Genomic DNA, 72089 nt, shown 5'->3' with positions numbered 1-72089 from the left:
CATTCTGTACCATGTGATTTGCATGGTACCAGCAGCAGCCCCGTACACTGATTTGTAATCCGCTATGTCCAGTAAACACAGTAGGTGACAGATCACCCCAAAGTGTGGCCCAATCCTGAGAGGACATCATATGATGTCCACCCAGGATGGCAGTGCTCCCACTTGGCGGTAAATTCTATTATAGACTGGGCAGACCGGAATAAAAAATTCATAAACTTTGACAATACATGTAACACGTAATCTGCCTTACAATTAAAAAGTCAAAGCAGTATGGCAAAATGTCAGCCACCAGGGTATACAGTTGAAAAACAAGTTCTGCTATGCATGCCATGGCAAGCAGTGAGTATGGCCAGATTGCACTTAACAGTGGAAGTGACTAACAAGAAGGTGATCAATCAGAACCTCTGTGTAGTAGCTATATTAGCAGCATACATATGCCACAGTCCTTGTACCTTTAAATCACTCCTAATTATTTTGCCACAAGTGACAGTCTCACAGACACAAAAAAACATCAAGACAAAGGATCATGTTTTAAATAAATTAAACATTTCTATTACATTGGCTTTTCTGCAAAGAAAACGATATCACTTTGTTTCAACCAACCTTCAGAAGAACTTCAATAATACCAGCAACTATTTGAGACAATGTTTGAGACAATGAACACTGGTCAAGACTATGTAATGTACAACATAGTGTATGGAGTGAAGGAATCAGGAGTAAGGCAGGCCACAGATCATGGGTGTTTAACCCTTGGCCCTCCTGCAGACCCTTGCAGAACTACAAGTCCCATGAAGAATTGCAAGGCTGACATTTACTTACATGACTCCCAAAGGCTGAGGTATGATGGGACTTGTAGTTTCGAAACAGCTGAAGGGCCACAGGTTGAACACCTATGCCATCGATTATGCAGTTTTCTTTTCTTCCACTAGGGCTGGAAAGAAAGAAAATTGCACAATTCCCCCATCAGCACAGTCAGTGTTGATGAGGAAATCCCTCCCTCAGTGCTATTGTGTTCTGCCAGCAGGGAGCACCCAGTTGATGTGTAAGGTAAAGTCTAAAGGCTTGGACAGATCAGTTTGTAAATGGATAGAAAACTGGCTAAAAGACATCATTAAGAGAGTAGTAGTTAATGATTCTTACTCGGAATGGTCTAAGGTTATCAGTGGTGTACCCCAAGGTTCAGTGTTGGGACCCTTACATTTTAATACAATTATAAATTATATAGGGTCTGCTATAAAAAGTACAATTCAGTCTTTGCAGATGACACCAAGCTATGCAGTTGAAAAATGTCCTTCCAAGATGTCTCCAATTTATAAGCTGACCTCAATGCACTGTTTAATTGGGCAACTATGTGGCAAATGAGGTTTAATGTTGATAATAGTAAAGTTATGCACTTGGGGGCTAAGAATATCCATGCATCATACATACTAGGGGGAGTAAAACTGGGGGAATCCATTGTGGAGAAAGATCTGGGGGTTTTGGTAGATCATAAAAAGATGTATTACAAATGACCACGCCTAGGTGATAATTGCTTTTTACCTGATACAGCTGCTATCCTATTGAGAATGTCTCAATCACAAATATAGGCAAAAAATGACAGCGCTGTACATAGGTGTATCCAAATAAATACATTTACAAGCCTTCAAAGTGCTTAAATCATAAATCCAACTGTGTGAAGAAAAATTATTACTAAATTGATATTGTATCAAAGAAAAAAACAAAAAATGTTTTGCTTATCTGAATGTGTGAAAAAGTTTTCTGGTGCTTTCACATAAATACCCATATATGAATGTGTTAAACTAATTCAACAAACATATAACAAATGTAACAGAAAGATGTTACTTTGTTTCAAAGAAATATCCACAAGTGCATACATCAATCATTAGTGTTCATAATCCTTTGAAACAATTCCTTTGAAATAATGTGAATAAAGTGTCCAAAAATAGTGCCAAATGAATAGCATAATAAAACGAAAAATGTATTTATATATATATATTATTAATGCCACATCAAGAAAAAATTTAATTCTCCACCTCTTATAATGCATTCACTCACCAGATGGAATGGCTGGTAATATGATAAACCAGCATGCAAGCCTTTTCTTTTGTAGGGAGTGACAGTCTGCAGCCCTCTGGATCAATCTTTTAAAAGATTTGTAAAAGTATTAACAAAGGATTGTAAAAGTATTTATTTGGATATACCTATATGCAGAGCTGCCATTTTATGGTAGATCATAAGCTTAATAATAGCATGCAATGCCAAGCTTTGGTTCCCAAAGCGAGCAAAGTCCTTTCCTGTATTAAGAGAGGTATGATTTATCATTTTACCACTGTACAAATCATTAGTAAGACCACACCTGGAATGTGTAGTTCAGTTTTGGGCATCAGTTCTCAAAAAAGATGTCAGGGAAATAGAGAAAGTTCAGAGAAGGGCAACCAAACTGATAAGAGGCATGGAGGAGCTTAAGGGGTCCATATAGTGAACTTGGTGTTGAGTTATTCACTTTAAGATAGATCATCAAAGAGGACAAGGGGGCACTCTTTACGTCTAGAGGAAAAGAGATATCATCTCCAAATATGGAAAGGTTTCTTCACAGTAGGAGCTGTAAAAATGGGAAATAGACTCCCTCAAGAGGTTGTTCTGACCAGCTCAGTAGATTACTTTAAAAAAGGCCTGGATTATTTCCTAAATATACATAATATAACTGGATACTAACATTTATAGGTAAAGTTGATCCAGGGAATATCCAATTGCCTCCCGGGGGATCAGGAAGGAATTTTGTTTTCCTGCTGTAACAAATTTGATCATGCTTTGCTTAGGTTTTTCACCTTCCACTGGATTAACTGGGACTATATGATTTTTTTTTTTATTGTTTGAATTAGATGGACTTGATCTTTTTTCAACCAGACTAACTATGTAACTATGTAACACATTGAATATTGTTGTCGGCTATAGCCAGCCGCACTAGTTATTCAGGAAAAACCCAACAGGGTGGTTGTACAGAAGTCGATTGATAAATCAACTCCTGTACAACCAGGGTGCCCATACATAGATCAAAATTCATTTGATCCATGTAACACACAGCATATAGAGTGCAGAACTTTACAATGCTATTTTTTATAAGTGAAGATTCTGTGTCACAATAATAAAGCTGGCTAATAGCCCACTCTTTATGGTGATGTGCGGTGATAAAACCATAAATAATCACACTGAATTGGCAGCACCAGTAAACAACCAGTATATCAGCCCTAGCACTGAGCATCACAGTAAAGAGGAAGTATACATTTCTGTACATCCACAAGTTATAGTTTAGTTACCAGATAGAATTATTGTGCTGTATTACAGCTGCTCAGTGGAATGCTGTGCTTTGTACCTGCTTTACAGACTCTACAAGCAGAGCTCGCTTTATATCCCCCCTGCACTCAGCTCGGACAGCATGACTGGCTGCACACCAACAACGACAACCATAAATCAGTAGGCTTCACTGCAGGCCTTCTTCCTAGACTTCTACACACCTCCACCTGAAAACACATACATATGACCTCACTCTCGCAGGGAATGCTGAGACACCCAAGGAACTGCAATTCCCATTTCCAAGTACAAGGGACAGCTGAGAGGATACAGGAGCACCACTGCTGCAGAATAGCAAACGATTGAATTATGCATTATGTTTCATGTCAGGGGAGGACATCTCCTTATACATGTACATTAAACACTCACCTCTTCTCACCTCACCTCACCTCTTCTCTACCCTCCCTTCTGTCTGCAGCTGCTGCAGGGAGAGAGACAATAGCTGCATGTCTCATGCTCCTAACAATACTTCAATAGGAGGTTACCTGTACCTCCTAATTAGCAGCCATGCTACTGACTACATCTCTTTAGGGTAAATTCTTCTAAAAGGCTTAGGCCCGTCCTCCATTGCATGTTCTGTGTCTGCTTCTTTCCCTCACACTCCACCCCCAGCTCCTGGCACTCGATACCCCCTCCTCTAAGCCTGGGCTGAGGAAGGGGGCGGGTTGCAGTGGCTTTCTATTGCCTCAGGTGGTAGCAACGCAAGGAACCCTGGGGAAATCTGGCAGATGTTCATCCAAATTATCCTCACTGCTTGCAGACTCTAAGCCCTTACCCCAGTTTTAAAACCCTGGAAGACCCTTAAGATGTGGGTGCAAGGGAAACTGGTGATTCTGTGGTGGCTACCATGGTCCCAGTGGTGGAACCTTCAGAGAGAAAGTGGCAACTTCTTACCCATATGTCGTACCATCTCTGTAAGAAAACTCATGAAGTCTGAGTCTGGCTAAGATAAAGAACTTACTATAGAACGCTAAGGAAAGCCTGCAAAAAAAAAATAAGAAGAACTTACTGGGACACACAGGTTATACATGAGGAGGCACGACCACTTTTGCATCTTTTTTTTTTTTTTTTAATCAAAGTAATAATAAAAAATCATTATTGTCACCTGAAAATGAGGGGAATAAAGTGATTAAAATAAGTAGAACAAGTACGTCATTATTGTCACCTGCATGGGAGTCAGACATCATAAGCACAAGTTTCTTTTCTCCTTGCCCACCATCTATTCCCATGCCTAAATTTAGCAAAAGTGTCCATGTTATAAGACCTTGCAAATTACAACTGTGCCACTATTGGTGCCCTCCTCTGTATTTTGTCCTCGTCTGATCATATTCTAAATGTTGGATGTATTCATACACTCCCTTCCCTAGCTTTAGGTTCTCACTTGGTTATTTTCAGAAGTGTTATGTCCATTTTGTTTATTTATATAAAAGTGTAAAATGTAATACTTAGCATAGTGTTCAGGAGAGTTAGTATCATATTACAATTCTGATGTGGATTTACAATTTGAATTCTTTGGAAATAAGTGGCATGTTTGAAAAGAACAAAGCCATTCAAGGACACACTCTTGGAAAATGCTGCTCACAGCAGGAAAAAAACAGAACTCATTCTTAAACCAGCTAAACAACCATTCTTATTTTCATATTAAATACAATAAACTTTACAAAAAAGAGTTCTTCTCAAAGGTAACCGCAGTATTCTGAAACAACGACTTTATAACATTACAGTGCAACAATTCTAATAGAGATTTGCGGTGCTTGAATATTTTATGAAATACAACACGTATGCAAAAAAGAATAACAAATCACAGATGTATGCTAGGAAAACACAGAACGCAGTAGGAAAAATAATTAGATGCAATAATGCATTGATGTACAACAACAACCATTGTGTATGATATAATCCTTTAAAGGTGTGCAATATTTATTATTTACGTGTACTATATTTCACACAAGAAAAAAACCCAAGCAAAACCCAAGGACAACAGATAAAACAAAGAGGTGAAAAAGTGCAGAAAAGAAATAATGATGGATGGCATCATTATTCGCAAGCAGTAGGAGCCTCTAGGTTACTGCTTTAATGTTTACTAAGCAAGTCTTAATTACTTTGCTGAAATTGAGGAATGCCACAGGACATCTGCTAGTAGATGAACCAAGTCCACATACCAATGTTCTTCAGGGCCAGCCCAAAGCCACCAATCTGATGGAATCCTTTCTAGTTTGATCCTGCAAAACAATGCCGGAAGAAGTTGCTCCAGCCGAAACACATGTATCATGCTGTACAATTCCTACAGAGCTACCATAACATCCCTAATATCCACAGAAAGATCCCTGTATTTCTGACAAATCTGTCTACCCCTCTGATGAGATGATGTGCCATTACATCTACGTCCAGCAGCTTTCACCAAAAACACCTCCTTGTGTAAGGAACATTTCCTTGGGTCCAGGCTTTGGTGGTTCAGGTTGTCTGACTGGCAATTGTCCTCACTTAGAATATCACAGAGTGGGCCAGAAAATACATTTTTAGACTGCCTAAAGAACTGAACTGAGGAAACCACAAGGATTTAGGCAGTGTTGCCAACCGTCCGTATATTTACGGACAGCCCGTAAAATGAGGGCACTTTAAGACTGCCCGTAAATGCCCGTAGGAGCCAGTAAGTGCCAGTAAAAATGGCTGTTTCGGGCTCAGATGAGAACTGCGCATGCGCAGTTCTGGAAATCATCGAGTCATCCGATCTTGAGTCTGCGCCGCCGACCCGCCGCCACCCACTGGTGATGTCATGCCGCACGGGAGGCGGGACTCGGGAGCCGTCGTAAAAATTTAAAATGATGCCGGGCGGGGAGGAGGATATACCGGACGCGGTTCACCGCCACGCCACCGGGCCCATGCATCGTTTCGGAGGGGGGTAGACTAGAGGGGCAAAGCTGCTGTAATTAGCCCTCCTATGCTCCTAATGAGGCGAGCACACAGCCACACACACACGGCGTCGGCAAGAGGCGGGACTCGGGAGGATGCAGCTTTTACATCTCTATAAGCCAGGTCAGGATCGCCCCATTGCTAGATAGCAGCTTCCTTCCACGGTGAGAGAAGCATTGGCTTTACTGGGCACTGCACTGGCGCTGTGGCTAGAGAAGTGGAGGACAGGAGGACACTCATGTAAGAAGATGGCAGAGGACAGTGCCTGTGGGGACTAAAGGGGGCACAGGACAGTACTATGGGGTCTGAAGGGGGCACAGGACAGTACTATGGGGTCTGAAGGGGGCACAGGACAGTACTATGGGGTCTGAAGGGGGCACAGGACAGTACTATGGGGTCTGAAGGGGGCACAGGACAGTACTATGGGGTCTGAAGGGGGCACAGAAGGACAGTACTATGGGGTCTGAAGGGGGCACAGAAGGACAGTACTATGGGGGCACAGAAGGACAGTACTATGGGGTCTGAAGGGGTCACAGAATGACAGTACTATGGGGGCTGGAGGGGGCACAGAAGGACAGTACTATGGGGGCTGGAGGGGGCACAGAAGGACAGTGCTGTAGAGGGTATATGAAGGTGGGCAGAGGAGGACTCTGCTGTGGGAGGGTGATGTAAAAGGTGGCAGAGGTGGACACTCATGTGGAGGGTGAAGTGGGGCAGATTAGGACACTACTGTTGGGGGGAATGGGGGGTGTCTGCAGCCTCTCAATACCTCCTGTACCATGTCCGCGCAGCCTCTGACCATCTCCTGTAGAACGTCCGCAGTCTCTGACCTCCTCCGGTATGATGTCCACAGCATCTGACCACCTCCCGTATCATTTCCGCAGCCTCTGACCACCCTCAGGTAAGTGACAGCGCTGCCAGGCCAGTCTAAGGGGGGGTCACTGATGTAAGGGCTGGGTGAATACAATAATGTAAGGGGGAACTGATGTAAAGGTTTCCCCCTTATAGCAGGGAATCCCCCCTTACCTTAGTGTAATTAATCTGTGGAAGGTGGTCTCTGGTCACCAGAGTCCCCCCCCCACCCCCCTATCAGAGTTCCTGATATTCCTCTCTACATCAGAGTCTGCAGTATTCTCCCCTTACAGTGCGAAGGGGGAACTCTGCGGACCCTGATGTAAAAGGGAACTCTGATGTAAAGGGGAATGCAGTGGACTCTGATATAAGGCGGTTTCTGGTCACCAGAGCACCCACTTACATCAAGATCTGCAGCATTCCTCTTTATGTCAGAGTTACACTGTAAGGGAAATCCTGAACACTCTGATATATGGGGGAACTCTGTGCTGGCTGGGTTATATTAATCTGACCTTCATGTAAATGGAGAAATATGTTTTTTGACTTTTGTTTAACCTAAACACATTGCTAATAGCACTATTTACATGTTTATAGTTTAACCACTTTACCACCGAAGGATTTTGCTGTCTTCCGTCCAGGCCACTTTTTGAGATTCGGCGCTGTGGGACTTCAACTGACAATTGCGCGGTCCTGCGACGCCGTACCCAAACGAAATTTACGTCCTTTTTTTCCCACAAAGAGAGCTTTCTTTTGGTGGTATTTGATCACCTGTGCGATTTTTACTTTTTGCGCTATAAACAAAAAAAGAGCGTTTATTTTGAAAAAATAACAATATTTTTAACATTTTTTTATATGAAATTCCCCCCAAAAAAGATGTAAAAACCAATTTTTTAAAAAAATTTTGGCCAATTTGTTTTCTGCTACCTATGTTTGGTAAAAAAAAAATCGCAATAAGCGTATTTTGATTGGTTTGCGCAAAAGTTATTGCGTTTACTAACAAAGGGAAAGATTTCTGTCATTTTTGGTGTTTTTTATTTTAACGCGTAATGGCGGCGATCTGCGATTTTTTTGCGGGACTGCGACATTGCGGCGGACAGATCGGACCCTTGACTGACATTTTTGACACTTTTGGGGGTACCAGTGACATTACTGCAGTAATCAGTGCTATATATATGCACTGTTACTGTAAAAATGACACTGGCAGGGAAGGGGTTAATTTTATTGGAGAGGGAGGGGTTAATGTATGCCTGGTGCTTACTGACGTGTAGGGGGGGAGGTGACTGTGTGAGTCATGGACAGATCGGATGTCCAGCTATGCTGAACAGTCCAATCTGTCACTCCCTGTCACTATGGAGATCCGCCCGCTGTGTTTACACACAGCAGGCGGATCTCCAGACTCGATCCCCGACGATCGGGTAAGAGCAGCGGCGATTGCCGCTGCTCCTCCCCTGGCCCGACTCCCGCTGTGAATGAAAACAGCAAGAGCGAGACTCCGGCGGCGCGCAAGAGCGAGCCTCCGGCGGCGCGCAAGCGCCGCCCAGAAGGGGGAGTGTCTGACGACGTTAATACTACGTCGTCAGACGATAACGAGCCACTCTGCCGCAGTAGTATTACTGTGAGCAGACGTAAAGTGGTTAAGTATTGATATTTGCACGGTTTAGCACTGAAAACAGCCTGTTTATGTACATTTTTGCAGTGCCAGTAAAAAATTTGTGCCGTCCGTAAATTTTGGACGTTCTGCCAGTAAATTTCCCTCCGGGGGGTTGGCAACACTGGATTTAGGTTATCCAGATTGTAAAACAATAAGCTGGTAATAGAAGAATAACAAAGGTGGGATTTAGCCACAAGGTGGTTCCGGCCCCTTAGGTAGCTTTTTTTGGGCACCTATCTTCCTTTTCCCACTAGTTTTCCAAAAAATAACCAAGTCCATCAATAAGTGAGAGAAAAACTGCTAGTTTAAAAGTTATAAACATGAAAATAAATAAATAAATAAATATATAAATAAAAACTGACCCAAAACCATAGTTTCCCTTTCAAGTTGACTTAGTATTTGTTTTTCTATATGAACTGTATGCATTACTGTATCTTTTGTATAGAATTATATGCACAAAACGTGTCCCACATACTGCCAAAATCCAATATAATCAAAAGTTAGATGCTTTACTTTTTGTGCAAATATGCAACTAAATGTTTATTGCTTAACCCTTCAGTGTGACAGAAGAAATCATACAGCATACATTACAAAAGAAACAACAGATTTCAGGTGCCATTTTATCTACATCAACCCCTTAACATATGAGTTTATTTATAAATTTAACAACTACCACTACTAATATTATACCAATATAACACTTTCTCCACCGCAAGTTTCATTCAAAATATCTGCAAAAGTAATAAAATACATATACAGTAAAACCTTGGATTGCGAGCATAATTTGTTCTGGAAACATGCTTGTAATCCAAGGCACTCTTATATCAAAGCGAATTTCCCCATAAGAAATAATGGAAACTCAGATGATTCGTTCCACAAGTCCTTCAGTTTATAGTCTATATACAAAGATTATAGCAATGTGATAGGTCGTGTAACCATAAAATGTCCATCCACAATATGCAGCCTTCCCAAGGGGATTAGAAGCAAAATCTAGCAGAGCTACAGAATATAAGAGAGATGAGAGGTACCTTTAAGTTAGCAATATGGTTACATTTAATGAAGGTTCAACATTTAACAACTCACATGGTTGATGATTAAAATAGGCACACCTAAGTATGCAGGCATCCGGGGTAAAGCTGTCCACATAGACCATCTTCTGAACCACCGGCTCTCACCACTGTCAGTCTGCAATCGTGACCGGGAAGAATAGCCTGCAGTAGAGTGATCTGAAAGTGAGGCTTTGAATCACTCGTGGAGTGCAGCGGGATGATGAAGATGGCTGTGCAGAGGATGGTCTATGTGGACAGCTTTACCCTGGATGCCTGCATACTTAGATATGCCTGTTTTAATCATCAACCATGTTAGTTGCTAAATATTGAACCTTCATTAAATGTAACCATATTGCTAAACTTTTGAGGCTCCTCTCTTCTTTTTTTACATGATGCTACTTGTATATCAAGACATCGCTTGTATATCAAGTCTAATTTTATTTTAAAAATTTGCTTGTCTTGCAAAGCGCTCTCAAACCAAGTTACTCTCAAAACCAAGGTTTTACTGTATTCAACAACACACAGCATACAACAAAATAATATTTACAAATATTACAAGAAAAGATAAAGTTTGGAATCTTTTTTGAGACCACACAGCTGTAGGGGAGATATTTTTTTAAAGTTAACATTTTATTCCTACCTTTTCTGCTTCTAAAGATCTGTTCTAAAATCTTCAAAACTTTGTCAGAATATCCTTTCTCAGAAAAAAATGTTTGACCACTGGAAATAAGCCTGTTTTTTATGCCTAATAGAGTAATGCTATTGTGCTAAATAATCTTCTACCTTCTGTTTGATCTCCAAGATATAATAAAATGTACATATGCACAGTATCACATACATAAAGTAGAAAGACCAACATGAGAGGTACCCTCAATGAGGAATTGTACCCCAGTCTGTGGATGTATACATTTTCTTCCCTTCAATAATTTACATTTGGCACAATTTAAACACGGAAAAGATCAATTTTGTTAAGACCCCCTAAAATGTATGGGAGCAGTTTCTTCTAAAAGTCTGCATAGGAACAATTTGAAACCCTGGAATATCAGGATGTGATTCAGATAACATTGGCCAATGTTGTTTAATATTTGCAAATATATCCTTGCTTATGTATGACATGGTACGGTATCAGGACAATATCCCCCCGGACAATTTCCCCTGGACAATATCCCCACGGAAAACATCCCCCTGTACATAATCCCCCCGGGACAACATCCCCCCGGATAATATCCCCCCGGGACAACATCCCCCGGGCAATATCCCCCGGGACATAGGGTTAGGGTTAGAGGTTTAGGGTTAGAGGGGGGATATTGTCTAGGAGGATATTGTCCAGGGAGGATATTGTCCGGGGGATGTTGTCCCGGGGGGATATTGTCCGGGGGGATGTTGTCCAGGGGGGATATTGTCCGGGGGGATGTTGTCCAGGGGGGATATTGTCCGGGGCATATTGTCCGGGGAGATATTGTCCGGGGGATATTATCCTAGAATCCATGGTACAGAGAATGGGATCCTTTGGGACTAACTCTTCTTCCTGTCTCCTCCCTCTACTGCTTTTTGTTTTATTACACATTTTAATTCCATTTATATAAATTAATCTGGAAATCCTCTATCTCTGAATTTCACTACCATTTTGTTTAACTGTTTTCTACCCTGTCCTCCTCACCTACTATCACTTTATTGTCTTCACAACTGACCCCTCAACACAGACCTGAAAACATGAGAGGTGTGTAAGCTGTCAAACATAAGAGCTGTGGGGGTTTGAATAGGATTTTAGTTGTAGACTGCCTGCATTTAAGTATATGCATGTATTAAAAGCATTACTTCTGTAAATCCTATGCACATTATAAATGTAATAATTGGATTCTTTCTATTCAACCTTTGATAGGAATGCAATTTCGCCTCACCAAAAAAATAAAAAAATAAAAATATTGTTGATGTGGCACTATTAGACCATACAATGGTCAGTGAAAAAAACATTAGTATCAACAAATCTGGTTTCAAAATCATTCATGAACGCACCTGCAAAGAGGGAGGTGACATTGGATCCAATAGACACTTCCTGGATTTCAAGTAGTATGTCAGCTTGAAAAGAAAAAAATGGTACCCAAAATAACATCAAACTGTTTTCTGATCTGTGTTTTGTAACCTAAGGGCTCTTTCACACGGGCGATCCGATCAGATCCGCCTGTCAGTTTTTTAGGCGGATCTGATCGGATCCTCCATGCAGCTCTATGGGGCAGCGGGTGTCAGCGGAGACACCTTCGCTGATACCCGCTGCCATCCGTATCCGATCCTGTCCGTGAAATCTGGACGGATGGAAACCCTATTTTTCCATCCGTTCAGTAATCAGATCGGATGAGAGCGGACAGGCGGTCTGCTCTCATCCGATCCCCCAGGATCCCCCAGGAGCGGGGGCTGAGACACCTCCCTCTCCGCTCTGCAAGCGGAGACGGAGCTGTCATCCGCCGGCTCAGCGGGGATCGCGGATCGATCCCCGCTGAGCAACACGGATCCGCCTAAGGAGGCGGACCGTGTGAAAGAGCCCTTAATGGACTTTTACCATATGGTCTTGATATTGGTCACCTGACACTGATGTTTCCTCTTAGGATAGCACACACACTTGAAATGATGCTTAAAACTGTTGTGATGATGATAAGCTCCAAGATTTATGACTGATTTGGAGAAAAGCAACTTGTTGTTTTCTCAGAATCATAATTGTTCTGGGTCCTGGAGCCCTCAAAGAGCTTTGAGTTTGAATATATACAGGTGCATCTCATGAAATTAGAAAATTATCAACACGTTAATTTATTTCAGTAATTCAATTCAAAAAGTGAAACTCATATTTTATATAGATGTGTTACACACAGAGTGATATATTTCAAGCATTTATTTCTTTCTTTTAATTTTGATGATTATGGTTTACAGCTAGTGAAAACCCAAAATTCAGTATCTCAGAAAATTAGAATATTACATAGGATCAATAAAAAAAATATTTTTTAAACAGAAATGTTGGCTTACTGAAAAGTATGTACAGTATAGTATGCATTCAATATTGGTTGGGGCTCCTTTTGCATGAATTACTGCATTACTGCAGAGTGGCATGGAAGCAATCAGGCTGTGGCACTGCTGAGGTGTTATGGAAGCCCAGTTTTTTTTTTGATAGTGGTTTTTAGCTTGTCTGCATTGTTGGGTCTAGTGTCTCTCATCTTCCTCTTGACAATACCCCACAGATTCTCTATGGGGTTTAGGTCAGACGAGTTTTCTGCCCAATCAAGCACTGTGATACCATGGTTATGAAACCAGCTATTGATACATGTGGCAGTGTGGGCAGGTGCCAAGTCCTGCTGGAAAATTAAATCAGCACCTCCATAAAGCTGGTCAGCAGTTGAAGGCATGAAGTGCTCTAGAATTTCCTGGTAGAGGGCTGGGCTGACTTTGGACTTGATAAAACACAGTGGACCTCGGGGCACTAGGGAAGGGTTCCTCAAGCGTTGGTTTTACTGGCATGAGTTCAGCTCGACCACAGAATACCGGGACCTTGTAGCATAGCTGACTCGCTCACACTGGATGGCCTTCTCCCCTGATCGCCCCCCTGCCCACCCCCCCCCCATGTTCTCTTTCCATGTGTTTGTCCTGTCTTCCCTCCCCCCCCCCTTCCGGCCTTCCCCCTCTTCCAATGTGGCACTTCCTGCTCTTTGCTCTATCCTTCCTCTACCTGTTTTTTTTTTTTTTTCATTTTTTTTCTTCTCTTTTTTTTGAAAAATTTCTCCCGCTCTTGTAAGGCATACATGACACTACGACCTCTTGTGGTTTCTCAGATTGGTGACCCCGTCAGATGCCCTCCGCACTCCGGTATGCCGGCCATGTGATAGATGCCGGTAGGAGTGTGGGTCTATCTGGGGATCTACCGTCCTGAGACATACTTTGATGCATTGTATATTTTCATTTCTCACATACGGCTATGTTTATATGATTTACGCCTCATGTTACGCTGTTTTCTTGTTACTCGGCTGTATTTTAATTCACTGCCTTTGTTGACTTGTATGCCTTTATCTCCTCAATAAACAGTGAATTTCAAAAAAAAAAACACAGTGGACCAACACCAGCAGATGACATGGCTCCCCAAATAATTACTGACTGAGGAAACTTCACACTGGACCTCATGCAACTTGGATTCTGTGCCTCTCCACTCTTCCTCCAGACTCTGGGACCTTGATTTCCAAATGAAATGCACAACTTTCCACAGTCTGTGAAATGCTTCAAATATATCACTCTGTGTGTAATGTATCTATATAAAATATATTAGTTTCACTTTTTGAATTGAATAAAATAAATTACTGTTTTGTTTATATTCAAATCCTATGTGATGCACCTGTATACTGTATATATTAACTAATTGTCAAGATAACGCTTGCTAGTATCCCATGAAACAGGAGTGATCAGATATGTATGGACCTGTACATAGATCAGCAGGCTCAAATACTACATAAAAGTAATGTGGTTTTATTAAAAAAGACAACACAAGTGAAAAGAGAAAACAACAACAAATATCCAATACACCAAAGAATACAAAATCCAGTAAATCTAGTGAATAAAGTGAATCTAATAGGTTGAAGTGAAAACAATAAAGCAAAATCTACCTAAACAAACTAACTGAATTAAACTAAACTACGCTATATTGCCAAAAGTATTGGGACACCTGCCTCTACAGGCACATGAACTTTAAAAGCATCCAAGTCTTAGTCTGTAGGGTTCAATATTGAGTTGGCCCACCCTTTGAAGCTATAATAGCTTTAACTGTTCTGGGAACACAAGGTTTAGGAGTGTGTCTGGAAAAGCTTGACCATTCTTCCAGAAGCGCATTTGTGAGGTCAGGCACTGACGAGAAGGCCTGGCTCGCAGTCTCTACTCTAATTCATCCCAAAGGTGTTCTGTCAGGTTGAGGTCAGGACTCTGTGCAGGCCAGTCAAGTTTCTCCACCCCAAACTTGCTCATCAGTGTCTTTATGGACCTTGCTTTGAACACTGGTGTGCTGTCATGTTGGAACAGGAAGGGGCCTTCCCCAAAGTGTTCCCTCAAAGTTGGGAGCATGACATTGTCCAAAACGTCTTGGTATGCTGACCCCTTAAGAGTTCCCTTCATTGGAACTAAGGGGCCAGGCCCAGCCCCTAAAGTGAACAACCCCACACCATATTCCTCTTCCACCAAATGATTTGGAGGGGTGGCCCAATACTTTTGGCAATTTATTTTCCTGCTTCCAACCTTGTGGGACCAGTTTGGGGATGGCCCCTTCCTGTTCCAACATGACAGCACACCAGTGTTCAAAGCAAGGTCCATAAAGACTGCACAGAGTCTTCACCTCAACCCGATAGAACACCTTTGGGATGAATTTAGTGCAGAGACTGCAAGCCAGGCCTTCTCATCCAACAGTAGTGCCTGACCTCACAAATGCGTTTCTGGAAGAATAGTCAAATGTTCCCAAAGACACACTCTTAAACCTGAGGACAGCCTTCTCAGAAGAGTTGAAGCTGTTATTGCTGCAAAGTGTGGGCCAAATCAATATTGAACCATACAGACTAAGACTGGGATGCCAATAAAGTTACTGTGCGTGTAAAGGCAGGTGTCCCAATACTTTTGGCAATATAGTGTATGTATAGATGGCGGCGTAAACAGGACAGAGAAGGGTCAAGCTGAAGAGCAAGGAATGGGGAGAAGGTACAAGGAAGCAGATACAAGTGGGCAGGAGAGGGAGCAGGATTTGTGTCAAAGGGAGCAAGGTACATGCTGCGCACAAGCAGAACATTGAGGTAATATGGAATAATAGAGGAGGCACAAAATACCATCCCAGTAACCCACATCAGGTGAAGAATAATTGCTTGGATCTGCTGGCTGCCAGAGGGAACACTCGCTGGTACACACCAGAACTGCATCCTTCGGGTCCAGGAATCAAGGTGCCACCAGCAAGCGATCCAGTTCCTGACACTAATACCTCGGGCTCTATTTTGTTTTCTCTACTGTAGGAGCGTGCTGCTGTGTGAAAAAGCTAACTGCTGTCAGAAAACCAAAAAGGTTCAAGTGCTGGCTGTTTGTTTTGAGGAACCCATTAGGGGGTACTCTGTTAGTCAGGAACTGACATGAATTAAGTTGGTTATGGGGATGAGCAGTTGATTTGTTTGTCTTGTACTATGGACATGTTGTACAAAACCCCCTGCATTGAACTTGTGTTTGTTTGCTGCCTTGCTGAATAAAAGACAAATTTGCTTGTAATTTTTCTCTCTGCAGCATGGTTTACAGCTGCCAAAACCAGTTGCCTCTCTTAAAATATTAGATAGATAGATAGATTTAAATTAAATTTTCAAATAAATTTTGACTTGATATACAAGCGATGTCTTGATATACAAGTAGCCTCAAGTCACAGCTAAATATAAAAGAGAAGAGAGGCGCCTCTAAGTGTAGCAATATGGTTAAATTTAATGAAGGTTCAACATTTAGCAACTCACATGGTTGATGATTGGAACAGGCACATCTAGGATGCAGGCATCAGGGGTAAAGCTGTCCACATAGGACCATCCTCCGCACCGTCATCCCTTCCATTCTGCCCCTCGCTTTCAGATCGCTTTATTGCAGGGTGGTCTTCCTGGTCAGGATTACAGACTGGCAGCCGGCGGTGCAGAAGATAGTCTATGTGGACAACTTTACCCCGGATACCTGCATACTTAGATGTGCCTGTTTTATTCATCAACCATGTGAGTTGCTAAATGTTGTACCTTCATTAAATGTAACCATATTGCTACCCTGTAGCTCCTGCTGGATTTTGCTTCCAATCCCCTTGTGTAAGCAGCTATTTGTGGATGGACATTGTATGGTTACACAACCTATCGCAATGCTATAATCTTTTTATATGGACAATAAATTGAAGGATTTATGAATAAATGGTTGTGGAACGAATCCTCTGAGTTTCCATTATTTCTTATGGGGAAATTTGCTTTGATATAAGAGTGCTTTGGATTACAAGCATGCTTCCGGAACTAATTATGCTCGCAATCCAAGGTTTTACTGTATATATATTATGAAGATCAGGCTTTAGACAAAGAAAACAGAATGGTCAGGTGAAGGAATTGACATCACTGTATCAAGATGACTTAGTTTATCAGAAATTACTAAGATTATGATCTTTATTTATTTTTGTAAAAGTCTGTTGTACATTTTGATAGTACATTATTTTCATTTATTATTTTTTAGTTCTCCTTGGCTAAATTAGTGCTCGAACGAGTAATCATTGTGGAAGATTTTGTTTTGAATATGAGCTTGCTACTCAGTATCTTTATGGTATTAAATTACTATATACTTTGACAGTTTTGAAAAAAGAGCCTGTTATGTTGTATCATTTTAATGTCCAGTCATTGCATCATGCATGATGGCCATACTTGATTATTGAGCTAGATAGATATAGAGATAAATTGTTATTATGTATACATAAGGAGTTATTTAGTTACCAAATGCTGTGGGTGAAGCCTGCTTCCTTTTTTCATTGCAAATGTATATAATGCTGTGTTTTTTTTTATGCAAGCACTTGTAAAAAGGGGAAGTGGTGCAGAACTGATCATTTTATGTTCCTTGTTGTGACATAAGAGTTTGAATACAGAAAAAGCAAAAAAATCTGTGCTCCATCCATTCTATTTTTAGGATTCTTATGAGTAGTGGTGTTTGGAGCATGCTAGATTATTTTAGCATTGAATATAAGTAACCACAGTACATGTGAGTCACCATTGGTTATATACTGTATGCATATAAACTGTACTGGTGTACCCAGAGGAAACCCGTGCAGGCACAGGGAGAACATGGAAACTCTGTGCAGGTAGTACCCTGCTTGCTGTCCTGTGCAGTTTAGGCTCCAGAGAAAGGAACTGATGAATCTATATACTAAATTCCTTTCTCTGTCTCAAAAGTGAGACATTAGGGGTATGTTTAGACCCCTAATATTTCACCAAAGCCCCCCAACGGGGCTCTTAAAGATTGGAAAAAAAGTTAACAGAACATTGTGAAAAATAATTCAAAATAAAAAAACTACTGACACTGTCCATCACCCTACTGACAGTGTCCACCGCCCTTCTGTCACGGTCAACCGCCCTAGTGACACTGTCCACTGCTCTCCTGACACTGTCCACTGCTCTACTAGCACCGTCCACTTCTCTACGGTGTGTCCACTGCTCTACTGACACCGTCCTCTGCTTTACTGACATTATCCACTGCTTTACTTTCACCATCCACTGCCCTGCTGACATCATCAATATTTTAATGCATTTTAAAATGTGTGTTTACATTTATTTATAATAGTGTGTGTGTCTGTAGGTATACAGTATATACAGTGTATGCATCTGTGTTTGAGCTTGAAGGTGCCCACCCTTATGCAATAGTTTGCACACACCTATGCATCTATTGCAGCTGCATTGTCTCATATATATAAAGTAAACATTTTCAAATGGTAGTGATATTAGACTCATTCACAACATCATTTTTAGGTTTCTATCCCTAGATTGTGATGTCTGTCATCAATCATGAGACCTAGTTCTCTCAGTATAGATGACTAGATGGAAAATCGAGTTTATATATTGTCATACATACAAAATGTGATGGGGTGATAAATGCATTTGGTGGGATATATGTTTTAGGTGTTTTCATGAGTTAGGGTTCTTTTTGCACTTTTTTTCATTTTTTTTTGCAAATTTTGTATTTAAAATATCTAGCATCTAAAAAGACATTAAAAAAAGATGACAACAGTCAGAATTTGTGTCACACAAATGCCACAAATTGTTAAGAACTAATATGAGTATATACAAGCAATAACTCCTTAATAAAACTGCAGTATCAAGAAATAAAATAAACCAATCAAAATTGGTTAATTAGTAAAGTAAAGACAGCTTCCTTGTCTGTGTCGCTCAACTGATCCGCGTGGCAACAGTTGCTTATCCTAACTGTAGGGATTCGTAGGACACGTTTTCTTTTTTTATTTTGTGTGTTCGATAGGTGCTAAAGAAGTTGAGCGTAGTAGAAAGATACGTAGAACATAAGGCCGGCCTTATGATTTTTCATTCGAAAATGCACCTTTGAATAATTGTTTGATGTTTGACCATTAGTGGGGCCGCAGCAACAGCCAATTTTCATGTGGCTTTTGAATTTGAGTGATTGGGCATGTTGGAAATTTTTTTAACCACTTGACGACCGCCCACCGCAGATTTACTGCGGCAGGCAGGCGCTCCTGGGCAAACCGATTTAGTACTATGTCGCTCACTCAGGAGACTCTAGGGGGTGAGTGGGCACCGCCGGGGGCGAGCGAGGAGCACTGCCGGTGGCGCACTCCCGCTCGTCAGCTAGGGAGCCAGTTCATGTGACAGGTGGCTCCGATGGTCGCCGGCAACTCACAATCTACCCCCCGCTGACAGAGGAGGACGGATGGCTGATGTAAACACAGCCATCTGTCCTTCTCCCTGTAGTGATCACAGAGGCTATGTGATCCTGCTATATAGGATCACATGTCTCTGGGATGAGATCACAAGCCACACCCCTCCACAGTTAGAATCACTCCCCTAGGCTTACATTTAACCCCTTGATCACTAATAGTATTAACCCCTTCCTTGCCAATGGCATTATTACAGTAACAGTGCATATTTTTAGCACTGATTACTATAGTAATGTCACTGGTCCCCCCAAAAGTGTCAAAAATGTCAGTTAGGGGTCTGATCTGTCCGCCTCAATGTCGCAGTCCCGCAAAAAAATGCAGATCGCCGCCATTACTAGTAAAAAAAAAACAATAAAAATGACATAAATGTTTCCCATAGTTAGTAGACGCAATAACTTTTGCGCAAACCAATCAAAATACGCTTATTGCGATTTTTTACCAAAAATATGTAGCAGAAAACAAATTGGCCAAAAAAGTTAAAAAATTTTGATTTTTACATTTTTTTTTTTTTGGGGAATGTTATATAGCAGAATGTGAAAAATAATGTTTTTTTTCAAAATTGTCACTATTTTTTTATTTATAGTGCAAAAAATTTAAATCGCACAGGTGATCAAATACCACCAAAAAGCTCTATTTGTGGCAAAAATAGCACGTCAATTTTATTTGGGTACAGTGTGGCACGACCGCGCAATTGTCCATTAAAATAACGCAGTGCCAAATCGCAAAATAGGGCCTGGTCATTAAGCAGCAAAATCCTCCGGGGCTAAAGTAGTTAAAAACAAAAGAATTTCCAATCAATGATGGGAAAATCGTGCAAGAAATATAATCGAAAAATAAATATGCATAAGCTGTGACCTGGAAAGAAAGAAAAGAAGATTCCTGGCAACATGGGGGTGAAATTGAAGGCTTGGTTGGTTGAATTTTGAAATCAATGGTGACACCATCGGATTACAAAATGCACAAAATTTTCATTTTCGATTGACATTGTTCTGAATTCGACCCATGTATGGCCTGCATAAGGGCCTGCATAAGGGTAAGGGGAAGGGGAAAAAAGGGGGGTGGGGGGGAATTTGCTGGAAGGAGGAATGGGAACAAAAGAATGTACTAAGAAGAGGGGTTCAAGAAGGGCAATACCCTTGTCTGAGAATATAGACATGTCTAAATTAATCCAAATTTTAGAGTAGGTCTTGTGCTTATTTTCCAATAGTTTTTATTGCGTTTAAACAGGTATAGTACAAATACTAAGAGTCTGTACACAAAAAGTGCAGACAACAGAAGTTTGTACATACATTAGTACAATTGATTGCCAGTAGCTTTACGAGGATCAACAAATAGTCTCTTGTAACATCTAATAGAGTGAGAAGGTTAATGAAGACAGTAAAGCTTTAAACTGTAATTTAAAATTGTTCTGCACTCGACTGACAATCAGTATACTGTATATGAAAACTGTATTAATTAATATATTAGAAGAAAACAATACAGTAAGCTCTAGAACAAGAAAAAAATGTTCATGCTTTAACGTGTTTACTATACAATGTCAACTAAGGATCCCATGTTTGTTTAATCCTTGGGGAAAGGACATCAGAGGACAGTAAGTGCCCGTTCACATACGAGCGACGCTACTTCGGGTGGCGACCTCCGAGGTCGCGGTGCGAGCAGCGCGCCGCGACCTCGGAGCGGCCGCCAAGGACTTCATAACATTGAAGTCTATGGCGGTCGCCTCCTGGTCGCCCCAAAGAAGCTCCGGACCCTTTTTCTAAGTCGGAGCGACTTGTGTCGCTCCTATTAGAACGGGTCCGCAGCTTCCCTATGGGAGGCGACCTGTGAGGCGACCAGGTCGCCTCACAGGTAGCCTCAGTGTGAACCGGGACTAAGAGTTCATATGTGTGATGTGTCTTAATCATCTGAATGACATGAATTAATGATTTCTCTGAGTAAAGTTGGGGAAAGGGTACAGTTAAAAAAACACGGTTAGGTCTGCCATTGTTACCGGAAACACTTCCAACAAATTTAAGTTGAATACCCAAGTGTGAGAACTGAGACAATGACCATTCTGGCATCTTTGGTTTGTGTTGTTTATTTTGTAATGGGGATGGTAGAAGGGAATGAGTGGGATACTCCTCTGGCTCAACTAGGTTTAACTGGGACACTGTACAGAAAAATGCCCGTTGGCGCTGTCCTAACGCCGGCTGAATGCCAACCAACGCTTCCTGGCGCTTGAAAATACTGTTATGCTGAACTTGTGCTAGAACTTCGATTTTAACACCCTTGGTTAACTCAGAAGATCCAGGACTGCAATGATCCTTGAGGTAGAAGGGAATGAGTGGGATACTCCTCTGGCTCAACTAGGTTTAACTGGGACACTGTACAGAAAAATGCCCGTTGGCGCTGTCCTAACGCCGGCTGAATGCCAACCAACGCTTCCTGGCGCTTGAAAAGCGGGAAATTGTATCATACTTACCGTAATTTCCCTTTCCTGGTGCCAATCCATGGCAGCATACCAATGATAGAGCTCCGCCTCGACTCCTCCCTCAGGACTAGTGCATAGCATAAAAGACAAGAAGGTCCCTTCCCCCAGCATTCTCCTGTAATTTAGAATACCGAGGGTGGGAGCGTATGCTGCCATGGATTGGCACCAGGAAAGGGAAATTACGGTAAGTATGATACAATTTCCCGCTTTCCTGGTGCCTCCATGGCAGCATACCAATGATAAATAAATAGCTGACACGGGTGGGATAATGCACACACAAAAAATAAATTTTATTCAGACAGAGGACATGGCTAAGCTTAGTGCCTTCCTTCCAAAGTTTACAGTTGAAAGGGATCCTGGATCAATTCTGTAATGCCTGATGAAAGTATGGCAAGAAGACCAGGATGCTGCCCTGCATACCGTCTCCAAGGAGACGTTGGCCCTAGCTGCCCAAGATGCTGCTACAGCCCTCGTGGAATGAGCTTTCACCTGTGTTGGAGGCACCAAATTCTTGGATATGTACGTTTTTTTTTTGATTAGCTTCACTATCCAGGAGGCTAGAGTTCTGCTAGTGGCATCTTTCCCTCTATTTTTCCCATGAGGGATGATGAATAGTCTTTCCGATATCCTAAAAGATTCGGTGGCAGCCAAGTAGGCTTTCAGCACTCTGGCGATGTCTAATTCGTGGCAAGTATCGGAATCCATGTCAGTAAAAACTGGCAATGCCCAGGGTTCTCTTAGGAAAGCTGATGACGCCACTTTGGGGACAAAGCCATGAATCGGACGGAGTTCTACCCTATCCGGGAAAAAGGAAATGTGTTCCTCACCAATTCCTAGTGAGTGGAGTTCCGAAATTCTCTTTCCAGATGTTATGGCTAAGAGGAAGACCGTTTTTAATGTAAGATTCCAAAGTGAAATTTGCTCTACTGGGGCAAACGGCTGATCTGAGAGGACCTCTAAAACGAATGAAAGATCCCATTTTGGAAAGGAGCGCCTGGCCGGAGGGCGGATTCTTAATACTCCTCTCAAAAAGGTCATTACTAAGGGGTCTTCTGCCCACCTTCTATTGGATGCGGCCGATATTGCTGCTACCTGAACCTTTAGGGAGCTCAGACTAAGACCCAAATCTAGACCCGTCTGTAAAAAACTGAGGACGTCAATCGTAGAAGGAGAGATGGGGTTGAATCCTTTTCCAGAAGCAAAGGTTTGAAACTTGTTCCAGATTTTATTGTATACTGTGTTTGTGGAAGGCTTTCTTGCTCCTAGAAGGGTAGAGATGACCTCTGCAGAGCAGCCTCTGCCTTTCAGCTTCCAAACCCGAAGGTCCAGCTTGTGGGGATTCGGGTGAAACATCCTGCCTTGAGATAACAGGTGAGGAAAGGAGGGGATCCTCGTCGGCGGTTCCAGGCTGAGATAAATGGCTAGAGGGAACCATGGTCTCTTCGGCCAATAGGGTAGAATTGCCAAAACTTGGACTTCTTCCTTCAGAAGTCTTGAGAGAAAACTCACAATCAGTGGGCGAGGTGGAAAGGTATAAGCCGTCTTGAAGACCCATGGGCATACCAGAGCGTCCACTGCTTCGGCCGATGGGTGAGGAAAGCAGGAGAAGAAACGGGTCAACTTGTTGTTGCTCGGAGAGGCAAACAAATCTACCTGAGGATAGTCCCAGAGATTGACTATCTGCTGGAAGATGTGGGGGTGTAGAGACCACTCATTGCTGTCCGTGAAGTTCCTGGACAGCATATCTGCTTCCATATTCAAAGTGCCTGGAAGATACACAGCTTTCAGGCCGAGGAGATTCTTCTCTGCCCATAAGAGTATTGGCTCCACTTCCCTGAGAAGGGATCTGCTGTGTGTGCCCCCTTGTCTCTGGAGATAAGACACTGCTGCCCTGTTGTCCAGACGCAGTAACACTCTCTGACCCTTGATGATGGAAGTCAAGGCTAACAATGCTTGAAAAGCCGCTCTGATTTCTAGGATATTCGACACAATCCCGTTGGTAGGGAAAGGCCACCTTCCCTGTACCCTTGTCTCCCCGCAATAGGCTCCCCAGCCCTGTCCGCTGGCATCGGACGTAATTGTGATCCATGAGGAAGAGCCGAGGTGATGCGATTTGGAAAGAATTGTTGCATCTGTCCACCAGTGTAGGCTTCTGATTGTTGATGCTGACAGACTGATCTTTTGGGAAAGATGTAGTCTCTTCCACTGTGCCAGAAAGGCTACTTGGAAATGCCTCAGATGCCAATGAGACCAGGGGACTAAAGGGATGCAGGCCGACATAGTGCCTATTAGACTCATGCATTGAGATGCTGTCAGGAAAGAACATCGCCGAACTTGGATCATTTTCTGAATAATGGCTTCCCTCTTCTGAGGAGGCAAAGAAACTGAACTTTGTTTCGTGTTGAATAAGGCGCCCAGATAAATCATCTCTTGAGTAGGTATTAACTGGCTCTTCTGTAGGTTTATCAACCATCCCATTTCCGTTAATTCCTGCATTAACATTTCCTTGTGGACTATGAGCTGGTTTGGGTTGGAGGCCAGAAGCAAGATATCGTCTAAATAGTGGTAGACTCTTAGACCTCTCTCGAAGTGGAGCCAGGGATGAGACCAGTATCTTTGTGAAAACTCGTGGAGAGGTGGACAAGCCGAAGGGAAGGGCTTGGAATTGGAGGTGCAATTGTCCCACTGCGACTCTCAGGTATTTTGGAAAGAGGGGAGAATAGGGACATGCAAATATGCATCCTGCAGATCTATAGAGATCATCCAGTCCCCTGGCTGGATGGCATGGATAATCGTTTGCAGAAACTCCATTTTGAACTTTTCGAGAATAATGTGTCGATTTAGCTTCTTTAGGTCTATAACAGGTCTCCAACCTCCTGTTTTCTTTGGGACCAGAAAAAGGGTAGAATAGAATCCCTTGAAGCGCTCTTCCGAGGGAACAGGAACTGCCGCTTTCTGAAGCTGGAGAGATGACAGGAAATGAGACAGTGCTTGTGCCTTTTGATGGGAGGTCGGCCACGTTGTCTGTTGGAACGAATCTTGAGGAGGATGACCCAAAAAACTCCAAAAATGGCCCCAACGAATAGTCGTTAGAACCCAAGGATCCTGGCAGTGGCTTGCCCAGATTGGAAAAATTGTTTTAGCCTGGCCCCCACTGGGAGGGACAAGGCTAAGTTGGCGTCAAAAAGGTGTTGGCGCCTCTTGGGGAGCGGTAAGGACTTTATTTTTTCTGGAATTTAGGAAGGAAGCTTGAGTGCCTCTCCTGCCCTCTCTGGCCTGTTTTGGCTGTCTGTAATCCCGCACATTAGATGGATGGAATCTTGCTGTAAAATGGCCTTGACTTGCGAGCCCTTCCGTTTTGTGGAAGCATGCCCGATTTTCCGCCCGACACTCTCGAGATGGCTGTATTTAGTTGTTCCCCAAACAAATTCTTCCCATCAAATGGAATCTTGCACCAGTTCTGTTTGGATGCAGGATCGGTTATCCATGGTTTAAGCCATAAAGCTCTTTTTGCCATCACAGAATGGAGCATAGCTCTGGCTGAGCAGCGGATGGTATCAATTGCTGCTTCTCCCACAAAATCTGCCAAAATCTTGAGCTCTTCCAGGGCTTTGTTTATGTCCTCCTTTGGGACGTCCCGCCTTAATTTCTCCCATTAAAGGGAAATAGATCTGTTTCCTTTTAAGGAATGGAAAATAGGATTTGGATTTTTGAGGAGTGTGATCTTCTACCTCCTCCCAGGCAATAGCTTCTTTGACCGCCTGAATGAAGGGCTGAACCAAGGTATACTGGAACCCAGATGGATCCCGTTCATCTGAAGATCCCACCGAGTCTGACTCCCTGGCTGGATGCTCTACCGGATCTAAAGGAGTAATAGTTGCAGAGGGACAGGGCCTTTCGGTATCTGGAACATGAGCAGAAGATTCGGAAACAGATTGGGTCGGAGCCAATGCTAGCTCTGAAATTGAATCCTTAACCGTCTGTTTGATCAAGTCTACTACTTGTTTGCTTTCCTGCTCCCGATTGGCCGCATAATCTCTCAAGCAGTCCTTGCAGACTAATTTATCCGGGAGGGGATTTGCGCCACAAGCCCAGCATTTCTTCCTGGAAGTATGAGGAGGGGGAGATGGGGAATAGTCCCGCCTCCTTGATCTTGATCTTCCAGATCTATGTTGTGAGGATCGGAATCTATATGGACTCTCGTCATCTCGATATCTTGAAGATTTCTCCGATCTCTTGGAATGGGCAGGGCTGGTGAGAGAGGGAAAATTCCCATCACTCAAAGGCACATGCTCTCTTTTTTTTTTTTTTAATACTCACGTAAAGTTGGTCCCATACCTATCAGAAGTGTGAGGATCTTTTGCATAAGATGAGTGACTCATGATGGCTTACGAGCAGCAGGGTCAGGAGAGAGAGAGAGAGAGAGAGAGAGAGAGAGAGAGAGAGAGAGACAGACAGACAGAGAGACAGAGAGACAGAGACAGAGAGAGACAGAGAGAGACAGAGAGAGACAGAGAGAGACAGAGAGAGACAGAGACAAAAAATCCCCATTTTTTTTTTTTTTTAAAGACAATAGGGATGAAGAAAAAGAAAAGAGAGAGGGAATAAAACTGTCAGACCTATACAAGACAGATACCCATACATACACGCATATACATAGACGCATACACACATACATACATATACACACACACACACACACACACACACACACACACAGCTGCACAACTATACCCACAGATATACCTGTACAGATTTTAAATAAAAATTTACTTTACCTAAGGGCAGGGAAAAGAGCACTTGAAGGTCTTCTCATAGAGGCAGATCCCAGCAAGATGCCTCCTTATATCTTTAATTAGTGAAAGGGAGAGCCTAATGGACAAAACTGCTGCTCATAGTTTACTTTGATTACTTTAGGGAAAGCGAGCACTGCTTTCCCCCAACAAACATGGCCGGCGACTAACACACTATACAATTTTCTTTAGATTTTTTCCTCCAGACCTACCAAAACCATATAACATGAGGCCAAACCTAAACACCCCCAACCTCCATGCAATCAGGCAGGCCCCTGCACCACACAGAAAAGACAAATCTAAAGGAAATCTGACAACAAAAGTTGCACAGTGTGTATCCAGCTTAAGAGGTAACTTTTTGGGAAAAAGGACAAACCCCTAAAAAAAAACGCATTACTACCAGAATATAAGGAAGAAAAAAATAACAAAATATGCCTAACTAATAACATCATTTAGTGACAGTAACCTGAAAAAAGGGGAGAAATGGAAAATAAGACATTGATAACACATACAGTACCAGTGAAATATATAAATGAAACAGATAAAATAAAGGGAAAACCTGACCCGGCTGTTTTGCAGAAACGACTCATCCATAATTTTCCAGAAACTGCAGACTGCGTTCCTATGAGGAAACTCTGCTTTGACCCCAAAAGATCCACAGAAGGGGTTCCCTGCCTTATTAGTGCTATGAGCGACCCAAGAGCAGGGACTGCGTCTGGGAGAGGCTGAACCCAGCGGAAGCTGCCAAACTAAGTAAGGCAGAGGTAGGGACATACTGCTAACTCTTCACCAGTTCCAGAGGTATGAGGAAAAAAAGGAGAATGCTGGGGGAAGGGACCTTCTTGTCTTTTATGCTATGCACTAGTCCTGAGGGAGGAGTCGAGGCGGAGCTCTATCATTGGTATGCTGCCATGGAGGCACCAGGAAATACTGTTATGCTGAACTTGTGCTAGAACTTCGATTTTAACACCCTTGGTTAACTCAGAAGATCCAGGACTGCAATGATCCTTGACTCTTGACACTCAGTCTAGCTCAAAAGTCCTTTGTATGACTCCCTCCAGCCCTTCACTGACTGAGGTAGTTCCTTGTGACTGCTTGTACTGCTGCAACTCATAACACTGCACACTTAACTCTTCAGGGCCCAACCGCTGGTGCCCCCTCTACACTTCCAGGGTCCTCTCACTAGGCAACCCCCTTGACACTTCAGGGTCCTTTCACTAGGCAACCCCCTTGACATTTGCAGACTCCAGGATCCCTGGGACCTTCACCGGAGTGGTCCCCTCTACACTAGGCAGACCCCAGGGTCAGTTCACAGTACTCACGACCTTGGAAGGCTTTCTTAGAACTGAACCCCTCCTTCTCCACTGGTCCTCGGCACACCGGATCCTCTCTGCAGCTCAGCTCTCCCTTCTGGATACTCAGGCAGCCACCAAAGACACCCGATCCTTCTGACAGGAGGAGAGACAGCCGTACTCCCTCCTGGGACTCTGCTTCCCACCAAAGATGCTGCGTCATGCGCTCCCCTAAGACTTATACCCCCTCATAGAATCCTCTGCAGCAGAATCTGCCGTCTGGGGTGGATACAAGCCCGAATGAGCCACTGATTGGATTTCCTCCACTTGCCCAATGAGAATCCTTTCACAGAGCCAGTGGGGAGACTCCCCTCTTAGTAACCACACCTGGGAGACATGACAGCCCTGCTGAAATCATGGCCCTGCTGTTAGGCAGCTAAGGTCCACTATACTTTTACCTAGCACCTACCTGTAGGGTGCTACATGGGTATTCTGAGTGAGCTTGGAAAATATATAAAAATGTGGGTAGTATAGACATTTTAATGATATTACAATGCCCAAACCAAGAAAACAGTACTTTGCGCCATTTCCTGAGCAGTTTGCGTGCTGTGCTAGGAAGGGGTGGAAGTTCAGCTTGCAGATCCAATTCAGTTGCAGGAGGATATATGTACCGAAATATTTCAAGGCTTTGGAGGTCTACTTAAATTGATTTTCAAATTGCATAGGTCTCCGTATGTTCCAAATTCAAGAAGTAGTTTTGGCAGTGAGATAGTGGAGTTAGTCAATGAAAAGAGCATATCATACACATAAGTGGAAACTTAATGCATGAAATTTTGTAAACAATTTCAAGTCAACATTTAACAAAGAAATAGGGTGGTAATTACCTCAGGACAAAGGATCTTTGCCCTCTTTAGAAATTACTGACATATAGTCTTTCAGCGAATCAGGTGGGAATGAAGATGTATGCCCTTGTGTGTTGAAGGTTTTGTCATATGAGGGCCTAGATGTGGCAGTAGAAGTTTATAATATTGTAAGATAAAGCCAAAAGGGCCCAGCAATTTGCCCATCTTAAAGGAGCCTATTGAGGCCTGTCATTTTTCCATGGTGATAGGTTTTTCCCATATAGGTGTTGTATGGAGGAGGGAAGTTGGGGGAGGTGAGAGGAGACTAAATAGTCCTCAATTTGTGAGTAGGGTTCTGTAATGATTACAGTTCAGTCACCACTTCTGGTACATATGGTTTAACCACCTGCCCACTGAGCACTTTCACCCCTTCCTGACCAGGCCAATTTTCAGCTTTCAGTGCTGTCCCACTTTGAATAACAATTGCACGGTCATGCAACACTGTACCCAAATTAAATTTTTCTCATTTGTTTCACACAAAAATAGCAACATTTTGCAAACATTTTTCTTCTTCACTGATTAGCGCTAGTAAGGCTGTACTGATGGGTACTGACGAGGCAGCATTGATGGGCACTGATAGGCTGCTCTGGTGGACACTGATGAAGTGGCACTTGTGGGCACTGATGAAGAGGCACTGATGGGGCTGAACTGATAGGTGGCACTGATGGGCACTGAAATGTGGCACTGGTAGCTGACACTGATGGGCACTGGTAGGCGGCACTGATAGGAGATGAGGAGACGTTGGTGGGCACTGATTGGCAGCAGTGGTGGACACAGATTGGCAGCACTTTTGCAGACGCCAATTATCGGCTCTTTTCTCCTCTCCTCCACACGCTGACAGAGAGTCGGTAACCGGCTTCTGTTGACATCATGATCAGCTGTGATTGGACACAGCTGATTACGTGGTAAAGAGCCACTAATTGGTGGGTGCTGCGGTTGGCAAGTGGTTAAGTGTAACCTTATCAATGCTATAAAGAGAATGCTGCTGAAACTAAAGAAAAGACAACTGCAGAGAGTAAAACATAGATAACGGGGACCCAGTAATAAAAATAAGTATATTTTATTTAGAACAGATGACATAAGACAGCAGTTTATTGTTTCAATTCAGTTATGATATTGATGTTGATTAATTTAACAAAGTAATTTCATACAGACAATCAACCATAAATAATACACTTCCATAAGACAATAAAGACTAAACATTGGTTAGACAAAGGTAACTCGTAGTAACATTTTACAACTGAATAGAAAGGTAAAGTGACACTAAATTATATCCTTATTCTCCACAAATAATCTATACAAACCAATTACTTAGTTGCCCTGTAATCTAGTTTTCATTAATCATAACTTACTGTGGTTTTTTTTTTGCCTTTTGTAATGTCTTCCATGAGCTCCTGAACCTTTCCTTTCGCTTTCATTTGTTTGGAATGAGTGTGCTGCCACGCAGCTTTAACTGTCTAGCAGTTGTTATTACATGTTACGTTATGCTATGATATTGGTATCTTCCTAGCACCCCTGCTGTTTCTGGCTAGATGGTTTCTCCCATCTCCATTTTCCTGCTGTAACTGCCATTTTGTTTAGTTGTTATGAGGAGACTGCAGAGTGTGGAAGCTGTGTAACTTCATTGTAAATTTACCTATGGAAAAGCCTCTATGTTTATGTCTTTGCTAACTTGAAGCATAAAGAAGCATTGGAGAACACCTCTGGAGTCTTTATTCATTGAGTAAACTATCTGTTAAAGCCATCATTCAACCTGCTGCACACACTTACAGACTGGGTCTACAAGAAGGTCACAGGTACAATCGATGCTGAGACAGAACAGTAAATTTACAGGAGTACACAGCTTCAAAAAGTAAATTTCCAGGAATACACAGCTTCAGAGAGTACAGTTCCAAAAAGTACTCGAAGTAAATGTCCATGGTAATATACAGCTTCAGAACTGTAAGTACCAAACTTGTCTGTGAGTCACCAGAAGCATCACTCTGCATATGAAACCAGCCACCTATTACTGCTTCATTACTGTTACAGCCTTCTGAGGTGATCCAGTTTGAACTAGTTCCAGCAATAGCCACTATTGTAACAAAAAATACCTCAGCCAGCCTGCTTAATAACAGAAGTCACTACTTACAGAGCTGAGCTCTGGCAGATTTCTAACAAGACACCAGAAATACAGTACTTATTATGTCTGACAGAGATCTCACAGAGTTACCTGCATTTAGTCAAGATAAAGCAGACTCCTTACTTCATTCTGCTCGTCCTGTCAGAGCCCCTCATCCATCCTTGAAGGCAAGGGAGGTTTATGAAGCAAGTAAGGAAGAAACATCTAGTAACCTGACTGCATTATGGGAAAAGACTTTAAGTTGTATAACAGCCACTAATGAAACTAGCAACAACTCTGAGCAATTGAACACTGCTCTCTCAAGGGTTAAGAAGGCATTTGAGAATTATAAAAGACTTTCAGAGAAGTACTATTCCCTATTGTCACATTCCAACATGGAGGAAGCTGCATTGGAATTAAAGGACTTTACTTCTAATGACCAGCAGAGGCATAGCACATATCTTGAAGCAAAGGCACAGATAGAAGGGAGATTGGCACAGCTATATGAGACTATATCCTGTAACTCTGCTTCTTCAAGACACTCAGGAAAATCTTCTAGGTCTGCCCGCTCATATCATAAATCTTCTTCTAAGTCATTGCGGTCCTGCTCTATAAGGTCAATACTGAGCGACCAAATTCTCAAAGCTCGCCAAAAGGTTGCAGTAGCCCAGGTTCAAGCCGCCTGCTCTGAAAAAGAAGCAGCCATCAAGGCAGAAGCTAAATGCAAGGAAGCAGAAGCTAAATGCAAGGAAGCAGAAGCTAAACGCATTCAGGCAAGAATACAAGCAGAAACAGAGGCTCAGCTAGAAATTCTTCAGAAGAATAGAGAAAAGGAAGTAGCTTTAGCAGAGTTATCTGTCTTGGAACAAGCCCTATTGGAAGAAGAAGCAGCAGCTTGTACCAGCTTAGCTGCTTGTCAAGACCCTGTTGAAAGGACCCTACAGTATGTCCTAACTCAGAACCACGACAATACAGTCCCACCTACAGTTGGAGATTCTTCTCATAATCATCCAGCAAGTGGATCAGAAGGCAATGTGTCGCCAAAGCAAGCTGGTCAACTAGACGCACCTACTAACAGAGACCCTCCACAACTACCGCACGTCACAAAATCAAGTGAATCAACCTACGCAGCTCATGTGCCACCACAACCCTATGTGCATAGAGATTACAAGGGCACAGCAGAAGACTACAGAATGAACTCTATACCCCCTTTGATACAGCTCTCTTTGACTTCAAATGCTCAGAGACCTTCAGTCAACAGACCCTTACCTAAATTAAATCCATCTGCAACACCTTTCTCTCTACCTACCAGCCAACATCAGATACCAACCATGGTCCAAGACGGCACACCATCAGTAGACCCTGTGGCTATAAAAACTGAAAGCACTGACATTGCAGAGTTCAGCAAGTATATGATTCGACGAGAGTTGATTACAACTGGACTGTCTGGATTTGATGACCGCCCAGAGAACTACAGGAGTTGGAGATCTACATTTAAGGCGGTAACCAAGAACTTGGACATTGAACCTCAAGCAGAACTTGACTTACTAATAAAGTGGTTGGGGCGTCAATCTTCAGAACAAGTAAAGAGACTTAAATCTGTCTACATTTATAACTTTAAAGCAGGCCTTGATGCTGCCTGGGAACGTCTAGAACAAGACTATGGGAGCCCCGAAGTCATTGAATCTGCCTTATTCCAGAGACTAAACGACTTTCCTAAAATCTCTGTTAAGGACAATCATAAGCTTAGAGAGTTAGGTGACCTCCTTCATGAACTTGAAATTGCTAAGTTAGATCCTAGTTTACCAGGTCTTAGCTATTTAGACACTGCTCAGGGCGTAAATCCTATTGTAGCAAAGTTGCCTAGTCATCTTCAGGGAAAGTGGACTAGTGTAGGATCAAAGTATAAGTATGAGCATTGTGTTTCCTTCCCTCCCTTTTCTTATTTTTCAGAGTTCGTGCGGAAGGTTGCAAGATCCAAGAATGACCCAAGCTTCTTCTATCCAGATACAACCACCATTCCTTTAAGTACTTCAAGGGGTATTGCCACCAACAGTAAATTCAAGGATTTAAGGCATCCTATTGCCGTGAGGAAGACTTCAATAGCATCCAGCGTCTTAGCTACAGACATTAAAGCTAGCAATCTTAATCAACAGTGTCCTATTCATAATGCGCCACACTCTCTCTCCAAATGTCGTGCATTTAAGGACAAGCCTATTGAAGAACGCAAGTCATTTCTCAAAGAGCATAATATCTGTTTTAAGTGTTGTGCATCCTCCGATCATTTAGCTAGAGACTGTAAGATCGCCATCAGATGTTCTCTCTGCAACAGTGCCAAACATGTGGACGCTCTTCATTCAGACCTGTTCAAAAGGAAACCTTCACCCGGCAGCAACCCCAAGACTACATCAGATGATGGCGGGGAGAGAACTGAGCAATATGCCGACCCCGTAACCACAAGGTGTACAGAGGTATGTGGAGAAGGGCTTCATAGCAAGTCTTGTAGCAAGATATGTCTTGTAAGAGTGTTTCCTGAAGGATGTCCACAAAAATCCATAAAAATGTACGCCATACTCGATGATCAGAGCAATCGCTCATTGGCCAGTACAGAATTCTTTGACCTATTCAACATTCAAGGAGAGGCCTGGTCCTATACCTTGCAGACATGTGCAGGAAAGGTCAATACTTCTGGAAGAAGAGCCCATGGCTTCATAGTCGCATCAGAATATGAGGACACAGAGTTTTCTCTTCCAACGCTAATTGAATGTGATCAGCTACCGAACAACAGAGAAGAAATCCCCACACCAGAGGTTGCACATCATCACCCTCATTTGAGCCACATTGCTAACTACATTCCACCACTTAACAAGGATGTTAAGATTTTGATTCTACTAGGGAGAGACATTCCTAGAGTTCATAAAATAAGAGAGTTATGTAACGGTCCAGATGATGCTCCTCAGGCCCAGAAACTCGATCTTGGATGGGTGATAATAGGAGAAGTCTGCTTAGACCAATCTCACAAGCTCTTGGATGTAGCTTCCTACAAAACTAATGTTACCTGTCAATTGATGAAATGTCCATCGCACTATTATGTGAAGGAAAGACTTGATTTTAAGAACGAAGTTCCATATCAAGCACTCCAAAGCATTAACTGCAAGCTCACTTCTCAAAAGGACTTTGGTGATTCAGTGTACCAGACTACTTGTGATGACAACAAGATTGCTCCTTCAGTCGAAGACAAGGAGCTCATTAAGATTACGGATGAAGAGTTCTTCAAGGACAATTCCAACAATTGGGTAGCTCCAGTACCCTTCCGAGTACCAAGGCTTACTCTCCCTAACAATCGAGAACAAGCTTTAACCAGATTTGCTGCACTGAAGAAAACTCTCCGTAACAAACCTGAGAAGCGAGAGCACTTTCTAGCATTCATGCAGAAGATTTTAGTGCCAGCAGTTGTCCTCACACAAACCATTTGGTTTTCAGAACCCAAGTTTTTAATGGACCAGTCTTCTACAAACTCAGAAGAAGATATCGATTTCCACCTGGAGGATCCAGATACTGATCCGGAAATCCGGCCTGAAGTTGTAGCATTGAGTTCCAACATCTGCTCAAGAAGAAATTTGGAGAATGAAGATGACTCCACAGTTATGGGGGATGGAGCTGATGAATGGATGCAGGCCAAGACTCTGGTTAAGCCTCCGGACCAGCTGGAACTCAGCGAGGCTGAACTTAAGGAGGAATTCACTCGTATCCTGACTGCAAACAACCCTCATGCCCCCCAGAACATTGTGAGGTACAGTTTTAAGGAACTGGCCTACAAACCCATTAGCATCGTGGACCAGCTGGCCGTACACTTCTCCCTGGATGGAAACATGTTAAACGAAGACTCTGATAAAGCGCGACGACAGATGGCGAAGTTGGGAGTCATTGAAGAGACTCAGACCAACGACTCCACAGAGCCGGGAGACAAAGATACAGATGGGAAGTCTGACGCTCAGGCTAGTGAAGAATGGACAGAAGGAGAGGAAATACCATCCAGGAACAAGAAGGAGAGAAAACTGACCAACCAGTTCAATTATAGCGAGAGAGCGTCCCAGAGCATTAACAAACCCCTGCGGGAGCGAGCTTCTCAGACAGAGCCACCTCCAAGGGCCACCTTCTCCGCCACTGCAAACCAGTGGAAATTCAACCCACCACACGCTTCACACATGGGCGGAGCATGGGAACGTATGATTGGGATAGCAAGGCGCATACTGGATTCTATTTTGCTTGATGTGAGTTCTTCACGTCTTACCCATGAAGTACTTACTAAATTCCTTGCTGAGGTCGCAGCAATAATCAACTCAAGACCGCTGACAGCTGTATCCACAGACCCAGAATGTCCAACTGTTTTAACTCCAGCTGCATTATTGAGCCGGAACATTGGACAGATCCCAGCGCCAAAGAGCATCTTTGATGAAAAGGACATATATAAACGTCAATGGAGATATGCTCAATACCTTGCAGATTGTTTCTGGAACAGATGGAGGAGGGAATACCTCACACTTCTTCAAGGACGTAAAAAGTGGCAAACCCAGAAGCCTAACTTAAAGGAAGGAGACCTGGTTCTTCTAAAAGAAAAGCAAACCAATCGGATCCAGTGGCCAGTTGGAGTTATTACAAAGGCCATTGCTAGTGATGATGGAAAGGTCCGAAGTGTGGAAGTCAGGATTGTAAAGGACAGGAGCCCAAAAACCTTCCTGAGACCAGTCACTGAGACAGTCCTAATTATGCCTGCTTCAAAAAAATTCTGATTCAGTGTTATGTGAAGGAGTCACTTAGATCTCTAGCATAGTTAGCTTAGAGGAGAGGGCTACATAGCATTCTACTGTATGCAATGTTAATTGTATGTTTATGGAAAATAATTGTGTAGTGGTATCTCACGATACCAGGCGGGGAGTGTGCTGCCACGCAGCTTTAACTGTCTAGCAGTTGTTATTACATGTTACGTTATGCTATGATATTGGTATCTTCCTAGCACCCCTGCTGTTTCTGGCTAGATGGTTTCTCCCATCTCCATTTTCCTGCTGTAACTGCCATTTTGTTTAGTTGTTATGAGGAGACTGCAGAGTGTGGAAGCTGTGTAACTTCATTGTAAATTTACCTATGGAAAAGCCTCTATGTTTATGTCTTTGCTAACTTGAAGCATAAAGAAGCATTGGAGAACACCTCTGGAGTCTTTATTCATTGAGTAAACTATCTGTTAAAGCCATCATTCAACCTGCTGCACACACTTACAGACTGGGTCTACAAGAAGGTCACAGGTACAATCGATGCTGAGACAGAACAATGAGCAATGCACAATAGTTGCGGTCGAGTGAACTGCTCCATGCACACTACAAATCGCATAGTTCACAGTCCCTTGGGAGTAAGCAAGAGAGGGTGGGACCATGGAAAATGAATGTAGGCACCCTCTAACAGAAAATCAGAGGACTGAGAGCACTAGAAGGTACTTTTTGGGAGTTCAGAACACATACTTTAATATAATTTTTTTAAACCAGAGTTTAGTGTCACTTTAAGATTGAAAAATCTCTGTACATTATGAAAGAAAAAGCTTTAAAATATTATTAATATTGTAAAATTCACCCAATTCTTGTTAATGTAGGGACCTCATAATTTTAATTCTTATTGTAAGTGTATGTACTGTAGTAGATCAGTCAAAGACTCAATCAAAGACTTTCACTATGAGGGAAAAATTGAATCATGTAGGCAAATTTCTTGTTTGTAGGAAATCTGATTGGTTCCCTATGCAAATGTTTAATAAAAAAAAAGAGAGCCCCTAGGTTCAAGGTTTTTAATTTTTTTGGGGTAGGTGGATTGATACTCCAGGTATGTGTTTACAGAATCTCAAACAGAATGCTATGATCCAGGCTTCCTTTGATGTTATATGCTCTGTACTGGATGGCTATTTCAGAATTATGGGATTAATATTATTATTATTATTTGATTATTATGTGATGTTGTTCTGTGCTCTATGTTTTAAGTGTGATAGATTTGAGATGTATACTTAGTTTACTTATTGATGAAATGAATATTGTTATATAAAATTAAACTTTAAATTAAAAAAAAGAGGAGTTCATTTAGAAAAAGGCCCAATGTTATAGTATGGTGAGAAGCAAATACAGACTTTTCATTTTTTTTTTATAAGAATGCTTCAAGCTAAATAAGCAAATAATTGTATATCTAGCCCAACAAGTCATTGGTACATTTTTTTCTTGCAACCTGCATAAACACTTAAAGACCAGGCCTTTTCTGACACTTTTTGTTTACATGTAACAATCATATTGCTAGAAAATTACTTATAACCCCCAAACATTATATATGTTTTTAAAGCAGAGGCCCTAGAAAATAAATTGGTGGGTTTTGCAATTTTTTATGTCACGTGGTATTTATTTGCACAGCGGTTTTTCAAACGCAGTTTTTAGGAAAAAATACACTTTTTTGAATTTTAATACAAAAAAAAAAAATAATATAAAAGATGATGTTACACCAAGTAAATAGAAACCATACATGTCATGCTAACCCATGCAAGGCAACAAACGATGTACATTTTACTATCCATAGGCAACACTTTAAAAGCTGTTACAGAATACCACTTTAAATATACAGAGGAGGCCTAGTGCTAGAATTACTGCCCATGATCTGATCATGTGTGGGCCTTTTGCGCGAGCACAGAGGATGGGGGTACTTTAATTTTTTTTTTTTTTATTATTATTATTATTATGTAAGTGATTGTAAACGATCACCTTGTAAAGCAATCAATTCAGTTTAAAATAGAAATGAAAGGCAAAACATTTTTGTATAGATATAAAACGACTTTATATATACATTTTTCCCCTTTTTAGAAGTGCTTCCAGAATCTCTGTTCTCAGCTGCATAAGAGCTGGGGGGGGAGGAGAAGCAGTACACTGAGCTGCCCAGTGAATTGCTGTGCAGCGGGGGCCTGTCAGGGCAAGTCTGAACAATGGAGGAGAGCAGGCTGAGTTCCAAGCATAGCTAGAGAACTGACCATGATGTGTTCTCCTGCCTAGTGTGGTAAGTTTTGAATAGGAAAGCAGAGGTACTGACAGGAACACCAGGGATTTCACATAAAGGAAGCATTACAAACAGGATCCTTTCTCATACATGGTATATGGTACAGCAGGCACATATCAGGAATATTAAGTGTTGGGGTAACAAACACTTTAATATTTTAAATTTTTTAAACTTTTACACGGTTGCTTTAAAAAAAAAATGTTTTGATCACTTTTATTGCTGTCACAAGGAATGTAAACATCCTTTGTCACAGCAATAGGCACGTGACAGGTACTCTTTTTGAAGGGATCTGGGGTCTATAAGACCACAAATCTCTACTCTGCCCTTGAAAGCATTCAAATTACCAAGATCTGTGTTTGTGAATAATTTTGATTTTTTAAAAATGGCACCAAATGGATTGACATCCCTCTAAACCGAAAGTGATGTCATCGCTTCCAGGTTACCATAGCAAAGACCCAATCACAGCCGATCCTGGTTCCGTATGGGCCTCTGTCTAGGACGTGCTGGCAGGTAGCTCGGGTCTCCCGGTGGGAGGGGCGAGCCTGAGCAAGCCACAGAAGGGTACGTCCCACCCTCCTGCTATTACAAGAAATCTGACCGTCGGATGCATTACCCCAGTACAACCACTTGAAATCAAAGGACGTACCAGGTATGTGATTTGGCGGCAAATGGTTAATCACCTCTTACTGGAAGAAATGCATTCTGCATATGATAGATAGATTTCTTTGAGGCAAAGGCACACTTCAAGTTAAGGTTACCAGATTCTCAAAATAAAATCCAGGGAAACCCTACTGACCGTGCATACACTTTTAACCACACCCACAAAATCACACCTCTTTTAGCCCCCCCACCCCCATTTTTAACATGCGATGCAACAATTAGTTATATGCCTTGGGGGGTATATGTAAAGAAATGATGCAGTGCATATAGCGCACCAAGCTACATTGTGAATGTGTCCAAATTGTGCAGGGGACTTAAAGGGCATGGTTAAATAAAACCTATTATGCTATGGGCCAAGAGTAAGTAACACAGTGAGTGCAAGGGTCAAAAGTGCATAATGCATGTGGTAATGGATCAGTAGCGTCTAATACACAGATTGCAGGTGTTGAAAATAAATAACAGACAGAGTGTTAGGGGTTAGGAGTAAGTAACGCACATTTTGCAGGGGTCAGGAGCAAGTAACACACAGAGCACAGGGGTCAGGAAAGTATAGGGTATGGTGTGCAAGGGTCCAGAGTAAGTAATGCTAGAAAGTAGTGAATTTATGTATTTAGCACATGGTGTGCACTTGCAGCTTGCCACCAATGAAACCTTTGCTACCCTTGACTTGGGACCATGGCAGCCTTAAACGCTATTGATAATAAATGTTCTCATTTTTACAAACATTTTTCGCTGCAGAGATGAGCGCTCAAAGTTTTCTGTACAAACCATCCAATTTACATCTTTCATGCTTAATTCAGGTTAGAAAAGTGAAGTTAACATATGCTGGTCTTCAGTTTTCCACTTGAACTAAGAAAACACAAAAAGCTGTAAACTTGCCTCTACAGCAAAAACAGATCCTTTTTTTCTGTAAGCCAGGTAATACTGTAAGTTATACCAAGATCTCTGCTGCAATTGATATACGGTAATTATGATTTATTTACTCATCTTTTGTGGTTGTCTCAGGATTGCTCCTCAATCACGCTCCTTGTCTCTAGCATTGTTCCTAGCCTGCCAGTGTAGTGTAATTACTTCAGCCAGGAAATAGTAATGTAGCAGACTTCAGAGGTCAGTAGTAAATGATGTATGTTAGAAATGAGAATGATGAAGGATTAACAATGTAAGGTAATTATTAGTATTCTGGTGGAAACAGGAGTGCGTCAACAGGTATAGAACACAAACTCCTCCAATCGAAACAAATTTCCAAAGAACCTTGGTTTTTTACCAGAGAGTAGCATTTACTGGATTCCAAAATAGATGGCAAAGTCCAACAGAGTACTTGGGAAATAATATAATGATCAAAAGCCTCCAGAGTCCCAAGTTCTCCTGTCATATCATAGCCTAGCAAGCATATGGATACTCCACCCATCCAGCATATATTTTTAATATTATGCACCTAGGTGGCTTCCATGCATGTGATAATGTATACTAGAACCTCAGATTGTTCCTTCTATAATACTGGCCAGCAATCAAAATCATTTCCTGATATGCAGTTTCCTTCCCCATCTGCTAAGATGCAAAGGCAGCTGATGGGTTGATAAAATACTTTTCAATTTTTTTACTTAAAATCAAAATAGCCTACCAGCAGTTGCTGAAAATAATAACTAAGGTCCCTTTAGTGTTTACAACCCTTGATTCCTAGGACAGTAAACAATTGCCCATTTGACTAACATTTTTCTCATTACAGTTAAGCTGGCCATACATGGATCAAAGTTCAGCTGGTTCAGCATGGACTGGCCAAATTACAATCCATGTATTGGCAGTCGAGGTTGTAGAGAAGCCAATCTACCGATCCCCACTCAATCAGTACCGCCAGCTATAGCCGGCGGCGCGGGGAAGTATCCCTGCTGTCAGAAAACAATGGTTCAGCAAGAGGATTCCCCATCCACATCAAATATGTGGATGGCGAAATCAGTTCAGTTTAACTTGCTAGTTTTAGTAAAAAACTGATCCATCTATGGCCTGCCTTTTGAATAGAATAAAAATAGAACAAAAAATAGCAAACACAGTGGTAAATAAATACCACCTAAAGAAAACTCTATCTGTGTGAAAAAAAGACAACAAATTCATATGGGTACAGTGAATTGTCATTCATAGTGTGAGAGCGCTGAAAGTTGAAAATTGGCCTGGTAAGCACGGGGGCATAAGTGCCCTGTGGGTAAGTGGTTAAACACTTCTCTATGGTGTTACAATAAAGATACAAATGAAAATAAAATATTAAAGCAAAATAAAATAGAAAAGAAAGGAAGAAGAAACACAAATATCACAATGTGTAGCCCAATGTTTGATGAACTTTGAGAGAATCCAGTTTTTCTGAAAGTCCTTGTAATTTGTTGTATAATGGTATCAGCACAAATCACATATTGGTTTTTCTGTCCAGGGCACATTATGTCTCCCAGTAGCAAACAATGTCAGGCAACATGTGTAGACTTCTCATGTTTCTGTAATTTATTTGCACGAGTATTTATGGTCACATACTTCCATCCATCTTCAACAGGAAGAGAAGGACAAGATACTCTCGAACAAAAATGAATTACATTCTGTTTGAAGACAAAACAACTAACTACTATATATATTTTTACAGTTCTATTCTACATTACCCCCACTGGTAATCCAGTGGGGGTAATCTGAGGAACCTCCATCTTCTGCCAGGTCTATACCTATGGCATCCTGTGTTCTCCTCAACTGTTACTGAAGATTTGCTTCCAATAATTTCACAATCTATCTTCATTCTATCATATTCACTTTTCAAATGGTCAAATTTTTGTTTGAACTAAGAAAATTGTATCCCAGTTTTGAAATTTTGCTTAATATTATTTTGTTAAGCTTTGTTTTGCACATTAGGACACATGTCTTTGACCTAGTTATTTGCATGCGTTTTTATCTTCTAATTTCTATGCTCAGCATCCATCCTAATCAATGTTACTAAATCAACTCTTACAGCATCCTTATTTGAATTTCTCCATAAATGATGTGCTCTTAACAATATGCAATTTAGATTGTGAGGATTTGGGGCAACCAATAAAATATTTTCCTTAATATCCTTATTCAAAGCATTTAAAATTATTCTCCTATAGACCAAGCTTCCGTGCTCAAATGCAGAACTCTTATCATTCATGCAGTCTAAGAGTTCCATCATAGTTACTATGCTCTTTGACAGCTCACAGGGAGACTTGTTTTTCATTTGTTTGATCTTCTCATGTATAGCAACATCACATAATACACCATACAATACACACAACAATTATTTTAATTATCTCTTTTCCTTAGAGGCTGAATACAAATCTATTGAAGTCTCGTCAACAGACCATTTCCTACAATAAACTGCATTAGTGTTTCTACATCAGATGTGTTTAGATTGTACACATCTCTAGCATGCGGCAAATCACAAAACCATTTAAATTCTATGTCTTTAAAGCGGAGTTCCACCCTAAAATGAAAGTTCCGTCCATTTTCATGCCCGGGGTCACCTGAAAAACAAATGGATAATCGCAATTTTTTTTTTTTTTTAACTTACCTGGTTTAGAAGAAAATATACTTACCTTACTTCCTCTTCCTCCCCTCGGCGGCCACGGCGAGTCGTCACTTCCTGGCTTGCAATGATTCCTGGGAGCTGAACGTCATCGCTCCCAGGAATCAATGCGCCTGCACCGGCCCCGACGTCATTTCCGGTAGAGACACCATCATACCTTGCTGGGATGACGCTGCAGACCCGGAAGTGACGGCGGGGCCGGTGCAGTGCATCGTGGGACCGAAGAAGACGGAAGAGGATGCAGAAGAGGATCGCGCTGGCAAGACATTTTCAAGGTAAGTATTTCTTCTTGCAGGTAAGTGTAACCCGGGACAGTTCAGAGGCTATCCATTGTGGAATGCACTAGCCCTGACTGTCCCGGGGGTATTTTTATGTATTTTTTTTGGTTTTAGGTGGAACTCCACTTTAAGAACTCCATCTTTTGGCTTCAGACCTCTCATTATGAGCTGTACTTCCACTGTGTTATCATCGTTATAAACCTTTGTTGGTCAAGTGGAAAATTATAGAGGGCTCAAGGGAAGCCCCTGACACCTCCAGAGGGCCACATAATAGTCATGCATTTTTGAACCTCAACGCCAAAAACTTTGCTTCTTCTGCATTTGTTATAAGTGTATCACAATGCACACTGAAGTTGGAGTACAATAACAGCCCAGAATTGGTGTCAGTGAGTGCAATAACAAACCCCCAGCATTGGTGTCAGTGGATGCAATAATAGCCCCCAGCATTGGTGTCAGTGGATGCAATAATAGCCCCCAGCATTGGTGTCAGTGGATGCAATAATAGCCCCCAATCACTGGTGTCAGTAAGTGCAATATTAACACCCCTGGTGTTAGTACAACAAACCCCCCACATTCTTGGTCAGTGGCAGGGCAATATAACACACCCTGCAATGGTGACAAGTGGTATTGATAATTAATCCCTCTCCTCCCTCTGCATTGTGGATTGGCAGGGAATGTTAGCCCATGCCCCTGTATTGTGGACTGGCAGTAAAAGTTAATCCCCCAACTCCCCCTGTATTGTGGACTGGCAGGGAAAGTTAGCCCTCCCTCCTTCCACTGTATTGTGGACTGGCAGTACAATGCCACCCACTGTACAGTTTCTCTAATTCAGTGCAGAGTCCCAGAACACGTGTTGGGCACCAGGGTTATAAACTATGATGGTCACAGTAGGTGCAGCTGTTAATGCATTCTCAGATTTGACATGAGAATTTTTCTTATTTGATGGAAAGTTCAAGTTTGTATCTTTCTGCAGATTTCTGAATTTTAGATTTAAGGTAAATTTGCTTTCATGTGAATTTCTCTATATTCTTCATTTCAATTTCTCTTTTCTTCTGATATTGCTCATACTGTTTCAGTTTCTCAATAAACGCTTCTCCAATAGTAACTGCACTCAATTTTAAATGTGCATTATTAGTTTCTGATTTGTTTTGTAACATCCCACAGGTCTTGTTGCTTCTATCAAATGCATTCTGTAACTTAGCAATTTTATTGTCCTTATCCTTAACAGAATCTTTCAAAGCTAAACAACAAGATAACAAGCTCTGCACAATACAAACTTTTCTCTTAGTTTAAGAAATTTTGTTATCAAAAACATTTTTCTCTAAAAAATTCCCTGATTCCCTAAAGTCCACATTTTAACACTCATCTTTTAACTTCGTCAGACCTAATGCTATTATCACACTTGGTGAGCATCTGACTTGTCTCAGCCAGTGAGGGCAAAGAGACCCGGGCAGGGTTCATACACATTTTTACCAATAAAATTTCATTACTTTTCCACGACTTTTCCATGACTTCAAGTAAGCAAACTGGGAGCCGGTGTCACTTCAGTCGCACGGGCGAAAAAGACAGCGATCGGATTGGAAGCTGTCGAGCACGCAGCTGCAGACTGGTGCTTTGCGTGGCTAGACAGCGCTGCCTCTCCCATGTTCGATATGTCAAACGTTTTACGACATAGTGTACATTTAGCACGTCCTGGGTCCTGATCTTTCTCCAGCCACCTCTCATACTTTTCATCATGAAGCCATACATTTTTAAAGCTGCATTTCCCTGGCATTGCTACACACTAACGTTAGCTGAAACTGCGTTACCCCCATAAAGTTAACTATTGTAATTTGACCAATATACTGGAGAAATAAGATTAATGGGCTCATGCGTGCTCTGAAACCGGTTACCGCACCCCCGCATCATCACGTTCATGTGGCCCTAAAGTGACTATGCGCTTCACCGCTGCCTCAATCAGAAGTGAGTCCCTGATTGGTTCTCTAGTGTCATCTCTCGGCTGCTGCTGGCCAGTCAAACCGCGGACCCGGAATGACACCTACCTCCTATGCAGATAGATGCTTACACCATGTAAAATGTGTCAATAAAATTATTAAGCCTCTGCTCCACAGTGGCGCCTTTCTCAATTCCATGACTTTTCCAAAACTTTGTGGGGTTCAGTGATTTTCCAAAATTTTCCCAAGCCTGGAAAGTGCCATTTCAAAATCCCATGTCTTTTCCAGGAATTGAATGACCGTACGAACCCTGCCCGGGAGAGCTGCTGCTCTCATGCACATCACTGGATTGACACACAAAAAAAGAAGGTATCTGTGAATGCGATGAAAACAAGATTGCTTCCAAAGACTCTTCACAGAACCAAAAAGATGATCAGAGATAGACACCAAAAATACACTGTGATAACCGAGTTATAGTGAAAAAAATGTATTAAACAGTTTATTAAAGCACTTATGCCTGGTGAGCAGACAGTGAACATACATGAACACCATACATAATAAAATAATAAAAACATGTACATACAGTGGATGACATCACAACCAGACCACAATTGGAAAATTGATGATTCTATGGTGAAGGTTCAGACGGTAAAATCAAAGGTATTGGGCCACATCCATGTAATTAATTATACATTGCCTGCAAAGTTCTTAGATAGAAACCCCGTGTAGTTGGAGATAGCAGGGTAGTAGTATAGCACAGTAGGTATGCAACCGCCTATAGGGAGTGGATGAAGCAATTGAAACAAAAAAACCCCCTTAGGTCGATATTGATCCAAGCAATGGAGATGGGATGGTATTTCAATTGCTGATGTATAGGAGGTTGGTGCTAGCTGGACGATATAGACTCCAAATAATGATGCTGTCCATCAGGTTCTGAGCCGACACAATAGTAGGTGTGAAATTCTTCTATGTAATATCCTAAGCACTGATAGAACAATTGCCAGCCGGCCGTTCAATAGTAGTGTAGCATACCCCGAAGATAGTGGGGAAGCAGGCAGGGAGATCCTTCGTGCTGCCAGATAGAAGAAGGTATACACCTTCACTGGATTGAGATGGGGCTCAGGTAAGTATTAGAGGGGATGGGGAGGGGAGCTGCTGCACACAGGTTTTTTTACCTTCATGAATAGAATGTATGAAGATAGAAAACATTGGGCCTTTACAACCACTTTAACAACGTGCAGTAAAGGACACCAAATCTGAACTATTCCTTCAGGGTGAAGGCACCCCCTTTCAAGCAAAAGTGAACTGGTACTGAATTAAGGATTCCTCAGCAGAAGTATAGTCCTTAATGTACAAAGGAAAAGCTCTCCCAAAAGAAGCAAAGGAAAGTCTCTAGATCCAGAAAGTTGATACTCACTATTTTCTGAATACTGTGTAACTGCCTGCAGTATCAGTCAGTTTCTGTACTTGATTTGCCTGTGTCTTGGATCCTTTAAGAAGCTCTCTGAAATCTTTAGGAGGTTAGCCAGAGGTTCCCCAGCCAAAGCAGAAACTGGGACCTCAAAAATTATTTTTTTCCATTGCTGTTAAACTCCCAGGGATGCCACGGCTCGCAGGCTGGGTCCTACTCCCTCCCAAGAACAAGAGACCTTTGTTCTGGGCCCCAGCCTATTTCTAACCTCTTTAGCTGCTGGTCACTCACTACACTGACCAGAGATTGGCTAAGAGGCATTAATATGCAGGCCAGGGTCTGTGTTCTTCCACCCACTATATCCCATAACACAGTGGGTTGCAGGGGAAAGTAAATGAGCCTGCACCAGCAGAACCCAGAACAGACGTTATTAAACAATTGCTGCTCTCTCTGCAGGGAGGCTACAGGGGGCAAAAAACTAAATTTAAACACTAGTAGCCTAGTGGGGTGCTTTGCAGAGTCCAGGGGTTTTGAGTATATAACACAGAGTTCAGGGCTCAGAAGTAAGTAACATAGGGTTCACAGTCAGGAGTAAGGCAGAGTTCAGGTGTCAGGAATAAGTAATGAAGAGTTCAGAGGTCAGTAGTGATTCAGAGTTCAGTAGTAAATAATGCATAGTTCAGGGGTCAGGAGTATGTAACACAGAGTTCCGGGGGTCAGGAATAAAGCTAGCCCTAGCCATACACCAGAAGAATTTAGTTAGAAAATTTTAATTTTCATAACATTTGCTCGATTTCCTGATAGTTAGTGGGCACAAATCAACATTTGTTTGCAACTTTAGTGAAGAGAAAATTCAAAATAGCAGAATAGAGAATGTCACCCAAACAGGTCTTACTGTGACTGTGGTTTTTCATTAGGGAAAATCCTTACATAGTGTATTGAAACCTGTTTAATACATCTGTGATTCCATTCAAATAGCAGATATGGTCTAAAGTTAGTTGACTCAATCATGGCAAGAAAAAATACTCTGAGGAATGATTTTTCAGAAATTCTTTACAAACATTTGAGTGAAAACCTAACAATATAAGGACAGCTGTAATGCAGAGTTCAGGGGTCCACAATACACACTTTAAATAAATGACATCACCTTATCCTAACTATTTAACTAACTGAATTTAAAAGCTGCACCACCCAAGGTAACAAAACAATTTTTTATATATTTGTGTAAGCCTTAATGATCCTATAACGCTTCCCCAATGGTAGCATCTTAAAAAAAAAAAATCAAAACTCAGATGGGTAGAATCTTTTAACCACTTGCCTACAGGGCACTTTTACCCCCTTCCTGCCCAGGCCAATTTCCAGCTTTCAGTGCTGTTGCACTTTGAATGACAATTGTGCAGTCATGCAACGCTGTACCCAAATAAAATCTTTGAGACAGATAGAGCTTTCTTTTGGTGGCATTTAATCATCACTGAATTTTTTTCTTTTAAGTTTTTCTTAGATTCTGTTATAAAATTTTGTAAGTAAGTAATTTTTATCCTTCACTGATGTGCGCTGATGAGGCTGCACTAAAGAGCACTGATGAAGTTGCACTGATGGGTATTAATGAGGCAGCACTGATGAGGTGGCACTAATGGGCACTGATGAGGAGGCACTAATATTCAGCAGTGATGAGCACTGATATGCATCACTGATAGGCAGCACTGATATGCACTGATAGGCAGCACTTTTGTGCACTGATAGGTGGCACTAATATCTGGTACTGGTGGACACTGATAGGTGGCACTGATGGTCAGCACTGATGTGCATTGACAGGTGGCACTAATGAGGAGGCACTGATGGGCACTGACATGCATCACTGATGGGCACTGAAAGTCAGCACTGGTGGACACTGACAGGCAGCACTGGTTGGGCACTGATGGGGCTGCACTGATGATCAGTGCCCTGATTGTCAGTGCAGATCTCCCTGCTAAGGAATTCCGGTTACCGGCTCTCCTCTTCTCCGAGGTACACAATGTACCACCGATCGCTGTGCCACACACCGCTGCAGGCAGGCATGCATAGCAAGAATGGGAGGTCGTCATATGACATCCTCCCAGAATGAGAGTGCTCTTGCCTGTCCGTCATTTAACTATACAGCTGGCTGGAAGCAGTTTGAATACTATGGGGTCTAAAACTGGAGAGTGCACAATCTGGTGCAGCTCTGCATCGAAACCAATCAGCTTCCAGTTTTTTGTGAAAGCTTATTTAAACAAGCTGATATTGGAAGCTGATTGGCTACCATGCACAACTGCACCAGACTTTGCTCTCTCCAGTTTTAGTAAATCAGCCCCCTACGTGTCCTACCAAGGCATCTCTGAACTCCAATGTTCTTAATACCTGGCAGCTCAATATCTATAATATTTTCCAGCCAGTAACTTTCTGCCTTAAGCAATAGATTACTTATTTTTTCATGCAGCCAGTGGGATAATTGAAAAATAAATGAACGGATTCCCCCATCCACACCAGCAAGGTGGGTGGAGGAATCCTCCCCACTGTCAGAATATAATGACACACTGATCAGTGGATAAAGCCCATTGGCTGCAGCAGCTGATCGAGAAAACATTTCCAACAAGCCCATTTGACAGAAGCTGATCTGTAGATTGTAGATTGACTTCTGTCAAGAGGCAGCTGCCACACACAGATCAAAATGTGTACAGTCCTTGCTGATCTGGCTGGATTTTGATTCATTTATACCTGCATTCTGGATGGAGTAGTAAAGCAGACACATTTGGATAGCAGCATTGCCAGTCTGTGGGTTGGGTCTGACTGCGCCTGTGCTAGTGGGGTAACCCCTCACCCGAAGACGTTCTCACCAATGCCCTGGGCCAGGCGCAGTCTGTGGTCATTTGAAGGACCAAACATTAGGGCAGTCCTCGACACAGAGATGGGCCACTTGTGTGCAGCAATAATGTACAGAATCACAAATAGGGATTCAGTATATAATGTCATTGTAGGCGAAACCTTGGGATCTAGTGATCACCAGTCAGTGTGGTTTTATATAAGAACTGTGAAAGAGTCACACCACACAAAAACAAGTTTTAGATTTTAGAAAAACAGACTTTTCAAAAATGAAATTAGTCATAAATGAGTCCTTATCAGACTGGAACGGACTACATGGAGTCCAGGAGAAATGGGACTACTTAAAAGGTGCATTATTGAAGGCAACAGAAAATTGCATTAGACTTGTCAGTAAAAGAGAAAAAAGGAAGAGACCACTGTGGTACTCAGCAGAAGTGGCCCAAATCATTAAAAATAAAAAGCTACTTCCGGTTCCGGCGCCGTATGGAGAGGAAGTGAGCGCAGCGGCTCCGACTGACCCCGCTTACAAGATCAGCTAACACCGCTCGCTGGCAGCCCTCATCACCCCATCCAGCGCTGGTGAGTCTCTCCGCATCATCCTGCACCGATGGATCGCTTTGTTGTCCACGGAGCCTCCAGCAATTCGGCCGTGCTGCCTCCAGATCCGCCGCTCCAGGCCGCTCCCCAGCCCCCTGGCAATATGGCCGCCGCACCTACAGTGGATGGTGCGGATCTACATCATGCAGCTCTCCCGCCGCAACTAGCCGCTGACCCTCAATACCAGCTGATGGCACAAGCGGTGGCTGCGATCCTCACCCCCACCATTACTGAGGCAGTGGAGCGGGCGGTAACCGCAGGGATCACCCAACTGCGGAAGGAGCTGGGTGACCAGGCCAAAAGGCTCACGGAGGTGGAATCCAGAGTCTCTGACCTGGAAGAGGAGATCCAATCTACTTTTGCCAATGAAACAAAAACGGCACAGACCCAGCAGTATTTGCTGGAGAAAATTGATGACCTTGAGAATCGGTCTCGTAGGAACAACCTACGGATCATCGGCCTGCCGGAATCATTTAATGCGGGTCACCTCCCGGACATTTGTTCCACGCGTATCCCCCAGGCTCTTGGTCTTACTGCCCCATGCACTGTTGAACGGGCACACCGCCTGGGAGTGCCTTCTAATGATCGTAAGACCCCACGACCTGTCATTGTCCGTTACTTGAATTATGCTGACAGACTGTCCACACTACGATCCTTCAAGAATGCCAAGTCGTTAGTCTTGGATGGTAATAAATTGCTCTTGTTCGCGGATTATTCGCAAGAAGTGGCATGCCGTCGCAAAGCTTTCCAACCAGCTTGCAATGCCTTGTTCCAAAAAGGCCTAAAGTTTACCCTAGCCTATCCAGCCACACTCAGATTCACGGATCAGTTCGGCGAATCAAAAGCCTTCTCCATTCCGGAAGAAGCCACGGAATAGATCCAGACCCACCTTCATCTCTCGATGGATACATTACCCCCTGCGGCATCGTCTGCTTCGCCCTCTCATAGAGACCTTCGCAGTCCCCGCAAAGAGTCCCCTAAGAGGGGTCGCTTCTCCTCCAACTCTTCGCACAGAGACAGACTCCGCTGAAATTTTCTTTTACTCTCGCTAGCTATGCAATGCTAGCCTGTCTCTGTCCCAGTGAGATGTCATACCATTTACATCTAAACCTGTCTACACTCCTAGATCCAATGTTTGAATTGGTTTTTTGACTTTATTTTAGCTCTCTACTGCGCCCCACTTGAGTGCATAGATATTCACCACTACCTATCTGCCAATATTATGGTAACAATGTTTATAATGTTTTCTCTGTTATTCTCCTACTCACAGCCTTACCGCAGTACTGGTGCCTTCAAGTCACCCCCAGCGGGAAGCCATGCCTGGCGAATGATCTGCAATGCTCTCTGCAGCACGTTCCATCTTACCTCAGGGTGAGCGGGCCCACTACTCGGTAACGCTGTCGGAGGTATGTTTCCATACGGAAAAAAGTGAAGTCCACAGTTCCTATGGTACGTTCTAATGTTCTGTTTATTTTTTTGTGTGTCACGTCCCTTCTCCCACTGGCCTGGCTAGTGTGGGAACGGTGCGATAAGTCTTCCCCGGTTATCCCCTTCCTTCATGCCGTCCCTGTGCCTCCCTTTGCTTCCCCTGTACTCCCAGTCCGAGTGACCTACACTCATCTTCCTATTTCATTACCTTCGTGCAAGCTCCTAGTCCACATACTACGCCCACCTTGACTTACGTATAACCTCGTGGAATGTGAAGGGTTTACGCTCTCCCCACAAACGTATGGCCATACTTACGACACTTGCGCAGATTAAACACGGACATAGCTCTCCTCCAAGAGTCCCACCTGTCCCAGTCTGACATAGACCGTATGAAAAAGTTGTGGGTGGGTCGAATATACGGCTCTCCTTCCGCCAAGGGTAAAGCTGGTGTACTGATTCTAGTCCACAAACGGGTCTCCATTGACATTTCTCAGGTACATTCAGATGAAAATGGTAGACTACTGATCCTCCAACTGATGCTCCCCTCTGAATCAGTGATCTTAGTTAATGTCTATGCCCCCACCCCCCCGTCCGCATCTTTTTTCCAACACTTGACGGGCCTCCTGGCCCCTCATATACACTTACCTCTTCTGCTGGGGGGGTGACCTAAATGCTGTGATGGACCCCCTTATAGATAGGTCAACTCCCATCCCCAAATCACAACATCCGACGGATGTCTCCCCTTCCCTCCTCGCTAACTTTGCTGATAGTCTCCAACTCCAAGACCTCTGGTGACTGGCATACCCCACTAACAGATCTTATTCCTTCTACTCCTCACCGCACAACTCCTTTTCTCGCATCGACTACTTCTTAGGCAATCACCCGAGTCTGCGTATAACACACTCCCCTGAATTCCATGATATGGTGATCTCCGATCACTCCCCCCTCTCGATAACCTTGTCGTTTTCCACCCCACAGCACTCATATAAACCTTGGCGATTCCCCTCATACTTGTCAAACAACGCTGAATTACGTAGCGTACTAGAAGATACATGGCAGACCTTCCTTTCAGATAATGCACAACATGCTGATGACCCGGTGTTGCTGTGGGAGACGGGAAAAACAGTCCTCAGAGGGCGTATCATCGTCTTCGCCTCGGCATACAAAAGGAAAGCGACGGCTGGCTATCTTCAAGCCAGCGCGGCGCTCCAGGCTGCACACGCTCGTCTCCAGCAGCAACATATACCCTTACACGTTACACAGTGGAAGGAAGCTAAACAAGAGTTTGATAAATGGGCGCTAGCGCAGGAACAATTCCATAAGTCGGTACACGATTTACAGTTTCACAAATTTGGAAACAAGTCGGGCAAACTCCTCGCACGTCTCTGCAAAGGTCCACACACTGTCACACCAATAAAATCGTTGCGGGATCACACAGGCTCCCTAGTCTCGTCCCCCAAGGACATTAATTTGGTCATGGAAAGCTTCTGCGCCTCGCTATATGGTAAAGACCCCATAGATGAGACCGAGGCCTCCTCCTTCCTTCGGGAAGTATCTCTGCCCACGATTTCTGCTTCTCAACTATCGCAACTAAATGCACCCATTGACATCTCGGAGGTCCTTGAAGCCATCTCTTCCCTGTCCCCTGGCAAAGCCCCTGGCCCAGACGGCTTCTCCTCCGAATTCTTCAAATTAATGACACAGGCCTTATCCCCCTCCCTATTATCTCTTTTCCAATTTATCTTAGATGTTGGTCCTTACATCCCTACAGGGTCACAAGCCCACATAAAATTGATCCCCAAACCGGGTAAGGATCCGTCCGAACCCGGGTCGTACCGGCCCATTTCATTAATCAACCTCGACGCCAAACTGCTTTCCAAAATAATAGCCCGCAGACTAGCACTCATAATGCCCACGATCCTCCATCCCTCTCAATCAGGTTTCACCAAGGGTCGATCTGCCACAGCCAACATACGTAAAGTACTAGCCATACTGTCACAACAACAGATTGCCCCGCAGTCGGATATCGCCATATTCACACTTGACGCCGAAAAGGCGTTTGACAACGTCAGCTTTCGATGGTTGCACCTAGTCCTCCAAAAATTTGGCTTCACGGGCCCCTTTCTACACCTCATCACCACCATGTACAAATCACCTACTGCGAAAGTGGTCACCTCCAATGTCTTGTCTGACAACATACCCCTCCACAAGGGTACCCTCCAAGGCTGTCCCCTATCACCCCTCCTCTTTAACTTAGCCCTAGAGCCCTTATCCCGCTATCTCGCTAATCATGCAAATCTATCCGGAGTCCAGGTTGGTAATACGGAACTTCGATCGGTATTATTTGCAGACGATATATTATTATTCTCTTCCAACCCGGCACAGGACGCGGGTACAAAAAACATATTTGATAGATTTAGACTGTGCTCTGGACTCCGCATAAATTATGCTAAGAGCGAGATCTTATCCCTGAAATATACGCAGTCACCTCCATGGTCACAGCTCTCCCCTTTTCCGTTAGCAAAATCCCACATTAAATACCTAGGGATCCACATTGGTAGGACACCGTCGGCCCTATACAGCCTGAATTAAACCCCACTTCTCCAGAAAATCACCAAAGAACTGTCCGGGTGGTCCAAACTTCCCATATCTCTAATTGGGAGATGTCATCTATATAAGATGGTCTCCTTCCCCAAATTGCTATATGTGATACAGACCCTGCCCCTTCTGATTAAACACAAAGATCTGAGGATCTTTCACAAGGCCCTCACTACCTTTTTATGGTCCTCTAAAAAACCCCGCATTGCCTTGCACAAACTATACCCCCCGAGAATCAGAGGCGGCATGAACCTCCCCGACATAAGGTTATATAACTTGTGTAGTCTTGTTAGGGTTGGTCTAGACTGGACTCATGGCACCTCCACTGTCTCCAATTACTTACTGGAATCACAAATCGCACAACCATTCAATCTTAGTGCTATCTTGCACTGCAAGCTGGGTGACTTACCTGTGCATTTAAGACAGCATGTTTTATTCAGAGACACTGGGGCTGCGTGGAAGGAGGTACGCAAGAAACTTGGTTGCCCAAAATACTTATCTAGATCTCTGCACATCGGAGGTCATCCTGCTTTCTTCCACATCAACCTGGAAAGGATCTACTCTACCTGGGCAAACTGTGGTCTGCAATTCTTATACCAACTCTACGACCCCACTTCTGGATCCCCGCTTTCTTTCTCTACCCTTCAATCTTCTTTCGGAATACCCGCCACTCAGTACCTTTATGTGCATCAGCTACATAGCTTTGTCAATTCCCTTTGCTCTAAACCATCTGGACGTTTCACCCTTGACCCTCTGGACTCTTTGAACTTGGAACCCCCCTTGAAGATATCACAGCTATACGGACCACTCCAGCTCGCATTGGAAGCCAAGGCCAAAGGTTACCTCTCTTCCTCTTGGGATAAAGCCCTGTCACTCATGGCCACAAAACCTCTTCTATTGTCTGGATTTAAAACCACTTGTACCTACATCTGCAACGCCTTTTGGAGAGAGCAACAACTCAAAATATTACACCATGCCTATGCTCCCTTCTCTTCCTCCCGTTCGGACTCCCCTTACCAAGCTTGCTCCTGGTGTTTGTCCTCTCGTCCTACACTGCTACACAAACTATGGTCGTGCCCTCACATCTCTAAGTTTTGGGACCAAGTGGAACTCATGACCCTTCGGGTCACATCCCTTCAACCTTCCAGAGACCCTCTCCCTCTTCTATTTGGTTAGTTAGATTGGGGCACCCAAGACAGCCACAGGGATGAACCCTCGACAAAAGGCAACCATTACCCGTAAACACAAACCCTGGATAGCCACCTGCTACATGGTCTCCAGGAGAGTCATACTCCGTCATTGGGTATCCCCCACACCTCCCCGAGTGGGAGAAGTCAAGTCGGATCTTACGGCTCTCCTTCAAAGGGAATACTTGGACTTGGTCCTAAACAAAACCATACCTGGTCTGTTCTGGAGGAAATGGTCTGCATACATGGAACTATTTCCTACTCATCTCCCACGCAGCCCGAATAAGACTTCCCCTACTGCCACCACTGGGAGACCATTCTCCCCCCCCCCCCCCACATTCCACTCACCTCTGATCAACTCCTCACCAATGCTCTAGACTTACCCAGATATTAGGTTTAATACCCAGCTTGCATCCGATGTTTACACCATAGATGTATGATTGTACCCTAGATGTATGCTTAAGGTTTTTAGCTTTCCTACTAGGCTGATCTTTCCCTCACTTTCTGCTCACTCGGCCCTCTTAACCCCCCTCTCCCCTTATACCTCCTTACCCCTCCCACATCTCTTCTCCCCCCCCCCCACTCTTTACCTGTTCCCGCTCCTAATATCCTAAACTGAAACCTACTTTCCACTCTGTGGGGGGCACAACAATATCGACAAACTGATACCAGAAGGAGATACCCCTGGGTATCCCTAGGAATATCCTCCCCCCCCCCCCGACCCTCATGACCCTTTTCTTTTTTTGTTTTTGTTATTATATGCCTATTACACAATGCTTTACGGTACATCAGGGACACCTGATGACTTGTTACAATTTGTTTGAATCTTTGAGTTTCTGTAAATGCATGATGCTTTGTGCAAAATTGTTAACCTTTGAAATACTAATAAAAATTTTCTTAAAAAAAATAAAAACAAAAAGCTAGCATTTTGTAATTATAAAAAAAACCCAGAGCAATGAAGATAAGGAAATCTACAAGATTAGGCAGAAAGAGGCCAAGCAAGTTATAAGAACTTCTAAAGCACAGGCAGAAGAAAAACTAGCTCAGTCTATGAAAACGGGGATAAGACATTCTTCAGATATATAAATGAAAAAAGGAAATTAAAACAAGGAATAACTAAATTAAAAACAAAGGACGGAAGGTATGTAGAAGAGAATAAAGGGCTAGCCGACTGCCTTAATGAATACTTCTGTTCAGTTTTTACAGAAGAAAAAGAAGGAGAAGGACCTCCACTTGAAAGGATGACTAATGAATCGTTTGATGCATGTGTATCTTAGACGTTCTAAGATTGCTGTCTAAAGTGAAGACAAATAAGTCACAGGGTCCTGATGAGATACACCCAAAATTATTAAAAGAGCTTAGTGGAGAGCTGGCAAAACCATTAACAGATTTATTTAACCAATCGTTAGTAACAGGAGTCGTCCCGGAAGATTGTAAATTGGCAAATGTCGTGCCCATTCACAAGAAAGGTAGTAGGGAGGAATCGAGCAACTATAGACCAGTGAGTCTGACATCAATTGTAGGCAAATTAATGGAAACCCTATTAAAGGATAGGATTGTGGAACATCTTAAATCCCATGGATTGCAAGATGAAAAACAACATGGGTTTACTTCAGGGAGATCATGTCAAACAAATCTTATAGATTTTTTGACTGGGTGACTAAAATAATAGACGGTGGAGGTGCAGTAGACATTGCATATCTAGATTTTAGTAAGGCTTTTGACACTGTCCCACATAGAAGACTTATCAATAAACTGCAGTCATTGAGCATGGACTCCCATATTGTTGAGTGAATTAGGCAGTGGCTGAGTGACAGACAACAGAGGGATGTAGTCAATGGAGAACATTCAGAACAAGGTCATGTTACCAGTGGGGTACCTCAGGGATCTGTACTGGGACCAATTTTGTTTAATATCTTCATAAGTGATATTGCAAAAGGCCTCAATGGTAAGGTTTGTCTTTTTGCTGATGACACAAAGATATGTAACAGGGTTGATGTTCCTGGAGGGAAACGCCAAATGGAAAAGGATTTAGGAAAACTAGAAGAATGGTCAGAACCTCTTCTCAGCTTTGAAAGTTAACCTTTTGTAGTGGTGTTACTCATATCCCACAGTGCTAATAAAGACCCAGGTCTTTATGTCAATATCCAACATGCACCCCTTGAATAACTTCAGACCAGGCTCATGCGAGTTGAAACAATTTTTACTGAAAACTTAGCACAACATGTATCACATGTATACATGTCCTTCTCCTAACTACAACTAACTATGGCTGTCCCAGCTTACCTGCACAAGTAAAGTCTCTATGGGGAAAGTCCATACTTGGCAAAGCTTGAATACAGAAGTTCATGTTATTAGGGTATCCCGATGGATTGGCACTCCGAAGTGGACCACAGGTCCCAGCAAGCCTCTGCACGTGTACCATTCTTTCTTAAGCCCCTCGAGCCACAGGATCCAGACCTTTTACCTTTTAAAATACATGTGAGGAAAGCTGGACCACATAAAAAGCCCACTAACACACTCAGGGTAGGCAGCAAGAACATTAACTGCTTCCCCCTGACCTTGGTAGCCGAGTGCTAACTAAACACGTAGTAGGTCACCTGCCTATAAGTCTGGGGGGGTAGTTTTTGACTAGCAGATTTAGATGGACTTGATTATAAAAATTAAACTGAATTTCAGCTAACACTTTATAAAAAGTTACAGCAAACAGTTTTTTTCCTTTTGGGATAAAGGTTTTACTTAAATAAATAAAATATGATCACTGTAAACACCCCTGCGAGTGTTGTTTAAACCCTCTAACTGTTACCTGGTTTGGACAGTTTGGTCTGTTAAAGTAGGTTGAAAACTAACAGACTTACTGAATAGATCAATGCAATAAAGCAGTAAAGAAAAAAGACCAAATATAGAAAACTAATTCTGCCACCACATCTAAGAATTGGTAAGCTGCAATTTATAAAGTTTGGTTTTGGATTTATTACTGCTTCAAATTTTCTCAAACCGGGTTCACACATATGTGGCCGCGGGTTCGTGCCTGGGGTCCAGTACGTCCTTGTTCACCAGTTCAGGTGCAAATCAGGTCCAAATTTTTGCCTTAATTCGCACCTAAATCAGATCAGAAGACGAAAAAGGACCCTTTTCTACAAACCCGATTCCAAAAAAGTTGGGACACTGTACAAATTGTGAATAAAAACAGAATGCAATGATGTGGAAGTTTCAAATTTCAATATTTTATTCAGAATACAACATAGATGACATATCAAATGTTTAGATTGAGAAAATGTATAATTTTAAGGGAAAAATAGGTTGATTTTAAATTTCATGGCATCAACACATCTCAAAAAAGTTGGGACATGGCCATGTTTACCAATGTGTGGCATCCCCTCTTCTTTTTATAACAGTCTGAAAACGTCTGGGGACTGAGGAAACAAGTTGCTCAAGTTTAGGAATAGGAATGTTGTCCCATTCGTGTCTAATACAGGCTTCTAGTTGCTCAACTGTCTTAGGTGTTCTTTGTTGCATCTTGCTCTTTATGACGCACCAATGTTTTCTATGGGTGAAAGATCTGGACTGCAGGCTGGCCATTTCAGTACCCGAATTCTTCTTCTACGCAGCCATGATGTTGTAATTGATGCAGTATGTGGTCTGGCGTTGTCATGTTGGAAAATGCAAGGTCTTCCCTGAAAGAGACAATGTCTGGATGAGAGCATATGTTGTTCTAGAACTTGGATATACCTTTCAGCATTGATGGTGCCTTTCCAGATGTGTAAGCTGCCCATGCCACACGCACTCATGCAACCCCATACCATCAGAGATGCAGGCTTCTGAACTGAGCGCTGAAAACAACTTGGGTTGTCCTTGTCCTCTTTAGTCCGGAAGGCATGGCGTCCCAGTTTTCCAAAAAGAACTTCAAATTTTGATTCATCTGACCACAGAACAGTTTTCCACTTTGCCACAGTCCATTTTAAATGAGCCTTGGCCCAGAGAAAACGCCTGCGTTTCTGGATCATGTTTAGATATGGCTTCTTTCCTGACAGACTCCATGGCAGCATACGTATCGGGTTTGGCCCCGCCTCCAAACCTACCCATAGGACCTCACTCCCATAAATCTTTGCTCCTGTTCAGCACACGTGTTCTTTTTTTGTCCTCCAAAGGATTACCTGATATCCTACCTGAAGATGGATTCCGGGTGATGGATGGCTCTACCTGTCGGGTATGGAGCTCTCCAATAAGCCCCAGCTGCTGCGGGGTATGGAGGAGGGGCGAAGATGTAGCAGCCTTGGCCAAAAAGCCCAGCTGCTGCGGGTGGCCGGTACCCTTGAAAGAGATAAGTCCGGTGTGCATCCATCCCTGGTGGTCTGCGGTTCGTGAGTACACTCCATGGCAGCTATGTTATATGCTTATATTTGCCTTTGTTTATATGTTTTTTCTCTTACCTGGTCTTTCCTGCCTTCCCTGGTGGCTAGTGGTCCGGGGCCGGTCAGCGGTTCACTTCCTGACCGGCCGCCGGTGCGGTGCGCTACTGCGCATGTGCGGCGCCTCCAGAACGAGGCTTGGTTCTCGCGCGTGCGCAGTAAGAGCGCGGCGCATGCGCAGTGAGTTGGCGTCGGCGGCGAGCGCTGATGACGTCACCAGGCGCCATATTTAAACCCCAGAACTGTCAGCAGTGTTGTGTTTATACACACTGCTGATACTGGGTGTTCCATACTCCGCATCTGATCGGTTTTTGGACGCCTGCTGTTCGTTGCCGCTCTGCCTGCTAACCTCTGGTTCTTGGTGAGTACTGGCCCCAGTTTGGGAGCCCCCCCCCCCCCTCCCCCCCCCTCCTCTTTTGCTGGTTTTCTGACATTGCTGTCCGGCTCATTCTTGTAGGTCAGCATCAGAATGGAAGCTACTTTGCCCTCCGGTGGTCAGCCCGCCCCTAACAGGTATTTGGGGCTTCTTAGTGGGGCTGTGGGTTATAGGGGGTGGGGGTAGGAACTCAAGTGTTCCTAGCTTCCTGTCTGTTTTTTCTGTTTTTTCTCTTGTTCACAGCCCTCCTCGTTCAGAGACTAGGCACTCTTCTCAAAGAAGTGAAAGACGCTCAAGCTCTCGCCACCGGCACTCTACAGGAAAGTCCCGTTCGGGCTCACATCATCAAAAATCATCTACTTCAGCCAGCCACGCACGGAGACCTGACAAAGCAGGTTGCAGAGGCTGTGGCGCTAGTGTCCCGGAGAGGAAGCTTTTCTGTGATAGATGTTTCTCCCAGGCTGCGGGAGAAAGGGATACTTCCGATCAGCGCATTGAGGCTTTGGTCAAGAGAGTGGTTAAGGACTCTTTGGCAGAGTTGGGTGTCAGTCGTTCTCAAGACACTGCAACGGCTTCCCCAAGCCCCTCCCCTGTAGCACTACAGGTACAGGAAGATCTCGAGTCAGCCCACACAAGCCATCAGTCGATGCTCTTGTCAGGTAGCGACTCTGAAGATGAGGATCCCTGCTTGGGTTTTGAATATACCTTGGTGCCTTCCCTGGTTAAAGCGGTCAGAGAGACCTTAAATTGGGAGGAGTCAGCTGTTCCCCCTCCCAAGCAGAAGAAGTACTTTAAACAGCTCAATAAGGAGCGTGTTAATTTTCCCTTCCTGGGAGAGTTGGGTGAAATCATCTTGGAGGAGTGGAAAAAGGTGGAACGAAAGAATTCCTTAGTATCCAAGATGGCTAAACTTTACCCCTTCAAAGAGGATGATGTGAAACATCTTGAGTCCCCTCCCCTAGTTGACGCAGCAGTCATGAGACTGGTCAAGCACGTGACCCTTCCCTTAGAGGATACGGTCTCATTTAAAGACCCGTTGGACCGAAGGATGGACTCTGATTTGAAGAGAATCTACCTTACAGCAGGTATGGCCTGTAAGCCAGTCCTGGCTTTGGCTGCTCTATCCAAGGCCATGGAGTCTTGGGCTGATGTGGTAGACGAATCGGTCAGATCGGTTTCGGAGGAGGTGGCCAGAAGCGCTCCAATCCAGGAGCTTAGGCTGGGCGCGTCGTTCCTTGGGGAGGCTTCCATAGACTTGATCCGTCTATTGGCAAGAGTTATGCTGTCCTCGGTCACAGCTAAGAGAGCTCTTTGGCTCCGCCCTTGGGTGGCGGATCCGGCATCAAAGCAAGTTTGGTGCCGTATTCCCTTTGAGGGGTCCTCCCTTTTCGGGAATAAACTGGACGAGGCCATAACCCGGGCTACAGGCGGTAAGTCTGGGTTTCTTCCCCAGGATCGGCGCCAGTTCAACGTCAAGAAGGGACAGCCTACCAGAAAATTTGTGCCTGACCGGGCCAGGGAAGCTCGTTCTTATAGACCTGGTCGGGAGTTCAACCGGAACTGGAGATCCAGACAGTCTTCCAGGAAGACGACAAAGAATGTCTCCTCTGGGGACCGCGAGCCCACTAAGTCCTTTTGAAGGTGGGCCCGCTCAGACATGTCGGGTGGGTGCACGTCTACGCTCCTTCCGACATGTCTGGGCGGCTTCGATTCAGGACCCCTGGGCCGTCAGGACGGTGTCTTCAGGCCACAAGTGGGTCTTCAAGGAGAGGCCAGGCTCAAGGTTCCTGCCTACTGCCATACCATGTCTAGAAGAAAGGCGTCAGATTTTGTTTTCTTACGTCGAAGCTCTCATTGCTCAAGGGGCTGTCATCTCCGTTCCAGAGTCAGAGCGAGGCCAAGGAATATATTCTCCGCTCTTTCTGGTCCAAAAGAAGAACGGATCATGGAGACCAGTAATAGATTTGACCTTCTTGAACAAATTCATAAAAAAAGAAAGGTTCAAAATGGAGACCCTGTTGTCCATACAGCAGTCAGTCCAGCCGGCAGATTGGATGGTGTCCATCGACTTGAAAGACGCCTACTTTCATGTCCCTGTGGACGAAGATTTTCAAAGGTTTCTCCGGTTCGAAGTGGGAGGATTACATCTTCAGTTTATCTGTCTCCCATTCGGGCTCTCAACATCTCCACGGACCTTTTCAAAAATCTTATTGGCCGTGGTAGCCCTACTGAGATTGAAAGGTATCCGTCTTCACCACTATTTGGACGATCTACTCCTGTTGTCCCAAGACAGAGACCAACTATTAGTTCATCTGGAGCAGGTCGTGTCCACTCTCCAGAAGTTTGGTTGGTTACTCAACAAGGAGAAGAGTCACCTGATTCCAACTCAGTCCCTGATCTACTTGGGCGCTCTGTTCGACACAGAGAAGGCGACTATCTCTCTTCCAGAGGAAAAGATAGGGACTCTCCGAGACAGGATTCGCTTTGCCCTCTCATCCTCTCATCTTCAGGCACGTCAATGTCTGAAGGTGATCGGGACTATGGTCGCAGTAGTCCCCATGGTGAAGTGGGCCCTGTGGAGGATGAGACCCTTTCAGAAGGGATTCCTTCAGCAATGGGATACGTGGCATCTGGATCAACGCATCTTCCTAACCCCTTCAATGAGAGCGAGTCTTCCTTGGTGGCTATGCAGAGACCACCTGCTGAACTGCCACTCTCTGAAACCAGCTCCGTGGGTAGTGGTTACCTCGGACGCCAGCAACATAGGCTGGGGTGCCCACTGTCTGTCGGAGGTGGCACAGGGCAGGTGGGAGTTTTCCACTCGAGGAATAGTATCCAACATACTAGAACTCCGAGCAGCATTCCAAGCTCTTCGAGCATTTGCTCACCTGACAAAAGACCAACCTGTCATGCTGCGCCTGGACAACACCTCAGCAGTGGCATACATCAGGAAACAAGGGGGTACACGCAGCTGGTCCCTATTGAGGGAAGTGGAGCCGATTATGTCCTGGGCACAGAAAAATCTCTCGAATCTTTCAGCGGTTTATGTTCCAGGAGTCCAGAATGTCAAAGCAGACTTCTTGTCCAGAGTGGATCTGGACAACAACGAGTGGTCCCTTCACAAGGAAACGTTCGACTGGATCCTAACATTGGGGTTTTCTCCAGAGGTAGATCTCTTCGCCTCCCCCTGCAATCACAAACTGCCGAAGTACTACTCAAGATTCAGAGATCCACAAGCATCAGGGATAGATGCACTCTCGGATCAGTGGAGATTCCACAGGGCATACGCCTTCCCACCAATTCCGATTGTGTTGCAGTTCCTTCGGAGACTCAGGTCGGAGCCAGTGGAGGTAGTGGCGGTGATTCCCTTCTGGCCGAACAGGCCATGGTTTCCCCTTCTGACGCTACTCAGTGTCCAAGATCCAATCCCGCTACCCTTCAGACCGGACCTGTTGTCCCAGGGGTCTGTACTCCATCCATGCCCAGACCGTTTACATCTCAAGGTCTGGATGTTGAGAGGAGGAGGTTACAGGCTTTAGGCTGTCCAGAAACGGCAATCTCGACACTACTTAGTGCTAGAAGAAGCTCAACGAACAGGGTGTATCAGAGAATCTGGGAAAAATTTTCTGCACAACTGAATACAAGGCCTGATCCTCAATCTTCAATTAAGATCCAGGATGTATTGAGCTTTCTCCAATCAGGACTGGATTTGCCTCTATCAGTGAGTTCGCTCAGAGTCCAGGTCTCGGCTATTTCTGCTTTTACAGGGATCTCCTGGGCCACTCATGCCCTAATTCGTCAGTTCTTCCAAGGGGCAGTGAGAATCAGACCTCAGAGAAAACCCAGGTTTCCCAAGTGGGATCTGCCACTAGTTCTGGATTTCCTGGCGAGTCAAATTCAAGACATGTTTGATTCTTTGACCATAAGAGAGCTTACACTGATAACAGTGTTTCTGGTGGCTATAACCTCAGCAAAAAGAGTGTCGGAAATTGGGTCCTTTGGGACACAAGAGCCTTTCTTAACCTTTTTTCCTGACAGAGTGGTGCTCATCCCCATGCTGGATGCGAGACCAAAAAGGACCTCTGTCTTCCATGAAAACATAGAAACAGTATTACCAACCTTTAGACAGGAAGAGGAAGAATCTTCGGTTCATCCGCTGGATGTTGGAGAGTGTATTAAGAGATATTTAAATGCCACTTCCTCTTTCAGAAAATCAGAACATCTTTTCGTTACCTTTTATGGAAAAAACAAAGGTTCAAGAGCCTCGACGAGATCCATTTCCTCTTGGATCATCCAGACCATCCAGTGGGCTTATAGGGCTAAGGGCTTGACCCCTCCAGCAGTAGTTACAGCTCATTCGACGCGGAGCATCTCTACCTCCTGGGCAGTATCCAGACATGTGGCTCCTGAAGTCATTTGCAGAGCAGCATCGTGGTCCTCTATTAACACTTTCTTATCCCATTACTGTGTTGAGCCAGCGGCTCTTTCTTCTGTGAATTTTGGTTTGCAAGTCCTGTCTGTTTGACAAAATGCATTAAAACTTTTCTGTTCAGCACCTGCCCACCCTGTGTGTACGGCGAGTTATTTCCCGATACGTATGCTGCCATGGAGTCTGTCAGGAAAACGGAAAATTTATATCAAATACTTACCGTAATTTTCCTTTCCTGATGGACTCCATGGCAGCAGGAGTTCCCTCCCGGATTTCTGTGGAGGATAGTTACAGAACACGTGTGCTGAACAGGAGCAAAGATTTATGGGAGTGAGGTCCTATGGGTAGGTTTGGAGGCGGGGCCAAACCCGATACGTATGCTGCCATGGAGTCCATCAGGAAAGGAAAATTACGGTAAGTATTTGATATAAATTTTCCGTTTTTTTGACCTATAGAGTTTTAGTTGGCAACGGCGAATGGCACGGTGGATTGAGTTCACCGACAATGTTTTCTGGAAGTATTCCTGAGCCCATGTTGTGATTTCCATTACAGTAGCATTCCTGTAGGTGATTCAGTGCCGTCTAAGGGCCTGAAGATCACGGGCATCCAGTATGGTTTTCCGGCCTTGACCCTTACGCACAGAGATTGTTCCCGATTCTCTGAATCTTTGGATGATATTATTCCTTATATGTACATTTAACTTTTCCGGCCTCTTATTGCTACCTGTCCCAACTTTTTTGGAATGTGTAGCTCTCATAAAATCCAAAATGAGCCAATATTTGGCATGAAATTTCAAAATGTCTCACTTTCAACATTTGATATGTTATCTATATTATATTCTTAATAAAATATAAGATTATGAGATTTGTAAATTAGTTCATTCCTTTTTTACTCACAATATGTACAGTGTCCCAACTTTTTTGGAATTGGGTTTGTAATTCCAATCGTGGCCGCACCTGACCTGTGTAAACCGGCTCCATTTAGAGCAGGTCACACTTACTTGTCATGCGAATTGGAATGTAGACCACAGAGGTCAGTAGTAAGTAAAGCAGAGTTCAGAAGTCAAAATAGTATGTCAGCGTTTAAGCTGATGTCCTGACCCTCATCTCAGAGTGCTCAGTGTGGACAGTTGATTGGAAGGCTAGGACAAGCAAGGTCCCACAGTGAGCAGATACCCTGCAAGAGTCCCCATCTTCATCCTTTTGAGTGCCTGCAGCTACATGATGGACATCCCAGCAAAGGCCAAACAATGAGCACAAAGCTCTGCCCTCTGCCATATTGCCAACGTCTAAAGCTCTGGAGTGGGGGTCGTGTTATATATTCTACTCTAAAGTCCCTGGTGGAGTCACAAAGGAAAAAAATCCAGTGGAGTAGTGACTTGCTTTATTTGATTGATCTGCATTCACTGCTGCTGGGAACACTATCAGTGATGTTTGTTCCCCCTCAAAACAGGGGGTATCTCGTTGAAACTTAAAGTCAAAATGTCAATACATTCAGATGCAAACAGGGAGCATCTACCTTCTCATTAGTCCAGTTTTTCATTCAGCCATTGCTCTAGTGCACCAGTAAACCTAACTTTTTTTGTTGGTTATCTGATCTGAGAACCCCTGCTGATGATGCAGGAGACATATAATCCAATATGTCTAGGAGTTTGAAGGAGCCACTGTGACAGCTGAATAATAGGCAGGACAAATACTAGAGTAGATGTGAGCAGAATGTTGAAGTTTCGGATTCAAGCAGATTAGGCAAACATTACTGAAGTTCTGGTTACAAATCTAAACCTCATTAACCACTTTACCACCGGAGGATTTTGCTGTCTTACGTCCAGGCCACTTTTTGCGATTCGGCACTGTGCGAATTTAACTGACAATTGCGCGGTCATGCAACGCCGTACCCAAACGAAATTTACTTCCTTTTTTTCCCACAAACAGAGCTTTCTTTTGGTGGTATTTGATCACCTCTGTGCTTTTTATTTTTTGCGATATTAATAAAAAAATGCGAACATTTTGAAAAAATAACAATATTTTTCTACTTTGACAGTTAAAAAATATCCAATATATTCAATTTTTGTCATATATTTAGGCCAAAATGTATTAAGCTACATGTCTTTGACAAAAAAAATTCTCAATGAGCCTATTTTTAACCGCTTTAAGACCGGAAGATTTTACCCCATTCCTGACCAGGCCATATTTTGCGATTCGGCACTGCGTTATTTTAACGGACAATGGCGCGGCCGTGCAATGCTGTACCCAAATAAAATTGATGTATTTTTTCCCCACAAATAGAGCTTTCTTTTGGTGGTATTTGATCACCTGTGCGATTTTTACTTTTTGCGCTATAAACAAAAAAAGACCAACAGTTTTGAAAAAATAACAATATTTTTCACATTTTTTTTTATATGACATTCCCCCAAAAAAAATGTAAAAATCAAAATTTTTTAACATTTTAGGCCAATTTGTTTTATGCTACATATTTTTGGTAAAAAAAAAATCGCAATAAGCCTATTTTGATTGGTTTGCGCAAAAGTTATCGCTGCTACTAACTACGGGAAATTTATGTCATTTTTATTGTTTTTTTTTTTAACTAGTAATGGCGGCGATCTGGCGGCGATCTGCGATTTTTTTGCGGGACTGCGACATTGTGGCGGACAGATCGGACCCTTGACTGACATTTTTGACACTTTTGGGGGTACCAGTGACATTACTACAGTAATCAGTGCTATAAAAATGCAGTGTTACTGTAAAAATGACTCTGGCAGGGAAGGGGTTAACTTTTATTGGTGATCAAGGGGTTAATGTATGCCTGGTGCTTACTAACGTGTGTGGGGGAGGGGACTATGTGACACAGGCACAGATCGCAGGTTCAGCTATGCTGAACCCTGCAATCTGACCCTGCCTGTCACTTAGGAGATCCGCCCCACTTTGTTTACACAAGCCGGCGGATTTCCACACTCGATCCCTGACGATTGGGGAAGAGCAGCGGTGATCACCGCCGCTCCTCCCCTGGCCTGACTCCCGCTATGACTGAAAACAGCGGGAGCGAGCCTCCGGCGGTGCGCGCGTGGCGCCCACAATGGGAGGAGTCCAGCGACGTAGGTCTACGTCGCTGGACGATAACGAGCCACTTTGCCGCAGTACGGTCAATGTGACTGGTCGGCAAGTGGTTAAACTTCACGGAACCAAATATTTAAAAAAACAATGGGGACTGGGGAGTTGTGTTTGCCATAATCAACTCTTTCCGTACTGTGGAAGTAGATGATCTTCATTATCAGTTATAAACTAGATTTGTTAGCTACAATTCCCCTCTATGTAATGGAATTGAGGATGGGGAGGTGTTTGGAGTCCAAATCAGCAAAGCGGCTTAGGGTGACTACACTAGCAGGCAGAACATTGTTGTGTGGCAGAGCTGTGTACAAATCATTTGGTCGGTAATATAGCTTTCATACAGTATGTGCATTTTATCTGTGTATTGAGCTATTTGCCTGGCTTCAGCTTTTACAGCAACCTGGTCATTTTAAAACTCAACAAAAATAAACATTTCACCAGATTGATGTAAAATTGAAATAACTAGTGCTAATCGGCAACCATGTATTTAGATGTCAAACGCAATGCTTAACATTTAGCAGTTTTTGCTTCCCTCATCAGTTTAAAATCCACTTTTAGCTTTGTCAGACAAAACAATTACAAATTCATTTTCTCTGGGCTTAATTTATAAATGATTTCTTAGATGAATCTGCCTACTGGACCTCTATAAATATTCTATCCCATCTGTTTATCCTTGAGGTAGCTCAGTCAATGTATAGCCAGAAATATTATCTCTTTTTGAAATTAAAATGTGAAATATCAGCATTAAAAATGAAAAGAACAATAAGTTATAGTATTTAAAGGTCATAAAGTCTATTTTGACTTTGAATTTATTTTTTTCAAATGTGATGGTATTTTTTAATATAATTATACATAAAAAACAAAGAATAGTTTTATGTATTTGTAGCACCCATTGGAAGCACGTAGGAACATCCAGTTACAGGGCCAACTAGTATGAGCTAAAAATTAGGGATCAAGAATCATTGAGCACCAGTAACTTTAAATATCTTTTAAGAGATTTTATTACTCAACACACAAGGAGAGAGGGATAAGGGCTGCAGATAACCCAGACAGCACTTACAAACTTCAGATTCTCATCCAGCTTGTACAGCCTTTAAAGCTGTGCTAAACTGCAGCTGAATAAAAAATAATTCCCTTGCAAAGCAATGCCATAATGTGCTGAGAGGGCTTCCATCTTCACCCGGTCTTCCTTCTGAGTGTCTTCCGAGCTTGTCTACCTCCTCCCCCCTCCGGTGCTACATTTGGCACCTTGTGGGGGGGAGAAGGTACCTGGTTTTTACTGGTACCCGCTACCAATTCCTGCTGAGTTTGCCATGGTGAACTCAGCCAGACATTTGGCCCACACCGCAGCTGGCCCATTGAGAAATGAAAAGCTTTCACTGCCTGTTTCCCTTACCCAAGATGGCGGCGCCAGCACCCGAGAGCCGATTCCAGAATCGGCTTGGGTGAGGACACTGCGGGATCCCTGGATAGGTAAGCGCCCTAATAGTAGAAGTCAGCAGCTACAGTATTTTTTGGTGGTGGGGCTGGAGCTCCTAGACAGTCTGCCATTAGTGATGTCTGTTGGTCCTACCCTAGGCCTAAACAGCCTCCCTGCAACTTTAACCCAATTATGCCTGCCACTGGAAAAAAGTTCTTATCTGGCTGAATAATGCTTGAAGTCATTCAACCTGAAAAATAAGCAGCTCTGGATTGGTGAGGGTGTGAGCTTGCAGAGGACTACGCCAAAATTAGTGTATAGCACACAGAAATAGCAAACAGGTGCCGGAGTTTTTTTATTTTTAAAAGAGTCTGACCAGTACATTTTGTTCCCCTAAACTGAACTTGGGCTTTAAAATGATACTAAAGTATATATTTTTTTCGTTAAAAATAACAAACATGTTATACTGTAGTTTTGCACAGAGCAGCCTAGATCCTCCTCTTCTCTGGTCCATTTCAGCACTCCTGGCCCTGCCTCCTGTTTAGAGCCACCACAGCAAGCAGCTTGCTATAGGGGTACCTAAGCCGATTTTCTATCTTAATGCATAGAATTCATTTAGATAAGAAACCTTCTGACTTTACAACCACGTTAAGTGTCTAGCCTCTAGATTAAATAATGTGTATTCATAGCTATTAATTTTACATTTTAACATAAAGAACTATGTTTAGTAAACATATTTTAAACCTTTTGAGCTGTGTCAGTGTCAGTTTCCTTGGTGATTTCTGCAATAACCTAGTTTAACATTGCTCCAAGCAGTACAAGACCTCTGACAATATTTATGCAAAACATAAAAAAGACAATTTAAAACAAAAATTATTATAAGGTACATACATATGTCAGATTAGCAAAACTAAAAAATAATGTCAAGCAAAATATTTAAAGGTTTCAAAATGTTACAAGAAATAATCAACATTCTTAATTTTATAAAATCAATAAAGGTAAACACACTTACTAAGAATGGAAAAAACAACTGATACATAAATGTATGTAAAAAAAAAACACGAATTGATAAAAAAATGATAATAATAATAGTATTTGTGAAGAAAAGGGAAAACAAATACAGATACTCCTCGTTTAACCACTTCAAGACCGGAAGATTTGACCCTCTACCTGACCAGGCCCTATTTTGCGATTCGGCACTGCATTAATTTAACAGACAATTGCGCGGTTGTGCGACACTGTACCCAAATAAAATTGACGTCCTCTTTTTCCCAAAAATAGAGCTTTCATTTGGTGGTATTTGATCACCTGTGCGATTTTTAATTTTTGCGCTATAAACAAAAAAAAGCGACAATTTTGAAAAAAAAAAACAATATTTTTCACATTCTGCTATATAACATTCTCAAAAAAAATGTAAAAATCAAACTTTTTTAACAATTTAGACCAATTTGTTTTCTGATACATATTTTTGGTAAAAAAAAATCGCAATAAACGTATTTTGATTGGTTTGCGTAAAAGTTATCGCATTTACTAACTAAGGGGAAAGATTTATGTCATTTTTATTGCTTTTTTTTTTTTTACTAGTAATGGCGGTGATCTGTGATATTTTGCGGGACTGCAACATTGCAGCGCACAAATCGGACCCCTAACTGACATTTTTGACACTTTTGGGGGGACCAGTGACATTACTACAGTAATCAGTGCTATAAATATGTTACTGTAATAATGACACTGGAAGGGAAGGGGTTAACCCTATGGGTGATCAAAGGGTTAAATGTATGCCTCAGTCGGGCCGCCTCTCCTCCCCACTCCTGACTCCCGCTGTGTCTACACACAGCAGGAGCGAGCCTCCGGCGGCGCGCGCGCACCGCTGAGACCTCTAGGAGTCAAGCGACTCAGGGGAGCCGCACTAACACAGTAGGATTACTGTCGGCAGTCGGCAAGTGATTAATGACTTACCTAGTTTGCGAACGCTCTGACTTACGACCGCCTCTGCCGCATACCTTTTTTACGACCACTCGGACATATGACCACCTCTGCCGACCCACCCACGCAGGGCGTCATGTCATCACTCTGCATCAGCCTAGTTCTCACTCCCGGCCTGCTGTTTTACAGGTATGTACCTACAGTACTGTACTCGGTTCTCCTCAATGCCACTTCAAGCATTTTTTGTACTGTGTTATGGCTTTATGTACAGTAATGTACTGTAATGTGTGCTTGTACTGTACAGGTATTGCCCACACCATGTCAGAAAAGAGAAAAAGTGTGCCAGCACCTGCAGAAAGCGCTCTGAAAAAAAAAAATCTATTGATCTTGGTATGAAAATGAAGATCATTAAGGACTATGAGGCTGGAAAGAAAGTTAAAGAAATAGCAAGTGAATTGAAACTTGCACATTCTACCATTTCAACAATTCTAAAGGATAAGGATAGAGTGAAAGAGGCAGTAAAAGCATCAACAAGATATCAAGCCATAATAACTAGGCAGCGGAAAGGCCTCATTCATGGCATGAAGAAATTGCTGGCGGTATGGATTGATGACCAAATAGAAAAAAGAATGCCAATGAGTTTTTTATTGATTCAAACCAAAGCACGCAATATTTTCAACAGTTTGAAAGTGCACAAAGGAGAAGAATTGACTGAAACATTTACAGCAAGTCATGGATGGTTTTAGAGGTTTCGCGGGAGATTAAACCTCCACAATCGGAGTATCAGTGGTAAGGCTGCAAGTGCAGATGTGGAAGCAGCTGAAAAATTTGTGGTTGAATTTGATAAAATCATCGAAAAAGGTGGCTACTGTCCTAAACAGTTATTTAACATGGATGAAACTGGACTTTTCTGGACAAAAATGCCCGAAAGGTCCTACATATACAAAGAAGATAAAATAATGCCCGGTTTTAAGGCTTTTAAAGAGAGGGTCACGTTGTTGTTGGGAGGAAATGTTGCTTGGTTCAAGTTAAAGCCTCTCCTCATTTACCGTTCACAGAACCCACGTGCATTGAAGCAGGTTAGTAAGCATACACTGCCTGTTTATTATTGTGCAAATAACAAAGCATGGATGACACAAGCTTTATTTGATGACTGGTTCATCAATTGTTTCATACCCACAGTCAAGCATTGATAATGCCCCAGGCCACCCCCAGCATCTGGATGACCTACATCCAGACGTAAAGGTAGTGTATCTGCCTAAAAACACAACCGCTATCCTACAACCCATGGATCAGTGTGCAATAGCAACATTCAAGGCATACTATTTGTACACCACCTTTTCCAAAGCTGTAGCAGCACTTGAAAATTATGAAGTTACCCTTCGTGATTTTTGGAAAGCTTACAACTTTTTACACTGCATAAAAAACATTGCATCAGCTTGGGAGAAAGTAACAGAAAAGTGTATGCAGGGTATATGGAAAAAATGCTTAAAGCGTTTTGTGAACAATAGTGAAGGGTTTGATGAAACAGAAGTTGAAGTTATCAATGAAAAAAGTGTGCAACTTGCTAACATGCTTGACTTAGATGTTGACAGGACAGATATTAAAGAATTAGTGGAATTTGTTGAGGGAAAGCTAAGTAATGAAGATTTAATAGAGTTGGAAGCACAGCAGAACTTAGAACAAGAAGAAGAAAAGGAGGAAACAATGGAAGAAGTACAAAAGAAGTTCACAGTCAGGGGGTTAGCTGGCGTGTTCTCAAAAGTGAATGCAGCTTTATTACAATTAGAGGGGATGGACCCAAATGTTGAAAGGTTCTCTAAAGTGGAACGGCAGATGAAGCAACTTATGCAATGTTATTGTGATATTTATGACAAAAAAAAGAAAATGACAAAGCAAAGTACCTTAACAGAATTCTTCTTGCAAGCTACTCCTACCAGTTCTATCATTTCCTTGTCGTCTTCCCCCTCATCTACAACTCATGATGACCCTGCTGGTAACTCCAATGATGACAC

General features: G+C 43.1%; 1 protein-coding gene across 1 annotated transcript; it reads left to right on the top strand.

Moving 5' to 3' along the window:
- Window positions 1–30911: 30911 nt before the first annotated feature.
- On the top strand, window positions 30912–40423 carry LOC309562201 (uncharacterized protein; the record flags this gene model as incomplete). The annotated part of the gene is made up of 3 exons (XM_082266320.1): window positions 30912–31532; window positions 31632–32666; window positions 40289–40423. 3 exons carry the CDS (start codon window positions 30912–30914, stop codon window positions 40421–40423), a joined length of 1791 nt encoding a protein of 596 aa, XP_082122446.1.
- Between the last annotated feature and the right edge of the window lie 31666 nt (window positions 40424–72089).

This window comes from Pelophylax lessonae (assembly GCF_965119305.1).
Source record: "Pelophylax lessonae genome assembly, chromosome: 8".
Taxonomy (NCBI): Eukaryota; Metazoa; Chordata; class Amphibia; order Anura; family Ranidae; genus Pelophylax; species Pelophylax lessonae.
This window is presented reverse-complemented; position numbering and strand designations above follow the sequence as displayed.